The 72089-nt window shown below is 34.2% G+C and overlaps 1 protein-coding gene and 1 long non-coding RNA gene across 2 annotated transcripts; one reads left to right on the top strand and one right to left on the bottom strand.

Moving 5' to 3' along the window:
- Positions 1-26241: 26241 nt before the first annotated feature.
- Positions 26242-65611, bottom strand: LOC132303279 (probable disease resistance protein At4g27220). Its single transcript, XM_059800489.1, has 9 exons — positions 65370-65611; positions 65068-65234; positions 64851-64978; positions 35967-38692; positions 33166-33504; positions 29520-30002; positions 27741-28455; positions 27510-27608; positions 26242-26605 (listed from the first exon to the last, which is right to left on the bottom strand). The coding sequence occupies exons 4-8, from the start codon at positions 38673-38675 to the stop codon at positions 27544-27546; spliced, it is 4311 nt and encodes a 1436-aa protein (XP_059656472.1). The 5' UTR covers positions 38676-38692; positions 64851-64978; positions 65068-65234; positions 65370-65611; the 3' UTR covers positions 26242-26605; positions 27510-27543.
- Positions 26623-27193, top strand: LOC132303280 (uncharacterized). Its single transcript, XR_009481163.1, has 2 exons — positions 26623-27028; positions 27071-27193. It is a non-coding gene; the product is annotated as an uncharacterized LOC132303280 (long non-coding RNA).
- Positions 65612-72089: the final 6478 nt, after the last annotated feature.

Here is a 72089-nt window from a genome sequence, read left to right as displayed (position 1 = left end):
ATTCATTTATGGGGTACATGCTTTGTTGATTATTGAATTGGTTATATTCTCAATTGGGCTAGTAGTGCATTGAAAACTTTCATCTTGATAAAAGTGGATAACAAACCCTTTTCACTAAGTAGCCGGGATTCTAGCCTCATCAAGCACTGAATTTCTCGCGCCGAAAGGTGGAGGGCCCAAACTTTAGGTTAATAACTTAACCAAAAAAGAAAAAAAAAAGATAAAAGTAAAAAATAAAATGAAAAAAAAAAAGTTTCAAAAGCAATAAAAACGTGAGGACTTCTCCTAAAAAGTGAGAAGTGGGAAATGATTAGATGGAGGTTGTTTTGATTTGTAACCTAGTTGATTTGAGCTTGTAAGTCCTTAGGGGGTGTTTGAAAACCTAGTGCCCTAAAGCCGTCTGGTTTGGGAGTCATTGACCTAACGCTCGACCTCATGGATCGCTAGAAAGTTTAATAGATCAACACATTGCACTATACTTCCATCTTTGATCCTTGGGATAAAAAATAAAAAATAAATTAAAAAAAACGAGTGAAAAGAATAAGCGCACCTAGATGAATAAAGCTTTAGTAAAAGGTCCACTCTTTATCTTGATGATCGGTACTAGATTTGTGTGCTAGTTTGAGGGTAAGGATGTGATCATTTCTTTAGTTGGCTTAGATAGCAACATACTTGATGCCAGTCCACTCAAAAAGGATTCTAGAGTTGTTTTGATTTGCATAATCATTTTCTTGATGTGTAGAGGACCATATTTGCTTGCTTGATGTTGAAATTTTGGGAGATTGCTTGGAAAGAGTTGAAAAATTGCATACTTGAGGTAATTTTCTCCCCATGCTTGTTTGCAATATTGGTGCTTCTTTTGTGAGAATGAGCTTAATGTTTGTGGGTATCATTTCTGGAAACCCTCACGAGATTTCACTCGTCCACTAGGGGTAACCTAGGGGTTTAAAAGGCTTATTGCATACGCTAAATGCAATCGTGTTCCCTACGAAAGTGGCGTTATCCATTTATTACTTTCTAGTTCATAGTTGTTCAATTATTCATTTCATTCCTTTACTTCGTAGTTTATTGCTAGGGACTAGCAATATTTAACTTTGGAGAGGTGATGAGCGATGAAAAGTGCGCATTTAAACCCTTTAAGCTTGAGCATTCTAGAACCTTTATCCATCTTATTTTACCGCCTTAGACTAATTTTGTATTATTTTCATTTTCAGACACTTATCCCCAACATAAGTTAAATCAGCCAAATAAGAGCATAATTGAAGCAATCTTGAGATGAATCAAATAAAGGAGCAAAGTGGAAGCAAAATAAAGCAAAATGAAGCAAAGTGTGGAAAATCAACAAGTTCGATCGATCTCAAGAATACTTCGATTGATCTGGAGTTCATCGATCTCAACACTTTAAGATGGATCCAAGCTCTTTTGTCCTTATCCAAAGATTCCATAAAGTTCGATTGATCAAACTTTTCTTTGATCGATTGAAAGTATTCGATCTTATCATATCTTATCTACACCTACCACCCATCTACCACTTTTGTCTTCTTCCCAAAAATATCCCAAAATATCTGAAAGATTTATCTTTATTCAAAAAGGCGCCGCTAAAGATGATAGATCTCAGCCAAGTTCTATTGATCTCAGCCAAGTTCGATCGATCTCACCACAGTTCGATCGATCGAACTTCCTCAAGTGCGAATTAAAGTGATATCCAGCTCATTAAAAATTATCTCATAGTCCAATCATTGGAGGAGCCTTGGTGTACGAGCCCAGACCATTGGGTGTGACATTTGAGCCACCTATATAAGGATTTGAGCCACCTATATAAGGATTTGAGCTACTTTTTACAAAAAGAGGAGAGATACAATTTTTAGATCTTAGAGATAATTCTTAAAGAGGAAGAAAATAAGAGAGAAGGCTAGAGACACATTCTTGGAAGTTCTTCCATTCACATCAAGAAGAATAGCATTTCTTCCATGGAGATAGCCCTTGAGGGTTGGAGAAGCACATCCATGAGTGGCTAGATATCCTCTTAGGGCTAGAGTTAGCCCTAAACATGCCTTCTACATCTTGATTTATGTATTTTTTAGGGGATTTGTGTTGTAATACATGTTTTGACATCTTTTTATACATGAATCTTGTTTATTCAATGATTTGTGTGGTTTAATTCTTCCAATTGATTATTTCATTCTATCCATATGTCTATGTATGTTTGAATAGATGCTCATATGTTTATCCCTAGCTTTTGTGTTATTGATGCATGCCTATGTGTATTGATACTATAGATCTAGAGATTGTCAAGACATAGTGCTTAATAGAATGCTCTTATGGTTTATTTGATGGTTCATGCTCATTTCTTGATGGATTATGCCTCTCTCTTAGTTTAATTAGTTTAATTTCATGACATTAGTTTAGTTGTAGTGTAGTTGCCTTAGTTGCTAGATGGGAGGACAATCCATGCTTGTTGTTTGATGTTCCATACTTTTGAATGCAAGTAGCATATGTCTCTAACCTTGTGATGTGTTTGGATTGTGAGCTTAAAGGAAGGATTAATGACTTAGTTTGATATATTGTGCTTTTCACTAAGATGACTTGACAATATATGCTTAATTGGTCATCTATGTTTGTTGAAACAACCACACACACTCACCAATATTGCAACACATGTTTTCCCCTCATTAATTGTTCATTAAGTGTGTAGAAAGGTTATGATTAGTGGTGATCTCTAAATCATAAGATCTCTCTCTCTTGTTTTCTCTATCCTTTAATTACTTGTTTTATATTGAGCTTGATTAGTTTAACTTTTAGCTTAATCAACCAAACTGACTATCTTTTGATCACTCAACCTGCTAACCCAAATTTGGTTTCCACACCTCAATATGACACCAATCCCTTGGGACGATCCCTATTTGCCCTATCTATATTTTTAGTTAGAGTTAGTAGTAGCTTTTATAAATTTAAAACTTGGCCACATTGCACACTCACACTCTCATTACAAACATCTTTTTCAAGCTTTAGGTGCACCGCGACAGAGCACACCAAGTTTTTGGCGCCATATCCAAAGATTTTGGTGTCGTATCCAAAGATTGATATCTTGCTTGCACTTGTGGTCCACATCATCCTGATTTTGTGATTGTTTTGAGATTCACTCTAGGATTCTACACTTACACAGATGCACACTAACATTCATTTGCGGGGTACATGCTTTGTTGATTATTGAATTGGTTATATCCCAATTGGGCTAGTAGTGCATTGAAAACTTTCATCTTGATAAAAGTGGATGACAAACCCTTTTCATTAAGTAGCCGGGATTCTAGCCTCATCAAGCACTGAATTTCTCGCGCCAAAAGGTGGAGGGCCCAAACTCTAGGTTAATAACTTGATAAAATAAAATAAAATAAAATAAAAGTTTCAAAAGTAATAATTAGATGGAGGTTGTTTTGATTTGTAGCCTAGTTGATTTGAGTTTGTAAGTCCTTAGGGGTGTTTGAACACCTAGTGCCCTAAAATTGTCTAGTTTGGGAGTCATTGACCTAACGCTCGACCTCATGGATCGTTAGAAAGCTTAATAGATCAACACATTGCACTATGCTTCCATCATTGATCCTTAGGATTAAATAAATAAATAAATAAATAAAAATTGAGTGAAAAGAATAAGCGCACCTAGATAAATAAAACTTTAATAAAAGGTCCACTCTTTGTCTTGATGATCGGTACTAAATTTGTGTGCTAGTTTGAGGGTAAGGATGTGATCATTTCTTTAGTTGGCTTAGATATCAACATACTTGATGCCGGTCCACTCAAAAAGGATTCTAGAGTTGTTTTGATTTACATGATCATTTTCTTGATATGTGGAAGACCATATTTGCTTACTTGATGTTGAAATTTTGGGAGATTGCTTGGAAAGGGTTGAAAAATTACATACTTGAGGTAGTTTTTTTCCAATACTTGTTTGCAATATATGTGCCTCTTTAGTGAGAAAGAGCTTAATGTTTGTGGGTATCGTTTCTGAAAACCCTCACGACACTTCACTCGTCCACTAGGGGTAACCTAGGGGTTTAAAAGGCTTGTTGCATATGCTAAATGCAATCGTGTTCCTTACGAAAGTGGCGTTATCCATTTATTGATTTCTAGTTCATAGTTGTATAGTTGTTCATTTCATTCATTTACTTTCTAGTTCATTGCTAGGGACTAGCAATATTTAAGTTTGGGGGTGTGATGAGCGCCGAAAAATGCGCATTTAAACCCCTTAAGCTTGAGTATTCTAAAACCTTTATCTATCTTATTTTATCGCCTTAGATTAATTTTGTATTATTTCCATTTTCAGGCATTTATCCCCAAAATAAGTTAAATCAGCCAAATAAGAGCATAATTGAAGCAATCTTGAGATGAATCAAATAAATGAGCAAAGTGGAAGCAAAATGAAGCAAAATGTGGAAAATTAACAAGTTCGATCGATCTCAAGAACACTTCGATCGATCTAGAGTTCATCAATCTCAACACTTCAAGATGGATCTAAGCTCTGTTGTCCTTATCTAAAGATTCCACGAGGTTCGATCGATCCAACCTTCTTCAATCGATCGAAAGTATTCGATCTTATCCACACATACCACCCACCTACCATTTTTGTCTTCTTCCCAAAAATATCTTAGAGATTTGTCTTTATTCAAAAAGGTGCCGCCAAAGATGACCGATCTCTGCAGTGTTCAATGGATCTCGGCCAAGTTTGATCGATCTCACCACAGTTCAATTGATCGAACCTCCTCAAGTGTGAATTAAAGTGATTTCCAGCTCATCAAAAGTTGTCTCCTAGTCCAATCATTGGAGGAGCCTTGGTGTACGAGCCCAGACCATTGTGTATGACATTTGAGCTACCTGTATAAGGATTTGAGCTACTTTTTGCACATATGCAATTTTTAGATCTTAGAGATTAATTCTTAGAGAGGAAGAAAAGAAGAGAGGAGGCTAGAGACACATTCTTGAGAGTTCTTCCATCCACGTCAAGAAGAGGAGCAATTCTACCATGGAGATAGCCCTTGAGGGTTGGAGGAGCACATCCATGAGTGGCTAGACATCCTCTTGGGGCTAGAGTTAGCCCTAAGCATGCCTTTTACATCTTGATTTATGTATTTTTGAGGGGATTTGTGTTGTAATACATGTTTTGACATCTTTTTATACATGGATCTTGTTTATTCAATGATTTGTGTGGTTTAATTCTTCCAATTGATCATTTCATTCTATCCATATGTCTATGTATGTTAGAATAGATGCTCATGTGTTTATCTCTAGCTTTTGTATTATTGATGCATCTCTATGTGTATTGATAATATAGATCAAGAGATTGTCAAGGCATAGTGCTTAATAGAATGCTCTTGTGGTTTATTTGATGGTTCATACTCATTTCTTGATGGATTGTGCCTCTTCCTTAGTTTAATTAGTTTAATTTCATGCCATTAGCCTAGTTGTAGTGTAGTTGCCCTAGTTGTTAGATGGGAGGACAATCTATGCTTGTTGTTTGATGTTCCATACTTTTGAATGCAAGTAGCATATGTCTCTAACCTTGTAATGTGTTTGGATTATGAGCTTAAAGGAAGGATTAATGGCTTAGTTTGATATATTGTGTTTTTAACCATGTTGCTTAGACAATGTATACTTAATTGGTCATCCATGCTTGTTCAAACAACCACACACACTCACCAATATTGTAACACACGTTTTCCCCTCATTAATTGTTCATTAAGTGTGTAGAAAGGTTATGATTAGTGGTGATCTCTAAATCCCAATATCTCTCTCTCTTGTTTTCTCTATCCTTTAATTACTTGTTTTACATTGAGCTTGATTAGTTCAATTTTTAGCTTAATCAACCAAACCAATTACCTTTTGATCATTTGACCTACTAACCCTAATATTGTTTCCACACCTCAATACGACACCAATCCCTTGGGACGATCCCTATTTGCCCTTGCTATATTATTAGTAGTTAGAGGTAGTAGTGGCATTTATAAATGTAAAACTTGGCCACACTCATCTTAGTGCAAAAACACACTCTTCAAGCGTTGGTGCAACGATGACACACCACCATCCCTCCTCGTAGGAAACGTCCTCATCAATGTCCACAAGAACCCAACTCAAAATGTGAGAAGGATCCGACTCATACTTCCGTAGCATCGATACATGAAAGACATTGTGGACTCTGTCCATCTGCGGTGGCAAAATAAGTCTGTAGGCAACCTCTCCTACCCGGTCCAAGATCTTAAAAGGTCCAATGAATCGTGGCGACAGCTTGCCATTCTTTCTGAACCTCATTAACCCCTTCCGTGGAGAAACCCAAAGAAAAACGTGGTCTCCCACCTCAAAGGTTAGCGGCCGTCTCTGCCTATCCGCATAACTCTTCTGTCGGCTCTGAGCTGTGAGAGCTTAATCTTCTCAGCAGTCTCGAGTACTATGTCGGGTCCTTAGGCGACTGTCTCGCCCACCTCAGTCCAACAAACAGGAAACCTACAAGGTCTACCATACAACGCCTCAAATGGAGCCATCTAAATACTCGCCTGATAACTATTGTTGTAGGCAAACTCAATAAGTGGAAGGTGATCCTCCCAACTACCTCACAAATCAAGTACACATGCTCGAAGCATATCCTCCAAGATCTGGATAGTATACTCCGACTGGCCATCCGTCTATAGATGGAATGTTGTACTAAGATGCAACGATGAACCAAATGTTGCATGAAGTCCTTCCCAGAACTTTGAAGTAAACTTGGCATCCCGATCTGAAATAATAGCCACTGGAACTCTGTGCAACTTCACAATCTCTTTCACATACAAAACACCAAGTGCCTCTGCGTCATCTGTTGCCTTAATAAACAAAAAGTGAGCCGTCTTGGTTAATCTATCAATAATGACCCATACGGCTTCATTTCCCCTCCGTGATCTAGGAAGACCTGTTACAAAATCCATTGCAATCTGCTCCCATTTACACTGCGCCACAGGCAATGGTTGCAACAAATCGGCTGGTCTCTGATGTTCGACCTTCACCTGCTGACAGGTAAGACATCTAGCCATAAACTGTGCAACATCTTTCTTCGTTCCATTCCACCAATACTGACGTCTCATATTATGATACATTTTAGTACCACCTGAATGAACTGCAAAGCGGGAAGTGTGAAATTCCCGTAAGACGTCTTCACGACATCCTGTGGAAACAACCAACAAGCCTCTGTGCCGTAGACCTCTATTTGCATGTAAGGTCCAATCTTTCACTGTCTCACCATTAGAGATCAAGGTGTAAATGGCATCCAAATCGGGATCCTGCCTCTGCGACTCAATCACTAGTCTGACAAGAGTAGGATGAGCCACAAGACTAAACAAGAATGCCGACTCACAGTAAGCATCGTCATCAAAACACTACAATCCCATTTCTGCCAAATCTTCAAGCATCTTCCATTTCTGAATAGCCAAACTGGCTAAAGCCCCACGAGATTTCCGGTTTAAGGCATCTACTATGGCATTTGCCTTGCCCAGATGATACTACAAGTCAAAATTGTAATCTTCCAAGAACTCAACCCATCACCTCTATCTGTTGTTCAAGTCCTTTTGGGAGAAAAGGTACTTGAGACTCTTGTGATATGAGAACACCTCGAATCTCTCACCATACAAGTAATGTCTCCAACACTTCAAAGTAAACACGACTGTCGCTAACTCTAAATCATGAGTAGGGTAGTTAAGCTCGTGAGTCTTCAACTGTTGAGACCCATAAGCCACTACTCTACTATCCTGCATCCACACATAACCCAAACCATCACGTGAAGCGTCACAATAGATCACATAACCCAAGCCACGTTTGGGTATCACTAACACTGGAGCTGTAGTCAACCTTGTCTTCAATTCTTGAAAGGATGACTCATAAGCTTCATTCCATGTAAACTTGATCCCTTTCCGAGTCAAGCGAGTCATAGGCACTGTCAAGCAAGACAAATCCTTCACAAATCTTCAGTAGTAACCCGCTAAACCAAGAAAACTGCGGATCTCAAACACATTATTGGGTTGCTCTCAATTCAGATTTGCTTCTATCTTTGATGGATCAATCGATACTCCACCTTCCGAAAACAACATGCCCCAAAAACTTCACCTCTTGTAGCTAAAACTCACATTTCTCATATTTGGCATACAATCGATGCTCTTGCAAAACCTGTAATACAATACTCAAATGGATCTCGTGCTCCTCCCAAGTCCGTGAATACATAAGAATGTCATCCACGAAAACTACCACAAACTAGTCCAAGTAATCGTGAAAGACGCGATTCATCAAGTCCGTGAATGCCACTGGCACATTAGTCAAGCCAAAAGGCATAACAAGGAACTAGTAATTTCCATACCATGTACGAAACGCTGTCTTTGGGATATCTTCATCCCTAACCCGCAACTGATAGTAGCCTGACCCAAGTCAATATTTGAAAAACAACTAGCTCCCCTCAACTGGTCAAATAAATCATCTATCATTGGCAAAGGATACTTGTTCTTAATGGTGGCATGATTCAACTTCCGGTAATCAATGCAAAACCTCAAAGAACCATTTTTCTTCTTAGCAAACAAGACCAGTGCACCCCAGGGTGACACACTAGGTCGGATGAAACCTTTCATCCTCAAATTATCAAGCTGTCTCTTCAATTCTTCCAATTCCATCAGTGTCATACGATATACGATATAGTGCCATAGAAATCAGTGCGGTACCGGGCATCAAATCAATAGTAAACTCCACTTCTCGGTGTGGAGGCAACTCTGTCAAGTCCTTTAGAAAAACATCCAAAAAATCACGAACAAATGCCGGATAAACCTCTTATACAACATCATCTTCTTCGGCTAAAAGAATAGCCAAGAAGTAATCACTACGACTCCGTCCACGAATTCCATACAATGATAAAGGTTGGGAATCACTTCGATCTCCCATAAAAAAGAAGCAATCTCCCTCGGGAGTGCAAACTGTAACTTTTCATCTGAAACAATCAATTGTGGCATGAAATGAAGCTAACCAATCCATCCCGAGAATGGCATCAAAGCCAGTCATCTCATAGAGGATGAGGTCAAACACAAAAGTCTGTCTGGCTATCACGATTGAGCAATCCCTCACAATTCTACTCAAAGACACTGAAACCCCAACTAGCGTATCAACACATGATGCCCGATCCATGAAACTAACCTCTAACCCCGATGCAAGTGCAAATGATGATGAAATGAAGGAATAGTATGCACTAGAGTCAAACAAAACATAGGCCCAAGAACCAAACACTGGAAATATACCTCGAAGAACTGATGGACTAAAAGATGCATCGGCTTGTGTAAGTGCAAAGACATGTCCCTGTGGTGCATGTGCCTGAGAACTGCCAACCTGAACACCTGCCTACTGTACTGACACAGTAGGAGTATCCCTCCTAGTTGGTCTTAAACCCTGAGAAGACATGGCAGGCTGTGCTGGTGGTGGTGGTCTGAAACCTACCTAAACTGTAGCCGACTGTGACGGCCTCTGCTGTGACCCTCTGCCACTACCGGTGCTTACTCCCCGATTAGGACAATCCAGAATCAGATGGCCTTGCTGGCCACACCTATAACAAGCTCTTGATAGCACAGAAACTGTAGTCGAGTTCATAGGACATCTAGACTTGTAACGTCTAAGCTACTGACACTGATAACAAATAACTCCACTCTTATCAAACCCAGCTGGCATAGGAGTAGTAGGAGCGGATCGTGCAAACTGCTATCCCTGAAACTGAGATGAACTACCTATATTCCTCTTCCATGACTACCTTTCTAAAGATGGTCCTGCATTTATCTTTTTCTTCCACTATTCCCTTCCTGCATTTCTATCTTTAGCTTCCGCCTTTAGTATCAATACTCTTTCCACTGCCTCCGAATAAACTTTAAAATACTGTGCTGTTATCAACGGCCACATTTTGTAATCAAGACCGGAAACAAAGTTTCGAGTCTTATCAACCTCATTTCTCACTAACTTAGGAGTAAAGCGAAAAAGAGAAGTGAACAACTTGTTCTTGTATTCCGTCACTGACATATGACCTTGGATGAGGCCATTAAACTATTCCCATAGCTCCCACCTCTTGGTAACTGAAAAATATTTCTCATAAAATAGTTCCTTGAACATGTCCCAACTCATCTCCTCAACCTTGTGCTGATTAGTAACTGACTTCCACCAAAGCTTAGCATCTTTTGAAAACTTGTAAGTGGCTAGGATGATTTTTAAATGATCATCTGTCACATCCATAGAAGTCAAATGGGTTTCTATTTGATCCATGTAGTCGTCCGCTGCCATTGGATCTGCGCCACCCTCAAACATCACTAGCATCAACTTGGAAAATCCTGTAATAATCTTAAGACGTTTTTGTGCTGACGTCTCTTCTGCTTGAACTACTGGTTGTGGAAGAGTAGTAATTGTAGCCCTCAAGTCACTCTGCAACAGATGATTCAGTACCAGCTCAGCTGAGCCTTCACCCGCTTCAACGGGTGCTTCAACATTGTCCCTTCGTGTGGAGACACCTCTAGGGGGAACCAAATCCCTAAGAAGTGTGTCCTCCTTGACCTGCTCCGTTGGATTGGAGCTAGAACTCTCACCAATATCTCCTCTTGTCGGCCTAGGGCCAACTTCCCTTGGTTCTTTCGCGGTGGCATCGTGCTATAAGACAAGAAAACGGTTCAATAATAATAACACTAAGGTCCAACCGTGAACAATTCAACACAAAAAGATACTGCACAAACACTTAGCTTGCAAGACTATGCAATGAACGCATTAATATAAGCATATAAGCACATAAGCATGTAAACAAGTAAAAAGTTAAGTATGTTTTTTCACATAGCAAAACACTTTTGCAAATAATGAAATAACAATGCAAATGAATTCCCATACAACCCTAGGTAGGCCTCTACCAATGGTTTTCTAACCAATGCTCTGATATCAAATTTGTAATGACCCTAAAATGATACCATTATAAAATAAAAATAAAAATTCGGCATGACCTCTACTAAAAAGAGTCCTACAACAACCTGCTTAAATGCATAAAAAATATAATGGCCTCTCTTGGACCTTCAAAACTTATCTAACCTGTCCCAACACACTGCAAATAATACATTTCCAAAACAACAACATCAACAACCTCCTCAAAATAGCCCATCATCATTATCCCATTCATCTAGAACAAAGGAGTACATGTCTTATACATAGTCCCAAGCTCACATACTAGAATTTTACTCCCATAAAGCAGAATTACAATAACAAGAGTTCATAAGTCTCTATACCGAATATAACAAACTACGGTTTTACAAAAAAATGATGGGACTTAGATACAAAAACAACAAAATGATCTTCTAATCCATACTAGGCCTATGGTGGAAAGTCATCCGCCACTTCTTTTCCGTGACCTAAAAAATGTAAAATATAAAAGGTGAGCATATTGGTGGAAAGTCATCTGCCACTTCTTTTCCGTGACCTAAAAAATGTAAAATATAAAGGGTGAGCATATTGCTCAGTAGATGGTGCCTAAGACACACCTTTTGTGACCCCATGAATCCAAACAATGAATAGAAATATAAAAAACGAGATTAGGCTATGTCGGGAAAAAATACAACAATTACAAGGCCAAAATGGATAACGTGATTCTATGGAATGCTATGCCATACTATGTCACTCTCCATTTTCAAAATCTCTTCCATTTCTTCACTTTTCAAACCGTTAACATAACCCGTCCCTCGGTGACCCCTTGGCGACATAAGAGAAGGATTGGCTACTGTCCCTGACCCTCAGTAACCCTGCGGCATCATTTGGGGCCCAGATAGTTCAACCACGCTAGAGCGATTTTTCTAGTTCCTTCTAGGCTACATTAACGCCACGGACCCTCGGTACCCCTTTGGCGTTCGAGTTTTTCACAAAACTCTTTAATCAAAACTTTATCCCAAGAATTCCCCTTTTTTTCATTTCAAAACAATTTTTCCCTTTTTTCATGCCCAATGCTATGCATGAATGTCTCATATATCTCAATGTTGTACAAATAGATAAATTCATGCTCATCAAGTTATTATTCAATAATATACATGCTTTAGAACATAAAAATTTCTAAAATTATATTTCATATTTTCTAATCACCAAACTAGCACTAAAGACACAAAAGGCTTGAATTAATCAACAATTAACATGATTCGTAAGAAATGTTTTTTATTTTATTTTATTTTATATAATTCATGTTTTATTATCACATAAACATAACAATTTAATACCATGGGCATGAAAATTCAGCAATTAAGCATACTTTCATTATCATATATCACATAAAACATAGCCACACCTTTTTCACATAGCAAGTAAGTAAAATCTACATGGAATTTCACAATTTAAGCATGCTAAAACACAATTTTTTTTAGAAATTAACTCACAAAATGTGATACCCCTCGGATCCGAGACACGGGTTGATCAGGCCCAGGCCCAAACCCAAGGGAAATCAAACAATTAAAGTATTTTAAAGCGAACATAGATGACAAAATGAAATAATAAAGATAGAAAAAACTGAAAGAAATATTAATAATAAAACCCTCCATGTATAACTGAATAATAAAACTCCAATTCTCCAAAACTTCAAGGTTACAACTTGGGAATCCACCAGTGGACCCCTAACCAAAAGTTCAACTGAAACTGAAAACTAAAAATAGGTAATGCTAGAAACATCGAGAGAAGTCCTACGTAATCAGATGAATGTGAGACTGTCCTCGACAAGCACGATCAAGCTCTAAGGCTGGAACCGTCCTATACCTGAAAAGAATAATAAAGGAGTGGGTCAGACCCACGAGCAAGTTCTAATCTAACTGCAATCCATACAGTGACCCGATACGCAGATACACCGTAGACACCTCACAATATCTATCTAGTCCATACATAAAAATATATTCATACTAAGGGACATTCACTGGTCTATAATAAGGGTCTCAACCTGAATAGAAGGTAACATGCGAATACGCACCCAAAGGTGGGCATGAGTACCTAGACCTAACAGGGTACACCTCAACCTATTATAACCAGCTACGCATCCACCGCATATACGCACCCTAACCAACGCGTCTGAGACTCAAGCTCAACTCGTGGTACCATAAACATATATATAAAGTCTGTCCAAATCCAGGGTATGTAGTTCAACTATTTACTAAACTGACATACAATAAACCAACTAGTTAGTCACTCAACTTATTCAGTTGATATGACTTAATTATCCTCCGTTAATCCAGAAAGTCATCCAACTTGGTTACAGCTGATCTGACCTAGTCACAAATAGGATTTAATATCTTTCAATCCATTCCATTAATCCATTAGGTTAGGTTTATGCGTTTTGAGCTAAATCGTTCCTAGTATGTCACCGTCCCATACCGATACATACAATCCTCCATATCCATGTAAATTACAACATATATAACAGTTCAATAATTTACAGACCCAAAACCACCATCCAAATAATTGTAGAAAAATATTTAAAGTTTCAGCAATTTAAATCCAAGCATTTAATCATATAATTGCAGGAGACGATCTAATAAATCAACAACTAACATCCAGAGCCTGTATAGACCAAATTTAATATGTCAAGAACTCCATCATGCATGTGAATAGGTTAAATAATCCATTATTGTCCAATAAATTGCTAAAACAATTTCAGAAGATTGTTTAATTTAAATCCAAGCATTAACCATATAGTTGTAGGAAACGATCTAATAATTTAGCAACTAGCCTCCCGAGCATGCATAGATTAAAATTAATAATTAAATGACCTTATCATGCATTTGAATGCATTTTAAAACAAGTTTTATAAACACATTACATTCTATCAAATTGCTGAAAGTTAATTCAACAATTAATTTATCTTCCATTCGTTAACCACATAGGAAGTGCCTTAATTTTTACACTGTTTGTCCCGACTATTTAGAATTAAAATTTAATCAATTTAAGGTCTTAATAACACCCAAATTCAGCCTTCTAATCTCTCTATGGAACCCCAGAATTTTCAGAACCCTTCCCATGCTCCAACAGTAACCACCACTCGAAGGAAAAAAAAAAAAAAAAACAAATTTGACGGTTACTATTGAAAAGAGCCGGCTCCAAAACTTTGGGAACCGGCTCCATTCAGCCTAGAGCCGGCTCCAAGGTCATTGGAGCCGGCTCAACATGTGTGGGAGCCGGCTCCCACTTCTATGGAGCCAGCTCTCACCTCCTTTGAGAGCCTTCGTTCCCGTTTTGCTCCGTTCCAGTCCGTCTGCTCCCTTTCTGATCAATTCCTACCACTCTATTGGGTTCTAAAACTAATCTTAGGAGTCTTAATTGAGTCTAGAAGCATCCCCAATGTTGTTTACAATAACTGGGACCAATTACAGAGGTTAGATTTAGCCATTAAACTAGCATGTTTACAGTATAAAATTTAAACTACTCCATTCCATTCCAACTCCTCTGTTCCTCTTCACCCCTTCACCGAAAGATCTTATACCATCATAGTAACATCCCCATGATTAATTTACAGAGGTTAAACACAATTACAGAGACTAAAAATTTCTTAACAACATAACATGCTTAAAACAGAAAACTGATCAAGACTTGAAACAAGCTTGCACGCATTATACCAGAATCAATTTTAACACGTAAAGATCATCAACATATTATTTAATAAGCATGTAAGTTTAGATTTTATAATTAATTAAACCCTAGAGATTATCTAGGTGCACAAAACACAAGCCAGAGGGAAGGAGGAAGAGAAGAACTTGCCTGTAGTTTTGGACTCAAAACTTTGTCACTGTCTTCCTAACTTCCGGCAACCACTGACCACCTTCTATCCTCCCTTGGTTCTGGTCTAGTCCACCACAACCCTTCCTTGGTACTCACTGTTCTTCTCCTTGACAATTCTTACAGTGCCTCCGTTCACAACCCTCTGTGTTATGAACTAACTTCACGTTTATGTATTATGACATATGATTGAAAACCCTAGGCTAAAGTATAATGGTTGTATTTATAGGTTTAAGTCTAAAACCCTAATCCTTATAATATTAGAGACAGAGCCCTAACCTTAATCCTAGTCGGCCCATAACAAAACCTACGATTAACTTCTATGTCGGCTACACTAGGTGACGTCCAAAAGAACTGTGAGTAAAGTCATGTATTTAAAAACTCACGTAACTTAATTATAACATTACAAGAATTATAGTAAGTTAATTACCTAAGTTTAAAACAATGAATTACAAATAATACAATTAATAATTTAAATAAACCAAATAATGCACATAAAATCAATTTAATTCAAATTTTAAATAACCAATTAAACAAATAATATAAAATAAATAAAAATGTAATATAATACATATTAAAAATGCCGAGACTATCCTTTTAAAATTAGGGGTATTACACAAAAGCCCATGAATATGTGAATTAGAGACTCCTACCTCTTAGGATGCAAAATGGATCCAAAAATTCGAAATCCCTAGAGTTGGCCAAACAAAGAATTGTTTACATCTACGCGTAAATCTCACCGTACTCTCCGATTTGCCGCAAACGGCACCCAAAAATACCAATTGGTGAAGGAGAAATCAAGGATTGAAGTTTGTAGGAAAAAGAAAAGAAAAAAGAAAAGAATAGAGGAAAAGAGAAGCTCAATTTGGGAGAGAAAGAAATGGCGCCAAAGTCCTCTTGGCCACCAATAAATAAAGTGGTGGGTCCCACCACTTTTCCATTTAATATATATATATATATATATATATAAGAAATCATAACATTACAACAATAATGACATAATTTTATGGGTTAAGTGCAAAAAACCCCCTGAACTATAGGGAAACTTGCAACTAAACCCCTAAACTACAAAAAATGCAAAAAACCCCTTGAACTATGCAAAAAAGTTGCAGATCACCCCATCCGGCCAAGTTCCGGTGACAATTAGCCGTTAAATTTGGTTGAATTTTTTAAAAGACCATACTACCCTTATAAACATGAAAGGACAAGAGTGCCCTTAAATTTCCAACATTTGACTCCAATATCCAAACATGGCTTTAACCTTGTGATTATCCAAACATGTCTTTAACCGGCTGGTTTGGTCACCGGAGAATATATACAGGTTGTGAGCTCGTGGTTCTGTCAATACTCACCTTTACTGGGTCATGGTAGCTTGGAGCTCGCTGTTGGGTCAGTCGAAACTCACTGGAGCAGGATGAACGGAGGTCGCTACTGGGTCAGTTGAAACTCACCGGAGCGAGATGAACGGCGGTGCTTGCGGAGGTGCTGAAATTAACAGGTATGAGTGTAGAGAGAGGGAACGAGTGATCATCAGACGGCCTTAATTGCCCTTCGCCTCAGCCACAAACACCCGATGATGGTGAACAGGATGTCGGTGCTTGACGGGCAGCAACAACAGAATATCGTGATTAAGAATGGCGGTGGAGCAAGGGAAGATCAGTACCGAACTTGGTTTGCCATTTTTCAGTTCGGCGAGCGGTGAGGATTGGTGGTGAGCACGGATTCTCGATCCAAAGTTGTTGATGCAGAGGTCTCGGTAGGAGGAAAATTCTCCACGTTGATGGTGGTGGTGAGCTGGCCGCCGGGCAATTCCAGTCATCCTCTCCGTCTCCAACGACTTCATTCCGATCGCTCCAACTCCGATTATATCAAAGACGAGTCATTCTTTCCTCTAAACATTCTGGAATCGAGTGAGGAACGGTACCATGCTACCCTAGGACAACAATCAGATCCGTTTTCCAGTAAATATCGTGATATATATATATATATATATATATGTTTATATAAATAGATAGATAAAGAATAGGAGAGAGAAAGCAAGTTCTGTTATAAATTGGGGCATTTTTTGTCATTTATTTTCATCCAAAATCTAAACCATCTTGACTTCAGTTCAGTGTCACAATCTTGATTACTGATGTTGTTCCGACATGGTGTAAGGCCACAACGGAATCTCCCACCTTGTAGAGTCCTTTGGTCTTGGCATGTTACAGAGCAAACTCGAGCGCTTTCTTTATGGACTTGGCATAGGAAGCCCTGGCAGATCCTGCAGACAGAACTGGAACCAACCCTCTAAAAATAACGTCGCTGTATCTCCGGCAACTCAGAATTGGGCTTTATATATATATATATATATATATATATATATTTATTTATTTATTTATTTTGATAATATTTATTTTATTTTCTTAAGGGCTCTTTTGTAATTTCATCATACTATTCAGTAGGTTGTCGCTCTCCCATTGGTTGGTGAGATTCAATTTGCCATGTCAGCAATTTAAGTCAACATTATTTTAAACTGCGTCGTTTTTTAATAAGGGCAAATTTGTCTTTTTTCTTTTTCTGAGTGGGCAAATTGCAAAAAAATGAAAGTTCAGGGGGGTTTTTTTTTGCACTTAACCCTAATTTTATTTCCTAATTCATTTAAGAGCAACTCTTAATATAGAAACTATAAATAAATTAAAATTTTATAGTACTATTACTGAATATATATATATATAAATAAAAATTTATATTTATATGTAACTGTGTCTACGTCATATTCATATCTTATTTTTTAAAAATTTGAGGTGCCAATGTATCCGTGCTACATAGATAATAAGTAATTGGTATAGTTTTCTGTCCAATTTTCCTTCCTTCATATAAAAATAATTCATTGATACGCAAAAAAAAAAAAAAAAAAAAAAAAAAAAAAAAAAATCTCAAGAACTCGAAAAATAAAACTATTTTCAAAGAATTATAAATGTCAAATCTATGAAAATAGAGATTTTTTAGAAAACAATTGTCAAAAAATTGAGTATGCAAATTTTTGTACAATTTTCTTACTTTCAGTTATCAGAAAACAAAAAATTATTCTGTAAAGTGAACCACCGAACCAACTATTGCCAAGGAGTTTTTGGTAATCATGATTTGAGAGCTATATTAAGTGTAAAAAAAGTAATTGATGACATTATTTTTCTAAAACATATAAATTATGAAAAATATTAACTTATTTGAAGTAGTTTTTCTTTTTATTGGGATTAGAAAGGATAAACGAATAAATATAAACATAAATTAAAAACTATATATGGAAACTTAAAAAAAAAAATTGCATTGATAAAAGAAAAGAAAAGAGAAGATTAAATTAAATGTGATTTTTTTTTGTTTTAGGCTTTGAACACTTCACACACCACTAAGCCGACGCAAACCCTAACCCTACTGCCTTGGTGATAGAAAATCCATATACCCGTAACTGAAAAGTACGGGGAGCACTCAGAAAGCCCTAACGGTCGTCGTCTCTTTGTAGGTAGCATCAGGTCATCAACAATGGTAAAACCCCGTCTCTCTCTCGATTAATCTTAATGTTTCTCTCCTACTAATGTATGGAAGTTGAGAACGAAGAGGAAATGAAAAAAAATTCTCTCTCATAATATTATTTTGATCTAACCTACTTAACATGGCCATCAACCCTTTCGTGAAGCAAAATTCAAATCTGTAGTACCTTAATTGAGAAAGTAAATCATTCATGATACACACACACACACACACACCCACCCACCCACCCACACAGACATTTTGAGTTGATGTATTTAGTATAGATTTTCTGGTATTAATGGATGAATCCTTCATAGGAGTTCACTGGTGTGAAATTTAGCATACCTTATTACCAATATACGAGATGTTACTTTTGGTTCATGTAGATTTCAGTTTTTTGACACCTGAGATTGAATTCTGATAGAATTTTGTAATTCTATAGCTTGTTCTACTGGAAAAATGGAAGAAAGATTGATTGCCTATAAACAAAACCGAGCTATTGGTTTGCTATATGCCCAAAATCGATTGCTTGTAAATGCAAACTTTGTACACTTTTGAAGCTCTTCTTGGATATTTTCCCATTTTTATTCTAATGCTAATTGTATTCTATAGTCCATGTTATTTTGAACATATTCTGTTCTAACTAGTAGTGACTACAATAAGCATAAAAGTGATTGATATGTCCACGAGTGTTGAACATTTTTTGAGCTCATTTTTGGAGTTGGATGTGATCTACAACTCATGGTCAGACCCTGATGCCCTGCATATTTGTTTTCCTAGCTGACTTGAACTGATCTAAGTTGCTGATTCTTGCAAATATCTGCAATTGGACACATCGAGTGCCGTCTAGAAATCATGGGTTGGACCTGATATATTTAGTGTGCACAGAATCGTTAATAATTCGCAAATATTGTAGATTTTTTTTCTTTTTTTATAAGTAAGATATTGTAGATTTTTGGAACTTGTAACTGCTTTTTCATTGTTGACGTCAACTGGCAATTTGGTGTGCCTCTAGATCATCTCTTGTTAATTATTAATGGAAGTAGAGGCATTGTTCTTTCAGTAGTGTGTCTTGTCCAGCCATCGATTTCTGTATGGTTATGGATTTTCTTTTTCTTTATACAGGTAATTGTTTTTCAATTTTTTTAATTTCTACTTCTTTTGAATGGGTGGGGGTTGTGTCCATCACCCCTTATATATATATATATATATATTCCTTTTATTTATGTTTTATTTTGAAGAGGTAGTTTCTGAAGTCATAAAAGCCAAGGAAGTAATGGTCAAATTTGTGTTGGTCCCATACTTAAAGTACATCATATTGACATATTGATTTCAATTTGGTTAATAAAAAGATGCTTTTTCCTTTGTCTCTTTGATGTTGGACAAGGGAGCAGCCTTAAATAGTTAAGAACATAAAGAATTCATAGGCTGAAAGTTCAAAGAACTAGGGCTGAAATTTGGGATGTTTGATAGTAGAAATGTAGGAAATCAAGAAGAATAGAAAACGAGCTGCCTATTGGCATCACACCAACAGGGTCAGAAAAATAGATTATGGTTCAAGAGAGATAAATGATTTGAAAATAAGAAAAAGCCTATTGGCATCACACCCAGAAAACAAAAAAAACCTATTGGAATCACCCAAACAGGCCTAGTTATCACACCCAGAGAAGTCCTCACACCCTCGGAATTTGTGAATCACTCACAAATAAATCTCAAAGGATATTTTTATTCATTCATTCACTGCCTCACCAAGTTTACATCATACCCTTCTTATAGCAACTTATGACCCTGAGATTACCCCATGATTGAGGTAATAAAAAGTTGACTCTATAGCATAATAAAAGTAATCAATACATAATTGAGGTAATCAATATTTGACTCTATGATTACCCCATAATTAAGGTAATCAATACTTCCCTAATAGCATAATTAAAGTAACTAAAAGTTGACCAAATCTCCCAATTATTCAAAACTCCATGTGGACCCATATTATCTAGCGTATGCCAGCTCGAATATTAGAATCCTCCTTTTGGCGCCTTTTATACACCTTTAAAAATTTTTGCCATTGATTTCCATCACTCTTTATTCCCCCTTCTAAGGTTGGGCTAGGAGTCATCAGTTCCCAAAGATTCTTTGTGCTTGTGGAAAAGGAGGGGGGAAGCTCCATTTTCCAATATTAGAAGTGCTGGATTGATATAGATTGAAAATCAGTTGCACATAATTCTATCTTATTTGAAAAGATATGGAAGCTGGAATTTATGGCACTTCAACATTATTCTCCTTCGACTACTTATTGAATTTCTCAGGCATCTCTCTACAATCAGCTTTTACAGCCGCCAGCAGGGATTTATATTTAACAGTGATATTGTCTGTTCAATACGGTGGAAGTATATAAAGTTGTGTGTATCATCATCTTAGCACATGTCTTCCAGACCCTCATTGGGCTTTCCTTTATTATACAACCCTGTATACTAGATTTTCTCAATAAGGCACTAGTCATTAGTCATTACATATGTAGCAAACAGCTGCTTATGATGGCAGCATGGCAAAAATAAGTTGTTGTATGGAAGAGAAAAGGTTGGTCAAAAGGTATAGGATTTGTAGTGGTGGAAATTCTAAGATCTTTATATGGTATAGCTTCAATCCACCCCCCTCTCCAAACGTTCAGTTGTGGTTCAGATGGGTCATTGCTAAAATGAATCGAATTCTATCAGATATTTATATTTCTCCTTTGAAATACTCGTGTGTATATATATATATATATCCTATAACTTTCATTTCACAGTAGAAACTATTCTAGGAGAACTTTGAAGCAGTTCCGTTCAGATGTTGATTGCTCTAGTCTTGGTTTGACATGGTTTACTCGTTACTGGTTCTGGAAGAGTGGAAGAGTTACTCTCTCCATTAGCTAAACCATTTCTTCTATGTACACAATCAACTGAGGGCTCCTTGACATGTATTGCAACGTCTCCAATAAGCATGCTCCATGAGCTAACTTGTGTGTTTCATGGAATTCTTATGAATTGTGAGTGTGTTATGATTTTTTGTATTACATTTCCATTGATTTTATTGGTTCCCATTGTTTTTTCCCAGTTCTTAGTTAACTATGAGGTGTCTATAATATTGAAACTTCTAGGTGAGATCCCTATCATTTTTATTTCCTAGTTTTTAGATGCAAAAGCAAGAATGAAAATGCTCTCTTACCAGATTGCACATTTTTAGCATTCATTTTTCCTATTTCCATTTTGTTGTAATATGATCTGTATCTTGCAGGTGAACGTTCCAAAGACAAAGAAGACATATTGCTAGTCTAAGGAATGCCGGAAGCACACCTTGCATAAGGTTACGCAGTACAAGAAGGGAAAGGATAGTTTGGCTGTGCAGGGCAACGCCGGTATGATCGGAAACAGTCAGGTTGTGGTGGACAAACCAAACCTGTTTTCCACAAGAAGGTAAAACCTATTTCTATTATGTCTCTTTACTTTACAAGGTATATATCTTATTTGAGATTGGTGGTTATCTACAACTCATGGTCAGACCCTGATGCCCTGCATATTTGTTTTCCTAGCTGACTTGAACTGATCTAAGTTGTTGATTCTTGCAAATATCTGCAATTGGACACATCGAGTGCCTTCTAGAAATCATGGGTTGGACCTGATATATTCAGCGTGCACGGAATCATTAATAATTCGCAAATATTGTAGATTTTTTTTTATAAGTAAAATATTGTAGATTATTGATGAACGTGTAACTGTTTTTTCATTGTTGACGTCAACTGGCAATGTGGTGTGCCTCTAGGTCATCTCTTGTTAATTATTAATGGAAGTAGAGGCATTGTTCTTTCAGTAGTGTGTCTTGTCCAGCCATTGATTTATGGATTTACTTTTTCTTTATACAAGTAATTGTTTTTCAATTTTTTTAATTTCTACTTCTTTTGAATGGGTGGGGGTTGTGTCCATCACCCCTTATATATATATATATATATATATATATATATATATATTCCTTTTATTTATGTTTTATTTTGAAGAGGTAGTTTCTGAAGTCATAAAAGCCAAGGAAGTAGTGGTCAAATTTGTGTTGGTCCCATACTCAAAGTACATCATATTGACATATTGCTTTGTGGGTTGGATTTCAATTTGGTTAATAAAAAGATGCTTTTTCCTTTGTCTCTTTGATGTTGGACAAGGGAGCAGCCTTATATAGTTAAGAACTTAAAGAATTCGGAGGCTGAAAGTTCAAAGAACTAGGGCTAAAATTTGGGATGTTTGATAGTAGAAATGTTGGAAATCAAGGAGAATAGAATACAAGCTGCCTATTGGCGGCATCACTCCAACAGGGTCAGAAAAATAGATTATCGTTCAAGAGAGAAAGGATTTGAAAATAAGAAAAAGCCTATTGGCATACACCCAGAAAACCAAAAAAAAAACCTATTGGAATCACTCCAACAGGCCTAGGTATCACACCTAGAGAAGTCCTCACACCCTCGGAATTTGTGAATCACTCACAGATAAATCTTAAAGGATATTTTTATTCATTCATTCATTGCCTCACCAAGTTTACATCATACCCTACTTATAGCAACTTATGACCCTGAGATTACCCCATGATTGAGGTAATAAAAAGTTGACTCTATAGCATAATAAAAGTAATCACTCCATAATTGAGGTAATCAATATTTGACTCTATGATTACCCCATAATTAAGGTAATCAATACTTCCCTAATAGCATAATTAAAGTAACTAAAAGCTGACCAAATCTCCCAATTATTCAAAACTCCATGTGGACCCATATTATCTAGCGTATGCCAGCTCGAATCTTAGAATCCTCCTTTTGGCGCCTTTTATACACCTTTAAAAATTTCTGCCATTGATTTCCATCACTCTTTATTCCCCCTTCTAAGGTTGGGCTAGGAGTCATCAGTTCCCAAAGATTCTTTGTGTGTGTGGAAAAGGAGGGGGGATGCTCCATTTTCCAATATTAGAAGTGCTGGATTGATATAGATTGAAAATCAGTTGCACATAATTCTATCATATTTGAAAAGATATGGAAGCTGGAATTTGTGGCACTTCAATATTATTCTCCTTTGACTACTTATTGAATTTCTCAGGCATCTCTCTACAATCAGCTTTTACAGCCGCCAGCAGGGATTTATATTTAACAGTGATATTGTCTATTCAATACGGTGGAAGTATATAAAGTTGTGTGTATCATCATCTTAGCACGTCTTCCAGACCCTCATTGGGCTTTCCTTTATTATACAACCCTGTATACTAGATTTTCTCAATAAGGCACTAGTCATTAGTCATTACATATGTAGCAAACAGCTGCTAATGATGGCAGCATGGCAAAAATAAGTTGTTGTATGGAAGAGAAAAGGTTGGTCAAAAGGTATAGGATTTGTAGTGGTGGAAATTCTAAGAGCTTTATATGGTATAGCTTCAATCCACCCCCCTCTCCAAACGTTCAGTTGTGGTTCAGATGGGTCATTGCTAAAATGAATCGAATTCTATCAGATATTTATATTTCTCCTTTGACATACTCATATATATATATATATATATATATATCCTATAACTTTCATTTCACAGTAGAAACTATTCTAGGAGAACTTTGAATCAGTTCCGTTCAGATGTTGATTGCTCTAGTCTTGGTTTGACATCGTTTACTCGTTACTGGTTCTGGAAGAGTGGAAGAGTTACTCTCTCCATTAGCTAAACCATTTCTTACCTTGCGTATGGATTCGTATATTCTATGTACACAATCAACTGAGGGCTCCTTGACATATTTTGCAACGTCTCCAATAAGCGTGCTCCACGAGCTAACTTGTGTGTTTCATGGAATTTTTATGAATTGTGAGTGTGTTATGATTTTTTGTATTACGTTTCCTTTGATTTTATTGGTTCCCATTGTTTTTTTCAAGTTCTTAGTTAACTATGAGGTGTCTATAATATTGAAACTTCTAGGTGAGATCCTATCATTTTTATTTCCTAGTTTTTAGATGCAAATGCAGCAAAACTTGATCTCAAGTTAAAGCAAGAATGAAAATGCTCTCTTACCAGATTGCACATTTTTAGCATTCATTTTTCCTATTTCCATTTTGATGTAATATGATCTGTATCTTGCAGGTGAATGTTCCAAAGATAAAGAAGACATATTGCAAGTCTAAGGAATGCCGGAAGCACACCTTGCATAATGTTACGCAGTACAAGAAGGGAAAGGATAGTTTGGCTGTGCAGGGCAAGCGCCGGTATGATCGGAAACAGTCAGGTTGTGGTGGACAAACCAAACCTGTTTTCCACACGGAGGTAAAACCTATTTCTATTATGTCGGGAGATAAGAAGGGGAAGGAGACTTCTCTTTTCTAAGTGGCAGTTTTATGGAGTATCACCCTGGTCTTATTGCTGTGCTATGTTTCTTGACCTCAGGTTTAACTTTCAATTTGAATGCTTCTGTTTTATGCTTGTTTTTAGTTTTTGAAATGAATGGATATACCTTTGCATACTTGAAGGGCAATGTAGCTTGGATTAAGCTATCGAGATTATGAATATAAAAATGGATTTTAAATATCACTATTTAGCAGGCAGGTTCTGTAAAGATCCCGATAAATCTAATTGGTTTGTGTTGCATTGTCTATTCAGCTTTCTTATTTGTTGTCATAGGCTTTTGTGTATTGAACCTTGCTACCCTATCAGTGCCATGATAATACCTTCATTTGTATATTTGTGCTTATATATATACATATTTATATTGATTACTGTAGTATGTTTGTTTTTGCTTTAATTTATTTTTTTGGGTAAATTGTTTTTGATTTTATAGAACTACTCTTATAATTTGAGTAATAGGGAACATGAATAAATGATGAAGAAGTTTTACATAATTATGGGTGGTACCCTCTATGCACAAATGCATTGATAAGGGGGCAAGAGTTTCCTTCACCAAGATGATGCTTAACATGTGAATTCAAATCTGGTGAAAAAGAATATATGAAGAGCGGATGTGAGTTATTTGTCATGAAAAAAAAGGCATTTTTTCCTTGAACAAAATAATTTTTAACTTTTTATTTTAATTATATATATATATATATATATATATATATCTGGACATACGGAAATGATCTCTTGCTCAACGGTGAGCAAGAAATTTGTCCACATAGATGGATATGTATTTGCATCTAAGTGCTTCCTTTTAGGAAAATTGTTTCAAGTATTTCTATTATCCCTTTCTATGATGGTTTCTCTCTCCCTCCCTGCCTATTAAAATACTATCCATGCACATTTTCTAATATAGAGTACTTAAAGTTGTACATTTAAAATTATATGGGTGAATTATCCTGACCTCCTCACGTTTCCATCCTCAGACGAAAACCTTTAGAAAAACCAGTCTTCCCGGTTAAAATTACTGAAATAACCGTGCAAATGTTTGTAATGACTTGTACTCCCATCACTAAAGCGAGTTGCTGATAGTTGGAAATTCTTTAAAGTCCTTGCACATCCTTAGGTGACCTAACACATTAAAACTCAATGTTAGATGGATATTCCAAAACAAATTAATTGACCTCTTTCCATAGTCGTCAGTTGCATTTCTCTCCGGTTGAAAAATCTGAGGGCGACAGATAGCATACATATACATCCATCATTTTCAGTGAGTGAAGTCTTATTTTTGACTTGTTTGGTGTCTTCGAATTGACGCTTGGAGAGGGTGTTTCGTGTGATCCCACGCTCTTGATTTTTGGAGGGTGGCACCCTTCTGTGTTTGTTGTGCATTTGGCAAAAGCGGAACAAAAGAACCTTTGATGGGGGAAGCGGAACAGGTTTTGTTGGACACTTTCTAATATATTTTTACTTTAAAAAAAAAAAGAGAAAAAAGAAGAAGAAGAAGAAGAAGAAGCATGCATCCACACAAAACACTAGAAATGGTTCAGCTGATCATGTAACACAAACATATTTCAACCATAACTCCATACCAAAATAAATAAATAAAATACACTTCAACCATAGCTAAACAATCTTCAGCAAAACACACCAACGGTATTCACACTCGAGCAGAAAAAGAATATGGGAGAAAACAAACAATAAATCATATATGAAACTTCCAATTTTGGTGTCCCCAAATAAATTGCATGTCAGCATTTGGTGCCCCTTGAATTGAAGGCCATTATGTTTTCTTGGCAGTAGCAAGAGAGAACCCAAAGGATTGGATCCGCCACCTTTTTACTTCAGTCACTTGGATGGTAACTGCAGTAAAATTACTTCCACTTCCAAATACTAGCCTGTCCAAAAATGATCACTGAAAAAAAAAAAAAAATCAATCAGATTCACCAAATATGTTAATCTAACACATATATGTTTACTCACCAATCTAGTGTGGATGTGAATACGTATGATGCATGCATTCCCTGTATGTTATTTTTTTAAAATAGTAGTTGATTAATCCAGCAACTAATTAGACACTGACTTTTTAAATTCAAACTAAAAATATATTACAAACTCAAAATTTAGACACCAAATTTGCCAACCTAAATCCTACTGTCCTAATAAGGTGGTAAATAATATAGTAGAAACTAGAAAAAATGTGGTTATCCATGTGGTCATTTTTTTCATAATATATGAAGGTTTTTTTTTTTTTTTTTTTTTTTTTTTTTTTTTTTTTTTTTTTTTTTTTCATGACATATAAAGTTTGACACAAAGAAATGGTCAAAACGTGATTCAGGTATAAAGTTTGACACAAAGAAATGGTCAAAACGTGATTCAGGTAGTAAAAATGACGTTGAAGGAATCCACCTCTTTCTGTTCGTTTAATTCAGAATTTTAAACCTCAATTCCATCCACAACCATGTGAAAAACACTAGGGGAAAAAAACAAGAAAAAAAGGAAACCTCTTAAAATGTAGTTAAATCTAAGTGACCAAAATGTCGTCTTCTTCTTATTATTATTTTTTTTCGTTAAATAGGTGATCAAATTTCTAGCACAATCTAAGGATTTTTTTATTTTTGTTTTTTTTCCCTTTCTTTGGTAAAGATTTGACAGCACACATTATCTTGTACTTTGATTCATATTTGAAAAGGTTAAAAAAGTTAAGTTGAATGAAGATTTGACAGCACACATTATCAATTTGAAAATTTAAAAATAGCAGATTCCCCCTTCCCAAACCTGTGAGATGCAGAAAGATAAAAATTAAAAGATAGAATTACCTTAATTTACTCATTTAGCAAAATATCTTCTTCATCATGGTTTCCAGTCTCTCTCTTTGCCAAGACTTGTTCCTTCATCATCCTTATAAGTAGTAATCCCTGAATTAAACACAAGTGGATAAAACTTCATAATATTTATAAAATAAAAATAGTTTGTCACTACTATGTAGGAAAAAGAATATATATATATATATAATCTCCTATCAAAGTTTAATGACATTTCATATTTACCCTTTCTTTCTTGAACACGCTGTTGCACATAATTATTGAGGTCACTCACTTCTTCAAGTTCAACGTTATCATTACATAATTTTATTACCGGTGTGCTTATCTGTCCAGATGTAAATGTCTGCATTTTGTCACATCTTATCAGCCTAACATTCCGTAGGGATGGCAATTTAAAAGCATTTTTTGCCCAACAAAAACTTGTGAGGTTTGGTAGATGGTAAAGCTCCATAGACTGTAACTTGGGAAACACAATTTCATCCATGCCACCATCCTCTTCACCTTGATCTTCATTTTTAATTATTTCTTCAATCGCATCACACCAACGAACCTTCAGTTGTTCAATATTTGTGAGATTTCTTGCGATTGAGAGTGAGAATAAACATTTCAGGCTGTTGCAAGATCCAACTGTTAAAGATGTTAGGTTGTGGTAGGGGTCCAACTTTGTTATTTGAGGGGCTCCTCTTTTGATGTCTTCAAGTCCTTCACGGTTGAAGACAACTTGTAATGAATCACAAAATCCCACATTGAGTTCTTCAACAACTTCAAACCCCTGTAGCAGCAAGGTAGAAATATCTTCAAGCACGCTGCAGTTATTCAGCTGCAGCTTTCTAACTTTGCTAAATGAGGCTGCTGGGACATGGCCATACAAAATATCTTCAAAGATGATGCTTCCATCCATATCCGAGAGTGTCAAATGCTCCAAGACAGGAAAAGCAACCTACACAGATTATATAGTAGTGTTTGAAGCATGTAAAATTTGATGAAAAAAAAGCAACGTACAGACAAATCAATTAAAGAAAACTTATTTTGTTATTAAATTTTCAGTTAAAAGGAGTTTCAAGTGTGATGGATGGGTTGCTGGACATGCATCCCACATGAAGCTGCTATTTGAGACAATAATGGCAAGGTAAGGTAATTTTGGATCAAAAGTTTAATACCATTGGATATATCGCAGATCACTATAATTCTTCTTAAACTATAATATTAGAAATGGTCAAATTTCAAAAGTAGTAGTATGTTAGGGGTGCATAAAATTTAATTTATTCTTAACCTTTTTGAATATAAATCATATAATATCATAATATGATATTATATTTTAAAATCATATAATATCATAATATATATTACTTAACAAATTTTTTTTTTTCTTCTCAATATTGGACTTTCTTATTAAAATAAAATTCAGGTGAATTTAACAAAAAAACATTCAATAATATTCAAAGGATAAATATTGTCACACCTGCACTTAACATTCTCCTTTTAAAAATGTTCCTTTAATTTTTTAAAACGTGGGTTCATTCATAATTTTTTTAAATCGTGGGTTCATTCAAAAACTATGCGTCAATGCAGATATGCAATGACTTCTTTCTAATACGTAAGGCCTATATATATATATAATACTAGTAATGGTCAAATTTCAAAAGTAGTATGTTAGGGGTGCATAAAATTTAATTTATTCTTAACCTTTTCGAATATGAATCATATCATATCATAATATATAGTAATATATATATATATATATATATATATATATATATATATAATTCTTTTTTCCTTTATGGAAAGATTTAACCAAAAAAAAGTGTTTTACTTTGCCAACTTCTGAAGCTAGGAATAACAAACTAACGTTGCATGTATTCTTCATTCAACTTAACTTTTTTAACTATAAAAAAAAGTTTATTTTTTATTTTTTATTTTTTATTTTTGTCAATTTATAAATTTTAACTATTAAATAATAGGCATTTTTAAAACAAAACATGTTCAATTTAGGATATGGCGTACCTTTTTCGAGGATGATTGTGAGGGGGCAGTGACTCGGCAAGGAAACATTTCCAATTTGGGACAACGAAATATTGCCATACTTTTTAAGGATGGCAATTCATAAATGCGACTCCTCCGGTAAAAAATCCTCAGCTGTGGCAAAAACTTGAAGCTTATAGATTTCAATTGAGGGAACACAAGATTGTCCTCCAAGTCTTTTTCTATATCTGCATCTCTTGCAACCATTCCTTCCTCGGCATTTGACCCTTCTTCAACCTTAAGTACCTCTTCCAAGGAGTCACACCCGAATATGCTAAGTTCTTCTAGGTTGTGGAAACTTCCAAGCAATTTTGATGGAGCAACACTTAACAGTTCAACACAATAAGACACTTTCAACACCCTTAGTTTACAAATAGCATCTGTTGGAACCGTGTCGTCCCATATCTCCTTCACATTGTTTTCACGTCCTTTATACTCGAAGCTCTCCAAACAAGGGAACTTGACCTGCAAAACATCAATCTTCTAACCTTATTAATGAAAGAATAGAGAAAAAAGGGAAAGCAAAAGAAAACTCTCTATTAACATTCAAATCTTCATTTCTCTATGACCACTTCATCTATACGAATATAGTATTACCATTTCATGCAAATACAAGCATGTTTGTATTTAAATGGGTCTCACATACCACATACCAATATTTAATTAGTTGGTAAACAGTTTATTCAATTTTGTAGATTACTTAATGTTGTCTCCATATATAAAATTGTTTGAATCTCTCCAGGAAAAAAATAATAAATAAATAAAATAAAATAAAATAAGAAAGAATCAAATTTACCATTATGAAGTCATTCATTAATCAAAATAATTATTGTTTAACAAATAATCTTTAATTAGAATCTCACTTGTGAATCTGTGATGTATCCTATCAAGAATAAACAAATCCAATGGAAAGATTTGTACCTCCAAAAAACGCATCAAATAGTCAACTTGGGCAACGAGACCGGAAGAATGGATTTGGGACTGTGTTTTCGGAAAAGTCAAGAAGTTGATGTGTTGTGCAATTTGGTCTCTTTGGGGTTGCGGTTGAAATGTAAAGCGCACTTTTATCAATAGCAGCTACTTTTCATAATTAAATTAGTTTTAATTTATTTTGTAACAATTGTTTTTTTAAATATTTTTATTGCTAATTTTACAATAATAATCTTTAATAATAGAATATTACCATACTTGATAGTAGTAACTTAATTAAAGAATGAGTGTAATTATTTTTATAAAAAATAAAAAAACAGGACATAATTGACTTAGTTTGGTATCATTAAAAATGTTCTTAATGGTTTCTAAACACAACTAAACGCAGTTTTTTATAATAAAAGCGTGCTTCTAAAGGACTAAACGAGCTTGGAATTAAAAGTGCGTTTTTAAAGGGTGAGCTAAATGGGCTCGAAATTCAACCGCACCAATCTATATATATATATACATATGAAAATTATGTCGAACTTGACTTAATCACATGGTCTTCTTCCTTCAAAATGGAGCAACTGAAATTTCATACTCTTATCGTAGTGTATGTGCGCTCATTTGAAGGAATCCTAGTAATAACCAAAAGCAAGAAAACAAAATATACACCATGAATCTAGCAAAATGAACAGAAAGATGTAAATGCAAAGACAAGAAGTGCCATGGGCTTCGTTATTGGGCTTCTGTTACTAAGAAGACCTTTAAATTCTTTAATTCAACAATTAATTAATGTGTTTAATTTTTCATTCAAGTTTCTAATTCTAAGTTGAATTTGTATGCAACAAAAATCAATATTAAATGATTTAATTCAAAATAATCCTGCAAGTAACTAAGTAAGTGAAAATAACAGACACCAAGAAAATTTAATTCACATTGCCACTTTTGTCACGTGCTCTTTTTCTACTAATAAGCAACTAATTATTTTTTAAAATAGTAACTAAAATTTAATTCTTTAAATTAATCAAACTGATATATTTATTAATAATCAATGAATATAGTAGAAACTAGAAAATTTAGCAATATAGAGGGGCCCATTTAATTTTTGAATAATATTATTCTCTTTTTATTTTTAAGGAAAAAAATCATATAACCACCTCCCCCTATTATCATTTTTGTCTAAAAAAAACTCTCACTAAAATTAAACACCTCTCTCAACAAAAAAAAAAATGTTATCAAATTCTTACATACCCGGCCCAACCTTATGATTTAATATTAAATTAAAACTTATATTTATTATTGTGAAATTACAAAAATAACTCCACCCACCTCGCATCTTGTTCTATCAGCTATGTCTATATATAAATTGTCAAATTAGAGATTATCCGGCGACTTGGCTCGGCGTCGTCCCAACTTCTCCTTGGAAACCATGATTCGATTAATGTTCTTTTCCGGCGACATCTCCGGCCAAAATTCCGGCTGCCGCAGAAGGGGTCGGTTTTGAAGCAATTGACGGGCAGGAGGGTGGGGGCGCCACCATCACCACCGCCGCAGCCGCCAACTCAGAGCACATTGCAGTATCGCAAATTGCATCACAACAACAATTGAAACCCAAATTGCAGACATCATCACTTTTTATTCTTCTTTTGTTCGAAGTGAATCGCAATAGCAGGAATTCCGTCCCAACAACAACATCGTCAATCTTGCTTCTCTTCTCATTGCATCAACGAAGCAGGCAGTTCCTTTTTTTTACTCACAAATCGCCACTATCATCACTCACTGATGATAGCATCGACTTCACCAAAATTCACATCGCAACTTCAATTTCACAATCATATCCTCGTCTCTTCCTCGCATTGCATCGACTCTTCTCAGTTTCCATAACAGTACCCATTTGATTTGGCAATTTCTTCTACACTCTTCTTCTTCCAAAGTGACTAGCACAAATAATTTGGACTTTTGTTTTTTTTTTTGGCTTTGTGGCTCCGAAAATCCCAGATTCATACTAGGGCTAAACACAAAACCCAAAATTGATTCCCCAATCAACTACCTCCATCTCCGTCACCGACTACGTCGCCATGGACAACGACCTCCACTAGGACAGGACGCCGTGGGTCCGCGATGTTGGATTTTGGGTTTGTTCTGCCATGGCCAGGACCTATGGGAAAGGCGGGTGGACGTTGACGGTAATGATAATGTTAATTACCGCCTGCATATTTTGTCAAATTCTCTTCGTTACCGATGGACAACTAAGCCTATCTTGAAGCACTGTAACACCAGCACTAGGTGACTAGCATGGATGAATAAAACTGATTGTCTTCTTTTCAATTTTTGTTTTGTTCCACCATAATTGTATGGTTGAATTTTTCCTAAACAAGTTGAATGCTTTATTAACCTAAGTGAATGGATTTGATTCTAATTGTATGGGTGAATTTTTCGACCTCACCATCGCGGTTATGTTATTGGGCTTCTGTTACAGAAGACTAAGAAGCCATTCGAAATCTTTAATTTAATAATTGCTTGAATTTCCCCATTTTTTCCTTTCTTTTCTTTAGAATTAAAGCTTTACGGGCTGAATGGCTTGAATTCCTTGTTCCTAGCATGAATTCTTAATATTAAGAAATGAAGTTATGCATACTGCATATTTGCTAATTTGGAGTTAATATATATATATATATATATATATATAGATCACTATATAAAAAGTGCGTACCGTGTAATTGAAGAGTGCTTGGGGAATAATGTCATTATGGACTGTTGCTTTTTTAGACTCATAGAAACTTTTGAGTTTTGACAACCCTCCAAGTTGCATAATCTTTAAGTGAGGGAACACAATAATCTCATCACTTGTCTCTCCTCCTCCTCCTCCTCCTTTTTGACCTGCAATTATCACATTTACCAGTTTCTCACATTTAAGTATCTTTATGTTCCTTAGCTGGTGGAAGGATGATTCTTCTTCTGCTTTCGAATCTAGGAATAATAGGTTGTTCCATATTGCTGTAATGTTTTTCAATCCTCTTACCTCCAGTACTTCCAAAGCAGGGAATGAAACCTGCAAAATTCATTATTTCAAAGCATTATTACTAAATTTTGCAAACAAGCTTCTTTAATTCCCCTTCACTATTTTTGACTACAATCACTTGGTGAGCATCAAACAACTCTAATTTATCTTATTCTTCCATCATATGTGAGTTTTAATAATATCATCATTGTACTTGATACGGGTCAAGTTTAGGTTAAGTTTAGAGAAAATTTGGACTCGTCAATTTATAAACCACAAAAGGCTAGCTTATACTTGCTCTATTTTGGAAACTTTTCTATGTACTCTTGATGGACCAACACCTAACACACAGTCTGCTCTTGATTTAAAGGTTAAAAACCAAAATCTTTGGAGCCATATAAAAAATTATATATGTAAGAGTAATATTTGCCAAAATGATAATATTGGTCCTTCTTATTAAAAAAGTTGCACATATAATAATAATAATAATAATAATAATAATAATGGAACATGTTGAATTATCCATTCATTTAAAATTAGCATATAATTAAATAGTTAAAAAATTACAAAAAAAATAAATTAAGATTTCCCCAAAGCTAAATATAATGGGTAAAACAAATTGAGAAAATATTACCATCTAAAAGGAGCCGCATGCAAAAATAGCTAATTTTATTGAGTGGACATAAACTTGACAATAGTGTGCTTCATGGTCTAAGAGGAGCTTCACGCAAATAGCTAATATTATCAGCCTTAAAGACCATGTACTTGGGATCAAATTTTATTTATTTATTATTTAAATATTCCTACAAGTAAGTGAAAAGAATAATACTCCATATTTCATTTAGCATTAATTGCAAAACAGTTCTTGACGAATTTATATACGTGTATGTATATTCTTCTACAATTTATAAATGTGGTCTACATTTTCATAAGTTATTGAGACGATGTCTCTTGAACTAATTATAATTGTAGCTCTAGGAGGACTTATTAATCCAATGCTTCCCAACTATCAACATATATATATATATATGTGTGTGTGAAAATTATGTCTACAACTTGACTTAATCACATGGTTTTCTTCCTTCAAAATGGAGCAACCGAAATTTCATAAACTGTTTACGTAGTGTATGTGCGCTCATTTGAAGGAATCCTAGTAATAACCAAAAGCAAGAAAACAAAATATAAATTTCAGTTGAATTATATAATAATAATAATAATAATAATAATAATAAAGGAGCATGTTGAATTATCCATTAATTTAAAATTAGCATATGTAATTATTGTAATAATATAATTGCACGCTTAAAAGATAAGCTCTTTAATTTTAATTTTAATTTTTTCTATGCTAATCTTTAAAATTTTTAAATCACAGTATCTCACCAATAAAGTGGGTGAGATTTCACATTGCCACTTTTGCCATGTGCCCTTTTTCTACTAACTAGTAAAACAATAAGTGCATTGTAGGTGAGTAAAATTTAATTTAAAATTAACATTCAACAAAGTAAGTAAATAATTATTTTTTGAAATAGTAATTAAAATTTAATTCTTTAAAATAATCACACTGATATACTTATTAATGATCAATGAATATAACTTGTCACAATATATTTTCAAACTCCTAAAACAATATCAAAATCAAGACTATTTTTTTATTACAATTCACTAATATTTATTTTTGCAATGAATAATATTCAACAAATAAATGAAACTCTTTTTAAAAAATAAAATAATAAATAGGTTATTTGAGTTTTATAGAAACTCTTATAAGAAAATATAAAACTCATAATAAACATGTAATTTGAGTTTTATAGAAACTGTTCTAAACAACTTATAATACAAATTGGATAGAAATTTGTGTTAGATTTCAATAGAAATTCTTTAAAAATCTTTTTTATATTAATTATAAATATTTTTTATATAAATAAATAAATACTGAAATAGTGAAACTGTACTTTTAATATTAGTATGATAATTTGTGTTAGAGTTTTATATAAACTCTTTTATATTAATTAATAAGTATGTAATTTGAGTTTTTTATTTTATATTAATTAAAAATAAAAAAGCTCATAATAAATAGAGAATTTATGTTAGAGTTCTATAGAAATTCTTTTAAACTTTTTTTGTATTAATTAATTAATATTTTTTATATTAATAAATGAAATACTGAAATATTAAAACTCTTTTTACTTCTGATAATAAAATAGTATAGATATAGATATAGATATAAATATAGATATTGATATTGATATTGACATTGATATAGATTTAGATTTAGATAGATTGTTTAGACATTCACGTGATATTGTATTATATAAGCAATGATAGTGAGTCCAAACACACCAATGGTGCCCCAAGGCCCAAACTTTTGATGCTGGAGGGTGAAAAATTCAGAGAATGAGAAGTGAGACTCCGAAGGCATATACCAGTTTTTGAAATAGGCTAATTAATTATGTACAACAAGTATACTTCCAAGTGGTATATGAATAAAATATGTTTTGAGCAACAGAGCATACCTTTTCATTAAAGAAAGCTTGTGCAAGGTCGGAAGTATTGCAATCCGTGCTTGACGTTTTCTTCCTATTGGTGCAGCATATGCTTACGAGGTTTGGTAGTCCGTACAACTCCATTTTCTTTAATTGATGAAAAGTAACATTATTCATTACTTCCTCATCATCATCTAGAATTATTTCTTCCATGATTTCGCATTCCTGTATTTGTAATTCTTGGAGTTGTAGAAGAGCTCTTGCCATGGATACGTGGAAGAGAAATTTCATTCTACAACGTCTAATATCTAACACACTTAATCTGTTGAAAGCACCGTGACTTTGAAAATTCCATTTTGGACTGCCAAGTAGATGTTCCATGTCACTAGAGTCCTCGATTCTAAGATATTTCAAATCCAGAAACCCTTTTCCATCTCCACATTGAAGCACATTCTTTAAATCTTCCACATTCTGTAAAAAAAGTGCTTCCCCATTCTCAATCAAAATATTGAACTCCTTCCTCATACTAATATCATCAAGTTTCAACATCCGTGCTCCTAAGTCTTCTTCATCATACCCAAAACCCTTAGTCCACCCAACTGATATTTTGAATCTGTTCAAGGACTTAAAGCAGAGCTCATTGGGCAGTAGCATGCCATCTCCTATGTGAATTTGTAAAGTGGTTAAGCCTGTCAATGAATTAAGTTCATCAATCCTTGCATTCCCTTCAACCCCCCATTCCCCAAAATCATGTGGAATGTACAGTTCCTCAATTTTGGATAGACTTTTTATGACACCTGATGGAATGATCCGGAGGTTTTCACATTCTCTTAAATCCAACCACCGCAAGTTAGTCAACTGTCCTACTTCCACAGCCACCTCTTTCAGATTAGAATCATTAACGCTTAGTATCTCAAGTTTTCTTAGTTCCTTGAGAAAAGCTAGGTTCTGCAGTTGACAGTTATAGAGTCGCAACATCCGAAGGCTGATCAGATTTAAAGGTGATGATGGCAGCCGCACGGAACGCAAATCTAAAACTTCAAGCTTTTTCATCCCTTTAAAAAAATTATCTGGAGCTTGAGGTTTACTATCGGTGTTGCATTCCAATACCAAGGTCTGTAATTCTGCACATTGTAACTCATAGGGAAGCTCACAAATTTGGAACCTCAATGAGATTACCTTACAGGATTTATATTCATCCCTCTCTGGCCACTCTCGGACATCTGTTTTCAAGAGAAATTCCTCTTTTGATGCAATTAAGATGGCAACATCTCGAATAATGTCGTGCATTTTGACGAAGTCTTTGCTTTCACCTTCTAACAACAAATGATATTTCTTCAAGGTATCAACTAATACAAGTATTCTATCTCGCGCTGTTTTCATTGTATCCCGGTTGTGCTTGAGAAACCTTGTTCCCACTCCATACATCACCAAGTCATCAATCGGAATTTCATAATCTTCTGGAAACAACGAACAATGCAAAAAGCAAGACCTAGCATCTGTCTGCTTCAGATACTTGTAGCTCCACTCAATGCGGGAATACAATTTTTCGTTCATTCCCTCAATGTTATCTCCGCTGCAATTGCTCAATTGAACATGTGCATCATCCCACACATGCTTTTCCTTCTGATCCCTCATTGCTGCTCCAACTACAAGTATTGCCAAGGGCAAATGATCACATTCTCTACAAACTTGTTTTGCAACAGAATGAATTTCATGAGGAAATTCAATAAAATCTCCAACTGTTTTCTTAAACAGGTACCATGCTTCATGTTCCTGCAGAAGTCCAATTTGGAAGTTTTCTTGAACCCCCATCTGAACGCACACATCTCGTCTCCGAGAGGTCAGCAAAACTTTGCAGCCCTTGAAATGATCATTGCTAGATGGGATTCCTATGTCCTCCAACTTTATTTCATCATTCCAAATGTCATCGATTATTACAAGAATTTTTTTCCCATTTTTCAGTCGGTTGCACAGCTCCCCCTTTCTCCCAACTTCAGTCTCTGTTTTAAATGACATATTTAAACACTCAGCAAGCTCTTTTTGAATTTTTTTCAAATTTGGATTTTGGGAGAAGACTGCCTTGGCGACCTCATCAAAAAGCTTCTCTGCTTGAGCTTGTTTGGCAATCTCTTCAGCCATTCTCGTCTTTCCACAACCTCCCATCCCATGAATCCCGATTCTGTAATTTCTATTATCATCTTTCAACACCTCCATGATCTGCTTACGAACCAATTCTCTGGATTCGAAATGCTCAAAACCTGTGGTAGATGTGTACCAAATATCAACTGTATCAAACTTGTTGGCTTGCTCTATAAGCCCCCAAACATCAGACCAAATATCAACTGTATCAAACTTGTTGGCTTGCTCTATAAGCCCCAAAACATCAGACAACTTCTTTTTACCTTCCTTACCAAGCCGATACCTTGAACCAACATCAAAACATGACTTGATGTTTTCATTGTTTGCCAATAATCTGTTCAGGTCTTCCTCCTTTTTATTCACATCCGTTAGCCAATTCAAAACGTCTTTCTCAATGACTTCTCCATTGTTTTCGGCTGTTTCAACTTTTCCTTCAATCCTCTCCTTCACGCCTCTAAGATTCTGGACTTGAGCATGGAGATCCTCGATATTTTTCTTGTAGTGAACCACATAACCAATTCGGCGGCCCATGGATGCCAAAAAGCGGTCTCTAAGTACCTCTACCATCTTTCCCACCACAGTAGTAATGACTTCCATTTTCAACTCTTTTTTCCCTAAATATAAAGCAAATGACAGAAAATTAAATACGTACAAAGATCAACAACTGTTAATATTGAAGAAAAACTAAAAGAGATATATAGTTGGGGACGTGGCTCTAACAAGATTAACGGTTGGGTCAGACAGTGGCATATACAACTTATCTACTGCTGTTGAAGCTGAAAGGACGACAACAAGGGCATTGTCATATACAACTTATCTATGTGGGTGAAAGTTGAAAGCCCGAGAAGGAGGGAGAAAAGAAGCACTTGTAAACATGAAATTGAAAAGTTATGAAGTTCAACATTAGCGGGTTTATGAACTGGAAGGGTTATTCTATCCCCCTGCTTTAGTACTGGTTCATGGTTTTGGAGCAAACAGGTCTACATCCTTAATATATTGCTTCTCGTCAACTAATTGTTAGAAGTAGATAATATTGGAAGGCAAAATATTTTCTGTTGACTTGAACTATTTTCTCCTTTGGTCAGTTGTACAAACAGAACTATTGTAATTTACACCATCATCAATTACCTTTCTTTAATTTCAATACATAATCAATAATCTTGTTAGAGCCACGTCCAACAATACACCATCTGACTTTGAACTTCTTTGACCAGATTTTGTTACTGGTTATATATTTTTTTTAGTTTATTATTATTAATTTTTTTTTTTACTCAAGTCTTAAAGTTTTGTAAGTGTTTTGACATCGGTCTATTAGAAATTAATTAGGGATCAGCCTCTAGGAGTGAGTTAACTGATGATTTCATTAAAAAAAGTCCAATCTAATTTTGTTTTTTCCATGAATGAGTCCTATCTAATTTTGTTTTGTGTTTTTTTTTTTTTTTTTTTTTTTTTAAGACGTCAATTTTTTTTATGCTTCCAATTTTAATTTTATTTTTATTAATGCAACCAAAATGAAATGTATCTTATTTTGTTTTAGATATAAAAATAAAAATAAAAAATTCTTTTTATTTGTTATTAAATAAACTTTAATTTTAAAACTTTTCTAAAAAAAATCATAAAACAAACTTATACATATACAAACAATCCGAGATCAAACTAAAAAGATTTTGAACAAAAGGTAAGAAAGATCAAAAGTCTTCTTTCTTGGAACATGAAAGATTGAAATTATTTAGGATTGCAATCAATCATGTATGTATAGACATACATGATTTAGGATTGCAATCAATGATGTATTTATAGGAAACATGAAAACATATATAGACATATATATATATATATATATATAAGAACAAATCTGTTTATTTAAGATTTCAATCAATCATGTATTTATAATTTTATGATAATAACAACCATGGAGCTTAGGGTTTTTAGAAAATGATTCACGCTACCAACAACTGTTTGATAAGATCATTCAACGACTAAGATTTGGAAGGTGCAATATATATATATTGCACCTTTGAGAATTTAAAAGCCCAAGCCCCAAAAGATTTGGAAGGTGTAATTTAGAAAATTGACCCAATTTGAGAATTTAAAAGCCCAAGCCCCAAAAGTTTTGGGCTGGTTTGGGTTGGGCCGGTTGGCCCGCCCAAGTTACACCCCTACCCAAAAACAATAATTATATAAATCTAATAAAATAATAAGATATAATAAACTTACCCAATTGCTTTAACTCTCTCCGCGTACACGAACTTAATAAAACTAGTAAAACACCAAAATAAAAGATACGTAAACTAAAAAGTTTACAGGAAACAAAATAACTTTTTTTTATATATAAATAATTAGTAATTTGTTTCGAGTAATTAAAATTTTTAATATTTATATAAGTCAATTGTATTATCTTTTTACACGAGTATTTAGAATCCAGTTAGAAAGATTAATAAAATTTACTCTTTTTATCCTACTTTTTTTAATAATAATAACTCCAAATTATATAAGGCAACTCTTTTAAAAAAATAATAAAACTCTTCATAGAAATAATAATAATAATAATAAACTCCAAATTACATAAGGCAACTATTTTAAAAGTATAATTAAAACTATTTTGTAAAATATAAATATCTAACTAAAGACTCTTATTTTTTAATAATAACAATACTAACTCCAAATTACATAAGGCAACTCTTTTATAAAAATAATAAAAACACTTTATTGAAATAAATAATGATACTAAAAAACTTCTTAAAAAATAAATAAATAGAGGATAAAAACTCAAAATTGCATAGAAATTCAAAATTGGATACAAATTCTAGTACTTTTAATAATAATATAGATATAAATATAGATAATATTATATATCTTCCAATCACAAAACAAATGTAATATAAATAATATTATAATTATTCCAGCACTTAAAAAAAGGTAGTAAAATAATGATACAAATATTGTGCTAACCAACGAAGTAACAGTGTTGATCAGTCCAATCAATAAAAATTTAATTATTTTCTTCAATTTTATGTTATCATTTATGTTTCATAAATCTAATAAAAATAGTAAAGGTAGTTTTTAAAAATCATATTCCTATAAAGTCAACATTTGAATTTAATAGGTAAGTTAAAAAATGTTCATAAAACAGCATAGTATAAATTACTACATTCAATGCCTAAACAATAATCTAAATAAAAATAATTTTTATATTAATTTAAAATAAATCAATATTTCTCTTTAAAATTTTCAATCCTAATGGTATGCTTGTACAAAAACATAATAGATAATTTTAAGTTTTTTCGAATTGAAAGACATTATAAATTCTTACTCAAATATTTTTAAAAAAAAGAAATATTGGCAATGATTGTACAACAATATTACGCTGATGAATGAAGCAATGTTTTTGATAAGTCCAATTAATCAAATTTTGATTATTTTTTAAATTTTACTTCATGATACTATATTACTAACATCATAGTATGTGTGTGTGTGTGTGTATATATATATATATATATATATTTTTTCCCGGGTAATAACAAGCCAAATGACACTTACATAAAGAAGCATCACAAACAACCAACCAAGACACAGCATATCTACAAACATAGACAAGACAAAAACTAGTAACCCCCTAATCGAAACCAACACCAAAAGCTCAAGGCAACAGCTTTGACAGCAACCCAATGCTTCGACTGGTTTCGGATAATACTATACTCAACTGATACATAATAACCTAAATATAAAGGATTTATTATTATTATTATTAATTGAAAGTAAACTTTGAGATCATTATTTCTTTTTAAAGTTTTCAATCCTAATAGTACGCTTGTAAAAACAGAAAAAATAGACGGTTAGTAAATTTTTTAAAAATAAAAGAAATTATAAATCCTTACAAAAAAATTCTAAAAAAAATTAAATATTGAGAATGGCAAATAAGATAATATGCTACTAATGAATGAAGTAATGGTGTTGACCGGTTCAATTAATAAAATTTTGATTATTTATATTAATTTTACATCATCATTTATGTTTCATAAATCTAATAAAAAATAGTAAAAGTGATTTTGAAAGAGGGGAAAGTACAAAAAACCCTTTTTATTTGTAATCTTTTCCGGTAAATTCCTCTTGTCTATTTTTTTTTATCAAAGAATCCCCTCGACTTGTATCATTTTTTCTAATAAACCCCCCTTATCTAATTTTTTACCAAATAACCGCCCTCAACTATCTGAAGGAGTAAAAGTAGAGGTGCACACGATTCGGTTTAAACCGGTTTAAGAGTTTTATAGAACCAAACCAATTCTAACGGATTCATAAAACTTGAAACCGAACTGAACCATTTGACCAAAAGAACCAAACCGAACCAAATCGTGAAAAATCAATTTAGTTCGGTTTGGTTCCATGATTTTTTTTTTATTTTTTTATTTTTAACACAAGTATTCATATTTCAAAATCCACATGCACAACTATAAACCAAGTTACCAACACATTCAAAACTATTAATATATTCAGACTTTTAATTCATTCTTCCCTAACACTTCTCGAACTGAAGTGAACAAATTCAAAATTCCTAATGACCTAATACATTTAGAATTATTAATTCAACAACAAACAATCAACTACAATTCAAAATTCAGTCACTATACAAAAAAATAATAATAATAAAATAAATAAATAAATAATCGTCATCTAATAAATTGATAAGAGATAAAATTAAAAGTGGACGATAAGATTGATAGTTGCTACAAACTTCTAGGTAATTTGAATTGTAGAAATATATTATATTATATATGTCGTATAATTTAACATATATATATAACATAAGGGTTAAGTTCGGTTCGGTCTAGTACGGTCCTAAAAGACCTCAAACCGTGACTGAACCGTATCTTTACGGTTTTACAAATTTAGAATCGTGACCAAACCAAACCTTTAGTAAACCAAACCAAACTGTCTGGTCTGGTTTGGTCCGGTTTGGATTTTCAGTTTGATCAGATTTTTGTACACCCCTAGGTAAAAAGAGTTAATATTTGGACCAAAATGTCCTTTTATTTAAATCTTAATTCTCTCGAACTTTAAAAATTCATATATCACAAACCGTACATTTAAAAATTGTAAATGATATATGCATAGAAAGCTTATAAAATAAGGATTCTATAAATATTTATACAATAAACCTCCATAACCAGAGAGAAGTAGGCAATCTAAAAATTTACTCCAAGAATCTTATTTTATTTTTAAAATACTCGAGATATTTGAAAGAAAATTTTCAGAATTATTCATTTACATATGGAACCGAATATAGAAAAAAAATATAGTTCCAATAGAGATCAATTTCATGAGATATCATATTTTGCGTCAAAGTATTTTCATTTTTTTATACACTTACCATTTTAAAAAATATAAAAATAAATATTCGGTCTCTATTGGGGTTAATTTTTTTATATATTATGCTCCCTATGAAAATTAATAATTCTGAAAATTTTCTTGTAAATAAACTGAGTATTTTACAAAAAATAAAATAAAATAAGATTGTTGTAGTGATGTTTAGATTGTCTATTTTTCTTTTATTGTGAAGTTTTGTCAAACAAATCTTATATTTCTAAAATCTTTGTTTTATAAGCTTTTTATGCATATATTATTTGCAATATTTAGATGAATGGTTCGTGAGATATGGAATTTTGAAGTTCAACAAAATTAAGATTTAAATAAAAATGCATTTTGGTCCAAATATAAACCTTTTTACCTCGTTAGATAGTTGAGGGGGTTCTTTGGTAAAAAATTAGATAAATGGATTTATTGAAAAAAGGTCTACAAGTCGAAGGGGGTTCTTTGGTAAAAAAATTAGACAAAGGAATTTATTAAAAAGGGTTACAAGTCGAAAGGGATTCTTTGGTAAAAATTAGACGGTGAAATTTACCGAAAAAGATTACAAGTGGATGAGGGTTCCTGCACTTTGTCCTTTGAAAAATCATATCCCTATAAACTGAACATTGAATTTCATCCCTAAGTTACATTTATGTTCATAAAATACCATATTATAAATTAGTACACGCAATACATATGTAATAACATAAATAAAAATGAGTGACTTCTTTATTATTATTAATTGAAAATAAAACTTTGAGATCATTATTTCTCTTTAAAATTTTCGAGCGTAATGGTTATCTTTGCACCCAAAAAAAAAAAACACAATCAGTAAAATTTTCTCAATTAAAACATATTATAAATCCTTACTCAAATTTTCTGAAAAATGAAATATTGGCGATGAATGAAAGATAATATTGTGCTTAGGAATGAAGAGATTGTGTTTAGGAATGAAGAGATTGTGTTAATAGGTTCAATTAATAAAATTTTGATTTTTTTTTTTTTAAATTTTACAACACCATTTATTTTTCATAAATCTAATAAAAAATAGAAAACATGATTTTTAAAAATATCTTATCTATCTAAACTGAAATTTTAATTCAATCACTATATTAGAAAATGTTTATAAAATACCATAGTATAAACTACTACACTCAACAAATACATAACAACATAAGCAAAAATATTTTTTTATTGTTATTTGAAACTAAAATTTGAGATCATTAATTCTCTTTAAAATTCTAAATCCTAATAGTATGCTATTACAAGAAGAACATAGATAATTATTAAAACTTTCTGAATTAAAAGACAATACAAATCCTTATTCAAAATTTCTGAAAAATAAAATATTGGCGATGACTGTAAGACAATATTGTCTTGGGGGAATGAAGTAATTGTGCTTATCAGTAAAATTATGAAATTTTGATTATTTTTTCAATTTTATGTCATCATTCATATTTCATAAATCTAATAAAAGCTAATAATGATCATTTAAAAAAAATAATATCCCTATAAACTAATTATTCAATTTCAACCCTAAGTTAGAAAATTTTCATAAAACACCATAGCGTATTAATATACTCAACGCCTCAAAAAAAATAAAAAAAATAAAAAAAATAAAAAATAACTATTATTAATTAAAAGTAAACATTGAAATCATTGTTTTTTTTTAAAAAAACATTCAATCCTAAAAGTACACTGCACAAAAATAAAATTAACAATTAATATTTTTTTCTTAACTAAAAGACATTATAAATCGTTACTCAAAATATATATATTTTTTTTGAAAAATGACATATTGGCAGTGAATAAAATATAATATACTGCTGATGAATGAAGTAGTGGTGTTGATCGGTCAAATTAAATAAAATTTTGATTATTTTTTTCAATTTTATGTCATCATTTATGTTTCAAAAATCTAATAAAATATGGTAAAGATATTTTTTTTAAAATCTTTTCCTTATAACCTGAGCATTTAGTTTCATCACTGAGTTAAAAAAAAGAAAAAAAGAAAAAGAAAAAGAACCAATATCATAAAACAGCATGGTATAGTACTATACTCAACGTATATTTTCATGATTCTTTTTTCTTTATTTTATTTTATTTTCCAAAAATTTCAAATTATTTATTAAAAAATTGATTTTCCCACTAAAAAAATTGATTTCCTAGCTAAAACTATAAAAAAAAATTAAAAAAATGAATACTCGGTGTTAATCAATCCAATTAATCAGTCTATGATTTTTTTTTTTTTTTTCTTTTTCATTTGACTTGAATTGAATTTTTTAACACAAAAGTTATAAAATGTGAATAAAATAAAAATACCCTAGTATAAGTACTTACGTTGAACAAATACATACACTACTCCTTAAATATGATTTGTTCTTTTATTACTATTTATCGAAACTAAAGTGAAAAATCATATTTTGGTTCTTAAATAAGTGTTCAAATTGAATTATTTTAAATTAGAAAAATACATAATTTATAATTCCTTGTAAGATTAAAAATAATAATAATTTTTATAAATAAGATTCCTTAAAAATGAACAATATGCTATGAATGTCGGTGCCAAGGAATCAATGGTGCTGATGTGTCCAAATAATCAATTTATTATTCTTTTTTCTTTATTCTATTTTTATTTTTCCAAAAATTTCAAAATTTTGATTAAAAAATTAATTTTCCCACTAAAAAAATTGATTCGCTAAAACTATAATTTTTTTAAAAAAAAAAAAAAAAAATGAATACTCGGTGATAAATTTTGTACATAAAATTGTTGGCTAAAGAACCAATGGTTTTAATCAATTTATGATTATTATTTTTTTTCTTCATATTCTGTCATGATTAATGTTTCATAAATATAATAAAAAAATAGTGATGGTGGTATTTATAATTATATCACTATAAATTGGACCTTGAATTTGATCCCTAATTATAAAATGTTCATAAAATAAAAAAAACATAGTATAACGCCTCTTCTTCATGTTGAACTATGGAATGGATGACAAAGTCACAAAACTGCATGTCCACTTTATATAAGGATTAAATAAATATGATGCTATCATTATAACCCTAATAAATGATACAACTACCATAATAAGGGGCGAAGCCATGATTTGAAAATAAAAGGGTTAAAGAAAAAATTCAAATAGAGAATTTATTGGGGAAAAAAAAAATTGAAGCAGAGAAGATAAAAACACCAAAAACAATATCACATCATGCTAAACAATCCCTTAATCTTCTTCATTCCTCTAATTCTGATTTATATGTAGCTTGTTTTCTGGACTAGACCATTTATCATTTATGTTTTTTTATGGATTGGGCAGCTGGGGCTGGGCTATAACTAATAAAAAACAATAATACTAAATTTTTTTTTTTTTTTTGGGCCTGCACATAGCCCAGGTTAGCCCATGGGGAGCTCCGCCCCTGACCATCTTGTTTGGGTTTTCATTTGTTTAATTGGAGAGTGGGAAAATAAATAACACATGAAAGAGGGAAATATAATTAAACAAAATATTAAAATAGTCTATTTTCTTTTTCTACAAACATTCGATCAAAACTGATATATAATTAAAGAGAAATAGTGATTTTCAAAGTTTAGTTTCAATTAAAAATAATAAATATCAAATAAATATTTATTTAGGGTATTTTGGATGCGTTGAATATTGAAGTTATAAGTATTAGTGTATTTTCATTTTATGCACGTTTTCAAATTCAACATCCAATTTTTAGAGATATGGTTTTAAAAAATACCTTGTTTATGTATAATTACAATTATGAAACATAATTCATGACTTAAAATGATAAATTGATTAACTGATCAGCTGTTATATATATATAATTATGTGGGGTCCACAATGGATTATGTCTTCCATGAGGACACCTTTTGCGTGTGGAATAAGGCCACCCTTGTGGCTTACATGAGAAACCTCATTGTTAGCCTATAAAAAGGCCATGTATGTATCTACTGCTGTGTGTGAAAAATAAAATATCAACTTTCTCTCTGTCTCTCTCTCCCTCACGTCTTTGAAAGTTTTCTTCCTTTTATAATTTCTCTCACTTAATATTACTTTTTCTATATATATATATATATATATATATATACATATATTCATTACACGTTATCAGCACAAGCTTAATCCATCTGAGATTTGAAGAAGAAGCTTTCTCTCCCTCTTTTTATCTCAACTATACATCTATTCTGTGATATTAGTTTTGATAGATTGTTGGGTCGGTTCTACTACCTTTATTATTTAATGATCTACTACTTATAGTCAGTTTTACCACCTTTATTATTTAATAATTTATAACCAATTTTTACCACATTTATTGTTTAATAATTTATTCACTAGGGCTGGTTTTACCACCTTTGCTATTTAAATAATTCATATTATGTTATTGTTTCACTTAATGTCATTTTATTCATTTATATACTATGTTAAATTATATTTTAACTTGTTGTCACATCTAGTTATTCTGAAAATGTCAAATTTGACAAAGCTGAAATTCGTGACCTTAAACATATCTGGTAAAAATTATTTATCTTGGATTTTGGATACTGAGATCCATTTAGATGCCATGGGCCTTGGGAATACAATTAAAGAAGACAATGATGCATCATTACAAGATAAAGCAAAAGCCATGATTTTCCTGTGGCGCCATATTAGTGAGGAGCTAAAAACTGAATACCTCACTAAAAGAGACTGAATACCTCACTGAAAGAGATCCACTTTGTTTGTGGAACAATTTGAAAGAAAGATATGATCATCAAAAAACAGTTATCCTCCTAAAGGCCAGGGCTGATTGGCAGTAACTGAGATTGCAAGATTTTAAAACTATGGCTGAGTATAACTCTGCCCTATTCAAAATCAGCTCTACATTGAAATTATGTGATGATACTATTACTGATGAACTTTTGCTGGAAAAAACATTCACCAGAGCTAATATCGAATGTGCACATGCTAAAAAACATTCACCAGAACTTTTGATGAACTTTTTCACGCTTTGAATGTGCTCTTACAACAACAATATCGAGAGCGTAGATTTTAAAAATATTCAGAGCTAATATCATGTTTACTGGTGGCAGAGCAAAATAACGAGCTTCTGTTAAGAAACCACCAGTCTCGTCCAACTGGATCGACACCGATCCCTGAAACATATGTTGCCTCATCCCGTGGTCATGGACGCGGACGTGGACGTAGTCGTGGTGATAGAAATAAATATGGTAGTGGTAAAAATAACTACCACAATAATGAATATGGTCGTGGTAGAAATCATTCTTATTACCGTGAAAGATATCAATCCTCACATTTTCGCAATCAGAGATCCACACTATATCCCCAAAGGAGAGATCATAATGAAATGAAACAGGTAAAAGGGAAAGATGTGGCTCAACCTTCTAAGGCACATGCTAATACTTGTTACCGATGTGGAATGACGGGGCATTGGCAAAGCATTTATCGTACACCTAAGCATCTGGCTGAACTTTACCAAGACTCAATGAAAGAAAAGAAGATACAAAAGGAAATGAATTTCCTTGATCATGATGAACCAGTTGACATCACAAATCTGGAAATGAATTTCATTGATCATAATGAGCCAGTTAACATCACAAATATGGATGTGTAAGATTTTTTTGAGGATCGTGATGGATAGATAGACTTCCTGATTGGTGAAGGAAATGTCCACACCAATTAATCCTATTTTCTTTTTATGTTCTGTCTACCATGTTTCTGTTTTCCTTGTATTAAAGTTTTTATCTTCTAGTTTGTATTAAAGTTTCTTTTGTTATAAATGTTTCTTTTCTGATAAAGAAATTTGCATGAATAGGAATGGATCTGACTAATTCCAAAATAAATTGTGAAGATATATGTCTTACAAATAGTGGAACAACACATACAATCCTTCGAGATCAAAAATATTTTTCCCACTTAACTCTGACAGACGCCCGTGTCAGTACAATACCAGGTCCCACCGACTTGATTGAAGGCTCCGGACGAGCCAATATCATTTTACTACATGGAACAAGATTACAAATCAATGATGCCTTATATTCTACAAGATCTCGGAGAAATCTATTGAATTTTAAAGACTTGCGTCGTAATGGGTATCATATTGTGTAATACCCCTAATTTTAAAAGGATAGTCTCGGCATTTTTAATATTTATTGTAGTGCATTTTCATTTATTTTATTGTTTTTATCGCATTTTGATTTATTTTATTGTTTTTCATTTGTTTAATTGGTTATTTGAAATTTGAATTAAATTAGTTTTATGTGCATTATTTGGTTTATTTAAATTCTTAATTGTTGTATCTATTTTCGTGAATTATTAATTGTATTATTTGTAACTCACTGTTTTAAACTTAGGTAATTAACTTACTATAATTGTTAAAGTTAAGTTACGTGGTTTTTTTTTAAATACATTAATTGGCTCACAGTTTCTTTTGGGCATCAACATAGAATTTAATCATAGGTTTTGTTTATGGGCCGACTAGGATTAAGATTAGGGCTCTACCTCTAAAATAAAATTACAAGGATTAGGGTTTTAGAGCTAAACCTATAAATACAACCATTATGCTTTAGCCTAGGGTTTACAACCATAAATCAGATTACTTAAACGTGAAGTAAGTTTCTTAGCACAGAGGGTTGTGAACAGAGGCACTGTAAGAATTATCAAGGAGAAGAACAGTGAGTACCAAGGGAGGATTTTGGTGGATTAGACCAGAACCAGAGAAGGCTAGAAGGTAGTCTGTGGTTGCCGGAAGTTAGGACGACGGCGACAAGTTTTGAGTCTAAAACTACAGGCAATTTCTTCTCTTTCTCCTTCCCTTTGACTTGTGTTTTGTACACCTAGACAGTCTCTAGGAGATTAATTGGCCTTAAACTGAACCATGCATGTTTTATATATGTTTTACTTGGTCGTTTTATTTGTGAGATTTTGTTTACAAAACAATTATAGCATGTATGTTTTCCTTGTCTCTGTTTTGGCATGAAACGTTCCACCGTTTTACTTTTGGTTTTGAACCTTATTGCGATGAACCAAAATCTGAATGGATATTAGATGTAATTTAAGTCCTTTAAAGTCAGATTTAGAGGAAGAACAAATGGGTTGGAAGGGAACTGTTGTGGTAAATCTGTTTCAGTTTGGTTTTAAAGTATATGCAGTTCAGTAGCCATTTTAATTCAAATGTAGTCTTGGTAATTGATTCTAGTTACTATAATTAAATTAATAGGAAGCTACTGGGTGTTAATTAAACTTCTAAAATTAGTTTTAGAGACAAATAGTGGGTTAGGTCTGGATCGGAGATGGAGAAGAAGAGCTGAAACAGAGCAGAGACTGAACGGGAGGCTCTCAAGAGGGAGAGAGCCGGCTCTGGAAAGCAAAAGCCGGCTCCAAGGGAATGTGGAGCCGGCTCTAAGTGAGAAAGAGCCTGCTCTTTCATTTTAGAGCAGGCTCCAACCTTTTGTAAGTTCTGAAATTTGTTTTCACGGCACTGTTTGATACTTTTGACACTATTTGAGTATTTGGATGGTTCTGATGAATTGTAGGGACTTCACAGAGGGCTTAAAGGGTTAGTTTTAAATAATATTAAACCTCTTGTTGTATAGTTTAAGTCTATGTATTAAAGGAGGAAGCAGTGTAAAAATACACAACCGTGCATGCTATTAACAAAAGAAAGGAACTGAATGGCTTGATTAAATTTTAGAAGTTTAACGGAACTTCACAGAGGGATTTAATAATTAATTTAGGGTGTAATTAAAACCTTGAATTGATTTAATTTGATTTATGGTAAAAACAGTATAATATTGATAAATTTTCTACGCTGTTAACGGATGGAGGAAGGATTAGTTGCTTGATTAAATTTTATCAATTTAAGGAGATCCAGTATCCTAATAAAACTTATTTTTATTAGGGTCATTGTTTTATTAAATTTGAACTATGCATGTGTTGGATATTAATTGTTAGAATAGTTAATTCTTCGATGCAATTACATGGATTACTACTGGGTTTTAATTGCTAGATTGTTAAGATTCCTTCTGCAATTATTTGGATGGTGGTTTTTGGTCTGTAAATTATTGAACTGTTATATATGTTGTAATTTACATGGATATAGAGGATTTTATGTACCGGTATGGGACGGTGACATACTAGGGACGGTTTAACTCAAAACGCATAAACCTAACCTAATGGATTAATGGAATGGATTGAAAGATATCGAATCCTAATTGTGGCTAAGTCAGATCAGCTGTAACCAAGTTGGATGACTTCCTGGATTAACGGATGGGAGTTAAGTCATACCAACTGAATAAGTTGAGTGACTAACTAGTTGGTTTATTGTATGTCAGTTTAATAAATAGCTAAATTACATACTCTGGATTTGGATGGACTTTATATATATGTTTATGGTACCACGAGTTGAGCTTGAGTCTTAGACTCGTTGGTTAGGGTGCGTATATGTAGTGGATGCGTAGCTGGTTATAATAGGTTGAGGTGTACCCTGTTAGGTCTAGGCATTCATGCCCACCTTTGGGTGCGTATTCGCATGTTGCCTTCTATTCAGGTTGAGACCCCTATTATAGACTAGTGAATGTCCCTTAGTGTGGATATATTTATACGTATGGACTAGATAGATATTGTGAGGTGTCTACGGTGTATCTGCGTATCGGGTCACTGTATGGATTGCAATTAGATTAGAACTTGCTCGTGGGTCTGACCCACTCCTTTATTATTCTTTTCAGGTACAGGACGGTTCCAGCCTTAGAGCTTGATCGTGCTTGTCGAGAACAGTCTCACTTTCATCGGATTACGTAGGACTTCTCTCGATGCTTCTAGTACTATCTATTTTCAGTTTTTAGTTTCAGTTGAACTTTTGATTAGGGGTCCATCAGTGGATTCCCAAGTTGTAACCTTGAAGTTTTGGAGGATTGGAGTTTCAATTTTCAGTTACTCATGGAGGATTTTATTATTATTATTTCTTCCAGTTTTTTCTATCTTTATTATTTTTTTTGTCATTTGTGTTCGTTTTAAAATACTTAATTGTTTGATATTCCCTCGGGTTTGGGCCTGGGCCTGATCAACCCGTGTTTCGGATCTGAGGGGTATCACAGTTGGTTTCAGAGCACTTTGGGTTCAAGTGTCTCTAGGACGTTTCGTATTAAGACTTCCGCGTAGCGTTTTTTTTTTTTATATAGAGCTCATGTTTAGGATTCGTTGAATTCTTTTACGGTTCGTTTAAATTCGTACTGATGTCTGTCGTTCTATGTTAACAGCATGGTTAACACTGGAAGAGGACAGAACATGAACAGTCGACAGAGGAGAGCGGCACGTAGACAGCAGGAACGTCTACAACGTCGGCAAATGGAAGAAGAGCAGCAAATACTATGGTTTCAGGAGGAGCAGGAGGAAGTGCAACAGACTCAGGGTCGGGTCAGAGATCCAGAGATTCCTCCACACCTCAATGACCTTGTTGCTCGGGCTATAGAGGCTGGGGTAACAGCTGCACTCCGGCACCAACCACAGGTTTAGCAGGCACTTATACCAACACCAGTGGTTTAGACGGATTCTTGGGGAAAGGCTAGGAGCTCTTTCACAAAGGGGAGTCCACCTGTGTTCGCAGGCTCAACCGATGCGAGAGCAGCTCACCAGTGGAAACAGGACATTGAGCGTCATCTTCGTTTGGTTCAGTGCACGGAGGTTCAGAAGCAGATGCTTGCTACTTTCAAGCTAGTTGGGGATGCACTACAGTGGTGTGAGTCAATTACCACCCCAGAGGAGAGGATGACATTGACTTATGATGAGTTCAGTGTTCGCTTTGACGAGAAATATTTTCCCTATGCAGTCAGGGCAGCTATGAAGACCGAGTTTCTAAATCTGCAGCAGGGAAACATGACAGTGGCGGAGTATGAGCAGCAGTTCACACGCTTGTCTCTCTTTGCACCGGAGGAGGTGGATACAGAGGAGAATAAGCGCAACAGTTTCGTCAAGGGACTGATGTGGTCTATCAAGAGAGCTATTACAGGTAGTCCAGCCTATACTACCTATGCTCAGGTGGTAGACGCCGCTCTACAACAGTATCAGTTGACTGTGGACATCAGACAGGCTCGTGGTGAGAAGCGGGGTGATAAAGACTCTACTAATCAGTCAGCTGAAAAGGGGAATGGCAATGGTCACCGGCAGAATGACAAAGGCAAGTTCCAGGGACAACAGCCTTGCAAGAAGCACAAGGGTGGTTCAGATGCTCACCGGAATGGGGGACCACAGGTAGGACAGGGTCAGCCACAAGCTAACCGACAGAGGAGGCCATTTGGTACTTTCCAGGGTAGTTGTTACACTTGTGGAGAGTATGGTCATACCACCAGGCAGTGCCCTAAAGCAGGACAGGGACAGGGACAGTATGTGCAGCAGGGACAGAGGGCGCCAGTGTCTCTACCAGCTCCACAGGTTCCACGGATTCAGGGACAAACATATTTGGCTTTACCGGCACCGCCGTAGACTCAGGGACAGGCACCACAGCAGTTGCATTATGGCAAGGTGTATAACCCCATGCCACAGGATGTTCAGGCACCTCAGACTATTGAAGGTAAGTTTCCTATTCATGGTTTGCATGGACGTGTTTTATTTGATACGGGTGCTACACACTCATTTGTAACTAGGACTTTTGTTGCTTTATCTGGGATGAGGACGAGGGTATGCACTAGACCTCAGGGTATTTCTACACCATTGGGTGATACAGCTATTATACATGAGAGTGATGGGCCTGTGACACTAGATATTGGCAGACTCAGATTTCTAGCCAATCTATTGGTCTTGGACATGCACACTTATGATGTGATACTTGGGATAGATTGGTTGTCTCACTACCATGCCCAAGTTGATTGTTTTGATAGATCTATTATTTTTACCATACCTGATCAGGATATGTATGTAGTAGCTATGCCACGTTCTAAAGGGGGCGGTAGCACTTATTTGTTCCATGTGGGGAGGAAAATGAGGAGGGGATTACTGTGCCATTGGATAACATACCGATTGTACAGGATTTCCCGGATGTATTTCAGGAGATTCCAGGGTTGCCACCTAGTCGAGAGATTGATTTTGTGATAGACTTAGCTCCAGGCACTGCGCCTATTGCTAGGGCACCCTATAGGATGGCACCGGTGGAGATGAGAGAGCTGAGGGATCAGATTCAGCAGTTACTCAGCCAGGGTTTTATTCGTAGGAGTACATCACCTTGGGGAGCACTGGTTCTGTTTGTGAAGAAGAAGGATGGTTTGCTTCGTCTGTGTATAGATTACAGGGAGTTGAACAAGGTTACGATTCGTAACAAGTATCCTTTGCCCAGGATTGATGACTTGTTTGATCAGTTAAGGGGAGCCACATACTTCTCCAAGATTGATCTGCGTTCTGGGTATCATCAGCTGAGGGTTAGGGAGCAGGATGTTCCTAAGACAGCATTTCTCACGAGATATGGTTCTTATGAGTTTCATGTTATGCCGTTTGGGACGACTAATGCACCTGCAGTATTCATGGACTTAATGAATAGAGTCTTCCGAGCTTATTTGGATCAATTTGTTATTGTCTTTATTGATGACATCTTGATCTATTCTCGGTCGGAGGACGATCATGCTAGACATCTTCGAATAGTCTTGCAGACGCTTCGTGAGCACCAGTTATACGCTAAGTTCGAGAAGTGTGAATTTTGGCAGCGGGAGGTGAAGTTTCTAGGTCACGTGGTGTCAGAAAAGGGGATAGCAGTGGATCCGGCCAAGGTTTCAGCGGTGGTTGAGTGGGGACAGCCTATATCACCTACTGAGATTCGGAGTTTTCTCGGTCTGGCAGGATATTACAGGAGATTCATCCAGGGGTTCTCCAAGATAGCAGGACCACTCACTCATCTGACCAAGAAGGGTGTACAGTTCGTGTGGGATGAACACTGTCAGCGAGCTTTTGATGAGCTGAAAAGGAAGCTAACTTCTGCACCGGTTCTGGCTACTCCGCAAAGCGGGATAGAGTATCTTGTTTACACGGATGCTTCGTTGCAGGGTCTTGGATGTGTATTGATGTAGGAGGAGCGACCGATTTCTTATGGATCTTGGAAACTTAAGCCTCATGAGCTTAATTATCCAACACATGATTTGGAGTTGGCAGTAGTGGTTTTTGCCTTGCGTATTTGAAGGCATTATCTGTTGGGTGAGTCCTTCAGATTATTCAGTGATCACAAGAGTCTGCAGTACTTGTTCACTCAGCGGGAGCTGAATATGAGACAGCGCAGATGGTTTGAGTTTGTAAAAGACTATCATTTTTCTATACAGTACCACCCAGGGAAAGCGAATGTAGTGGCGGATGCACTCAGTCGCCGACCTGTTGGTAGTCTTTCTGCTCTATTCACTACTGAGTGGAATGCTTTGAAGAATGTAAATGAGTTGTCAAACGCTTTTATGGCTTGCATGGTGGTTACACCTTCCATCATTCGCAAGGTTTTACAAGCACAACTCACGGATCAGCAGTGTGTCGACAAGGTCGCAGAGATAACTTCCGGAGAGGTTCCATTCTACTATGTTGGGGCTGATAGAGGTTTAAGGTACAAGGGACGGTTAGTGGTACCTTCTGCTGATAATTTGAGGAAGGATGTGATGACTGAGACTCACCACTCTGAGTTCTCTGTTCATCCAGGAGGCGATAAGATGTATCAAGATATGAAGCGGCAGTTTTGGTGGACATGTATGAAAAGGGACATTGCTCTTTTTTTTTCTCAGTGTAGTACTTGTCAGATGGTTAAGATTGATCATCAGAGGCCACCAGGAGCTCTACAGTCACTACCAATTCCGGAGTGAAAATGGGAAAGCATATCTATGGATTTTGTGGAAGGGTTGCCAAATTCTTTCAAGGGGCATAATTCCATATGGGTCATTGTGGATAGGTTGACCAAGTCAGCTCATTTCTTGCCTATTTGCATTGACTACACTTCGGAGCAGTTGGCGAGGCTTTACATTTCAGAGATTGTGAAGCTACATGGCATTCCATTGTCTATTATATCGGACAGGGATTCGAGCTTTGTATCTGGATTTTGGAAGAGTTTTCAGCAGGCTTTAGGTACGGAGTTACACCTTAGTACTGCTTATCATCCTCAGACTGACGGACAGACTGAGAGGGTGAATCAGATTATGGAAGATATGCTTCGGTCGTGTGTTCTGGATTTCAAGGGCCACTGGGAGGAATATTTGCCACTTGTAGAGTTTGCTTATAAAAATAGTTTCCAGAAGACTATTGGGATGGCACCTTTTGAGGCGTTATACGGTCGACCGTGTCGATCACCTGTTTGTTGGATGGAGGTTGGAGAGAATCGATTCTTAGGTCCTGAGTTCATCAAGGATACCTCTGAAAAGATTGCTCTTATTCGAGATCGCATGCGTACTGCCCAAAGTAGGCAGAAGAGCTATGTTGATCGTCGCACTCGTGCTTTGTAGTTTCGGGTTGGGGATCAGGTTCTTCTCAAAGTATCTCCTATGAAGGGTGTTATGCGCTTTGGGAAGAAAGGGAAGTTGTCTCCGCGGTTTGTCGGTCCATTCATGATTACGGATCGAGTGGGAGCTGTGGCTTATCGGTTGGCACTTCCGGATAACTTGGATCGCGTTCACAACGTGTTTCATGTGTCCATGTTGCGGAAATTTCTGCGCGATAAGGATCGGTATCAGCATATCGATGTTGGGGAGATTGAGTTGCAGCCAGATGCGACTTATTTGGAGCCACCATGTCGTATTGTTGACCGTCGGGACCAAATCCTTCGCAATAAGGTTATCCCTTTGGTTCGTGTGCAGTGGAGTCATCACAATGAGGCTGAGTCCACTTGGGAACGGGAGGATGTCATTCGCTCGCAGTTTCCTGAAATATTGGAAGAAGGTAAGAGCGAATTCCGAGGACGGAATTCCTTTTGTTAGGGGGGAAGAATGTAATACCCCTAATTTTAAAAGGATAGTCTCGGCATTTTTAATATTTATTGTAGTGCATTTTCATTTATTTTATTGTCTTTATCGCATTTTGATTTATTTTATTGTTTTTCATTTGTTTAATTGGTTATTTGAAATTTGAATTAAATTAGTTTTATGTGTATTATTTGGTTTATTTAAATTCTTAATTGTTGTGTCTATTTTCGTGAATTATTAATTGTATTATTTGTAACTCACTGTTTTAAACTTAAGTAATTAACTTACTATAATTGTTAAAGTTAAGTTACGTGGTTTTTTTTTTTTAAATACATTAATTGGCTCACAGTTTCTTTTGGGCATCAACATAGAATTTAATCATAGGTTTTGTTTATGGGCCGACTAGGATTAAGATTAGGGCTCTGCCTCTAAAATAAAATTACAAGGATTAGGGTTTTAAAGCTAAACCTATAAATACAACCATTATGCTTTAGCCTAGGGTTTACAACCATAAATCAGATTACATAAACGTGAAGTAAGTTTCTTAGCACAGAGGGTTGTGAACGGAGGCACTATAAGAATTGTCAAGGAGAAGAATAGTGAATACCAAGGGAGGATTTTGGTGGATTAGACCAGAACTAGAGAAGGCTAGAAGGTAGTCTGTAGTTGCCGGAAGTTAGGACGACGGCGACAAGTTTTGAGTCTAAAACTACAGGCAAGTTCTTCTCTTTCTCCTTCCCTTTGGCTTGTGTTCTGTGCACCTAGACAGTCTCTAGGAGATTAATTGGCCTTAAACTGAACCATGCATGTTTTATATATGTTTTACTTGGTCGTTTTATCTGTGAGATTTTGTTTACAAAACAATTATAGCATGTATGTTTTCCTTGTCTCTGTTTTGGCATGAAACGTTCCACCGTTTTACTTTTGGTTTTAAACCTTACTGCGATGAACCAAAATCTGAATGGATATTAGATGTAATTTAAGTCCTTTAAATTCAGATTTAGAGGAAGAACAAATGGGTTGGAAGGGAACTGTTGTGGTAAATCCGTTTCAGTTTGGTTTTAAAGTATATGCAGTTCAGTAGCCATTTTAATTCAAATGTAGTCCTGGTAATTGATTCTAGTTACTGTAATTAAATTAATAGGAAGCTACTGGGTGTTAATTAAACTTCTAAAATTAGTTTTATAGACCAATAGTGGGTTAGGACTGGATCGGAGATGGAGAAGAAGAGCTGAAACAGAGCAGAAACTGAACGGGAGGCTCTCAAGAGGGAAAGAACCGGCTATGGAAAGCAAGAGCCGGCTCTCCTTCGACAAGAGCCGGCTCCAAAGGAATATGGAGCCGGCTCTAAATGAGAAAGAGCCTGCTCTTTCATTTTAGAGCAGGCTCCAACCTTTTGTAAGTTTTGAAATTTGTTTTCACGGCACTGTTTGATACTTTTGACACTATTTGAGTATTTGGATGGTTCTGATGAATTGTAGGGACTTCACAGAGAGCTTAAAGGGTTAGTTTTAAATAATATTAAACCTCTTGTTGTATAGTTTAAGTCTCTGTATTAAAGGAAGAAGCAGTGTAAAAATACACAACCGTGCATGCTATCAACAAAAGAAAGAAACTGAATGGCTTGATTAAATTTCAGAAGTTTAACGGAACTTCACAGAGGGATTTAATAATTAATTTAGGGTGTAATTAAAACCTTGAATTGATTTAATTTGATTTATGGGAAAAATAATATAATATTGATAAATTTTCTACGCTGTTAACGGATGGAGGAAGGATTAGTTGCTTGATTAAATTTTATCAATTTAAGGAGATCCAGTATCCTAATAAAACTTATTTTTATTAGGGTTATTGTTTTATTAAATTTGAACTATGCATGTGTTAGATGTTAATTGTTAGAATAGTTAATTCTTCGATGCAATTACATGAATTACTACTGGGTTTTAATTGCTAAATTGTTAAGATTCCTTCTGCAATTATTTGGATGGTGGTTTTTGGTCTGTAAATTATTGAACTGTTATATATGTTGTAATTTACATGGATATGGAGGATTGTATGTACCGGTATGGGACGGTGACATACTAGGGACGGTTTAGCTCAAAACGCATAAACCTAACCTAATGGATTAATGGAATGGATTGAAAGATATCGAATCCTAATTGTGGCTAAGTCAGATCAACTGTAACTAAGTTGGATGACTTCCTGGATTAACGGATGGGAGTTAAGTCATACCAACTGAATAAGTTGAGTGACTAACTAGTTGGTTTATTGTATGTCAGTTTAATAAATAGCTGAATTACATACCCTGGATTTGGACGGACTTTATATATATGTTTATGGTACCACGAGTTGAGCTTGAGTCTCAAACTCGTTGATTAGGGTGCGTATATGCAGTGGATGCGTAGCTGGTTATAATAGGTTGAGGTGTACCCTGTTAGGTCTAGGCATTCATGCCCACCTTTGGGTGCGTATTCGCATGTTGCCTTCTATTCAGGTTGAGACCCCTATTATAGACTAGTGAATGTCCCTTAGTGTGGATATATTTATACGTATGGACTAGATAGATATTGTGAGGTGTCTACGGTGTATCTACGTATCGGGTCACTGTATGGATTGCAGTTAGATTAGAACTTGCTCGTGGATCTGACCCACTCCTTTATTATTCTTTTCAGGTACAGGACAGTTCCAGCCTTAGAGCTTGATCGTGCTTGTCGAGGACAGTCTCACTTTCATTGGATTACGTAGGACTTCCCTCGATGCTTCTAGTACTATCTATTTTCAGTTTTCAGTTTCAGTTGAACTTTTGGTTAGGGGTCCATCAGTGGATTCCCAAGTTGTAACCTTAAAGTTTTGGAGGATTGGAGTTTCAATTTTCAGTTACTCATGGAGGATTTTATTATTATTATTTCTTCCAGTTTTTTCTATCTTTATTATTTTTTTTGTCATCTGTGTTCGTTTTAAAATACTTAATTGTTTGATATTCCCTCGGGTTTGGGCCTGGGCCTGATCAACCCGTATTTCGGATCCGAGGGGTATCACATATTGAGACTACAAATGAAAGAAATGTAGAATATCTCTACATTACTTCCATTACCTCAGGCAAGAAGCTAATATTAAAAAAACTCCATGTTTTCTCTTCTGGGTTATACTATACAACAATTAGAACAATTGAGTCAAATGTTGTGACATAAAAAATCCTGTGACTCAAAACTTTTTATGCTTTGGTATGATTGACTTGGTCACCCGGGAAGTACAATGATGTGTCGAATTATTGAAAATTCACATAGACACCCACTAAAAGATCAAAAGCTCATCTTACCAAATAATCATCTATGCACCGCCTGCTCACAAGGTAAGTTGATTATCAGACCATCCCCTTCAAAAGTCATTGTTGAGTCTCCCCTATTTTTGCAACGAATTCACGGGGCTATATGTGGGCCAATTCATCCACCTTGTGGACCATTTCGCTATTTTATGGTCTTAATTGATGTCTCAACATGATGGTCACATGTTTGTTTACTTTCTACTCGTAATGTTGCATTTGCTAGACTTTTTGCTCAAATCAACAAATTACGAGCATACTTTCCTAATTACCCAATTAAGACAATCCGTCTTGATAATGCCGCTGAATTTTCTTTTCAAGCTTTTGATAATTTTTGCATGTCAATTGGAATTAATGTTGAACATCTCGTTACACACACTCATATTCAAAATGGTATGGCTGAATCTTTTATTAAAAGATTTCAGTTAATTGGTCGTCCTTTACTTATGCTAACAAAATTACATGTTTCTGCCTGGGGTCATGCCATATTACATGCTGCATCATTAGTTTATATACGACCAATTGCTTATCATAAGTACTCACCATTGCAACTTGTTTTTGGTTAACAACCAAATATATCTCACATACGAGTTTTTGGTTGTGCTGTATATGTGCCAATTGCACCACCCCAACGCACTAAAATGGGTCTTCAACGTAGATTTGGAATTTATATTGGTTTTGATTCTCCATCTATTATTAGATATCTTGAACCCCTGACAGGTAATGTCTTTAAAGCACGATTTGCTGACTGTTATTTTAATGAGACTGTTTTCCCACCATTAGGGGGAGAAAAGGCACAGCAGCAACGTGATATTACTTGGAATGCCCTGAAATTGTCTCATTTTGATTTTCGCACAAATCAATGTGAACGAGAAGTTCAGAGGATCATTCACTTGCAAAATTTTGCAAATCAACTACATGAAGCATTTACTGATACAAAGAAAGTAACAAAATCACATATACCAGCTGCAAATATTCCAGCATGAATTGTTGTCCCTGAGGGATCTTCTGTTAGTAATGCTGGAAATACATTTAAAACACGCCTGAAGCGTGGTAGATCAGTCGGTGCAAAAGTTACTACTCCTCGTAAGAGGAAATCACAAAAAAAAACTGGCACTCCTGAAGAGGCCATAAAAGGAGCAACAAATATTATTGATCAATCCGAGATAATAGCCTTTAATAAGGCAGAGGCTCTTGATGAGTCTCAAGTACCTAAAAATGATGAAATAATAAATATTGATGAGGCAAAGGCAACAGATGATGATGTGGCCCTTGATGAGGCACATGCCCTCTTGATGAGACAAATGTACCTGAAAATGATGAGATCTCACTAAATTATGAAATGAGATGGAATAGAATTGAAATTGTTGTCGACAACATATTCTCATATGTCGTTGCTCTTGATATTGATAATGAGGATCCGAAATCTTAAAACGTCGAAGAATGTCGACGAAGAAATGATTGGCCAAAATGGAAAGAAGCGATACAAGTTGAGCTAAATTCATTAGCTAAACGTGAAGTATTTGGACTAGTAGTTCAAATACTTGAGGGTGTTAATCCTGTTAGGTACAAATAGGTGCTTGTACGAAAGCGTAATGAGAAAAATGAAATTGTGAGATATAAAGCCCGACTGGTAGCTCAAGGTTTCTCACAGAGACCTGGTATTGATTATGAGGAAGCATACTCCCCTGTGATAGATGCATCCACATTTAGATTCATAATACATTTGGCAGTCACAGAAAGATTGCATATGCATCTAATGGACGTGGTTACAGCATATTTATATGGATCACTAGATAGTGATATTTATATGAAAATCCCAAAAAGATTTAAAATGCCTGAAACCAAACCACGTAATATGTATTTGATCAAATTACAGCGATCCTTATATGGATTGAAGCAATCTGAACGAATGTGGTACAATCGCCTTAGCGATTACTTACTCAAAGAAGGGTATGTAAACAATCATATATGTCTATGCATTTTTATTAACAAATCAGAATTTGGTTTTTTGTTATTGTTGTAGTATATGTTGATGATCTAAATCTTGTGAGAACATTGGACGAGATCGAAAAGACGGCAACTTATTTAAAGAAAGAATTCGAAATGAAAGATCTCAGAAAGACAAAATTCTGCCTTAGGCTGCAAATTAAACATTTTTCGAGCGGTATTCTCATCCATCAATCAATATATACCAAAAAGATTCTGAAACGCTTTCATATGGATAAAGCCTATCCCATGAGCTCTCTAATGGTTGTCCGATCACTTGACATCAAGAAAATTCTTTTTGTCCTCAAGAGGATAATAAAGAACTCTTTGGTCCTAAAGTGTCCTATCTTAGTGCGATTGGTGCTCTTTTATATCTTGCAAATTGCACAAGACCTGACATAATTTTTCCAGTCAATTTATTAGCAAGATATAGTTCTGCACCAACCCGCAGACATTGGAATGGAATCAAACACATATTGCGATATGTTTGTGGCACAACTGATATGAGATTGTTTTATTCAAAAGTATCAAGTTCTCAATTAGTTGGATATGCAGATGCTGGCGATCTCTCTGACCCACATAAAGCTTATTCACAAACAGGATATGTGTTTACCTGTGGCGGCACTGCTATATCATGGCGATCTATGAAACAGACAATGATTACAACTTCTTCAAATCATTCTGAGATACTCGCAATTCATGAGGCAACCAGGGAATGCATTTGGTTGAGATCAATGATCCAACATATTCAAACAACATGTGGTCTCTTATCAATAAAAGATAGCCCAAAAGTATTATATGAAGATAATGCAGCATGCATTGCACAGATGAAAGAAGGGTATATTAAAAGTGACAGGACCAAACACATTTCACCAAAATTCTTTAATGCACATGAACTCCAGAAAAGGGGTAATATTAATATTCAGAAGATACGTTCATGTGAAAATCTAGCAGATCTATTCACTAAAACGCTTCTAACTACAATATTCAAGAAGCTGGTACACAACATTGGAATGCGTCAACTAAAGGATCTTCAAGGTTGATCTAATGAGGGGGAGCAATTGATCGAAATGGTATTGACATACTGTACTCTTTTTCCTTTGTTCAAGTTTTGTCCCACTGTGTTTTCCTGGCAAGGTTTTAATGAGACAGTTTTAATCTATATAATGCCATTTTTAGATACACAAGAATACTGTACTTTTTTTCCTTTGCTAAGATTTTGTCCCACTGGGTTTCCTTAGTAAGGTTTTAACGAGACATATTCTTAGTGTAATATTGTGAACCCCAAAAGGGAGTGTTATCTATATATATATATTTGTATAGAGTCCACAATGGATTATGTCATCCATGAGGACACCTTTTGCGTGTAGAATAAGGCCACCCTTGTGGCTTACATGAGAAGTCTCATTGTTAGCCTATAAAAAGGCCATGTATGTATCTACTGCTGTGTGAAAAATAAAATATCAACTCTCTCTGTCTCTCTCCCCCTCTCTTCTTTGAAAGTTTTCTTCCTTTTATAATTTCTCACTTAATATTACTGTTTCTATATATATACATATACATATATTCATTACATCAGCATCAAAATTTCATTTATCAACACTTCCAATTCTGACATTCATCACTAGGTATTCATTTTTCAGAATCAGTTATGTATTTCTAATATCTTGTAAATATCAAAACATAAAATAAAGTGTCTATATTCGTTTTTTATATAACCAATCAATTAGTACTAATGTACTTTATCATTCTTCATAGTCCATTATTAAAAACTTATCAAATACTGCGTCGTTTGTTACTTTTTTGTTACCACAGAAACACCCCCCCGTCTGATACTGCACCCTCGGGGAGGATGTTGTTTTTGATACTGCTATGGAATGTATTTGGTCTCGACTTTTTGATCCAAATGAAATTCATCCTTTCTTGCTTTAATTTGATATATATATATATACAAACACACACACACACACACACACACACATACGAAGGATTTGATTGACAATCATTTGTGTTTTATGTTTATATTTTTCTCCAAAATAAGATTGCGACTGGATCAAACTCCTCCCGTTATCTTTGAGAAAGAAGTTTCCAATCAATATTATAAAAGAAATAGCATCAACAGAAGTAGAGACAAAAGCTATATACAACTAATAGTAGTAATTAGTAAGAAACTAAAAGGGAAGGATAGTTAGTGACGTACCTCTAAGAAGCGAAGCTTATAAATTTGTAGAAACAGAGATACAACCAAGTCTGGTTTTAAACACACAACGTAGCAGATGAAGATGGAATATGGTATGGAAAATGATGATGAAATCAGGCTGTGCTTGTCTATTATAAAACAAATACCAGAAGTACAGATCAAAGCTATATCCAACTAATAGTAGTGAAAAAACTAAAAGGTATAGTTAGTGACGTACCTCTAAGAAGAGAAGCTTATAAATTTGTAGAAACAGAGATGCATGCAACCGGAGATGGATCACAAACACACACAAAACTCAACGCAGCAGATCGAATATGAAATCTAGCTACTACTGTGTCCCAATTACACCACAAAACTCAACGCAGCAGATGAAGATCGAATATGCTATGGAAAATGAAGATGAAATCAGGCTGTGCTTGTCTATTATAAAACAAATAGCATAAGTACAAATAAAAGCTATACACAACTAATAGTAGTAATTAAGAAACTAAACGGGAAGGATGGTTATAAGTGACGTACCTCTAAGAAGCGAAGCTTATAAATTTGTAGAAACAGAGATGCAACCAAGTCTGGTTTTAAACCGGAGATGGATCACAAACACACAGAAAACTCAACGCAGCAGATGAATATCGAATATGCTGTGAAGGAAGATTGCATCTAGGGACTACTTTTTTTAAAGTGCTTTCTATCATTAATTGCCCCTCTCCTTTCTCTCTCTCTTTTTAACTTTTTCTAAAGTGCTTTCAATTATTGGCCTCTCTCTCTCCTTTATCTCTTTCAATTAAAACTTTCAATTTGTCACTACACTGGATGACAATCATGCCACCCACCAAAGACGAGCAATCGTGTCGTCTTTCAATTTTTTCCAGTAGTTCCCAATCCACGCTCCGTGCACGTTCACACCATCCGGTCTTGAGTGGATTTAAATTATACACCGTGAGCACGTTTGAGTGTTTTTTACTTTGGTCACTTTTGAAATTTAGCGCCTGTTAACCACATCCTTTATCTTTAATTAAAATTTTAAAAATAACGAAGTTACCATTTTTCTTATATTCAAAAACTTGAATAATTTTATATTTTAACATTTCATGACAAAAATACTATGAAATGCTACTAAAATGCAAAGAATTAATTTTCAGAAAAGATTTTTATTTTTTAGGTAATATATATATATATATATATATATATATATATATAATTTATTTGGTAAAGGTCTAGGTTGAAGTTGAGGTCGAATTGATACATAAATTATTTTTGTTAAATTTTAATATATATTTTTTTATAAATATTTTATAACAATCAAATTTTAAAAAATAAAAATATATTTTTTAAAAAATATTTTATGACAATCAAATTTTAAAAAATAAAAATATATTTCAACCTTTTCTGACTCAAACTTTCATGCCCCCACCAATAGCACGCACGTTTATGATAATTTGTTGGAAATCAAGCAGTTTATGATATGGTAAGCAGTTTATGAAATAAATTAAGTTAGAAAATAAGTCTTCTATCACCTGTAGAGGACTTAGCTATATTCCCACCAATGAAAATTTGGGTATAATATATATGTAAAGATAAAAATATGGTAAAAAATAACTCTATCACCTCACTTGCAGAGAGTCGAGCAATTAATATCCTCCTCCACCAATGAACACTCAGCCAAAATAATTGCTCATGTACTATGAGTTCACATGGTGACCTGTGAATTTTTTGGGCTTACTGGCCATTAATCACATTGGATATGGACATATTAGCAAAATCATACATATATATATATATATATATATATGATTGGGACCTCAGTCACATGTGGCTGGACTTGGATTGATTTATTATATGTTTTCAAAAATGCAGAAAACCATTTTTTTTTTTTTTTTGACAAGAAAACGTTCCCCCACCCCACCCCCCCTCCCCCCAGGGGGATACATAAGACAAGAAAATGTTTGAAAGTAGTGTAGTTTGTATTGTCCGAGATATATATATATATATATATATATATATATATATATATATATATGTGTGTGTGTGTGAAATAATGCAAGTTCAATATTGTCCAATATCAGGGTGGTGATATTGTTATTTCAGGTGGTCATCGTATCACTGCTCTAGCGGTGATTCAAAGTTGGATGTGTTGGGAAACGTGCAAGTTTTAAAAACTTTTCGAGGGATTTTGATTCATAGATCTTGATTCATCACATAGAGACAAGTTTTACGCAAAAAATAAAAATATGATGTATCATTCGATTAACAGATTGAATACTTACATCAAAGGTCTGAGTAAACCTTTAAAACTTTCCTTTAAAGTAAATGTTCTCACTTATTGTAGATCCCTTAACAAGATGCCTTCTTCTTGGATCTCTATCTTCTTGTTAATTGTTTTGCCTTTAGGAATCACTCATAAGCTTTCATGAATGACCTTGGAAAACTAGGCTTGTGGGTGCCTCCATTAGATGAGAACATAAACCCTAATTTTCTAGAGAGAGAAAATAAATTCCTTTTTCCTTCTCATTAAAAATCACCCTCTAAAATATACATAGACCATGTATATTTATAGGCAACATAAAAATAAAGAAAAGGAAACAACAAATCCTTCTCCATCTCTAATTCATATGTCTCAAATCTAATATGATTCCAATATCAAGTTGGGCTATGAGTGAGAATCCATTGGGCCTATTATTTTATTGGCTACAATGAATTAATAATTGGCCCGGTCCATGGACCCAATTTAATTAATTCATAAATTAATTTCTACTCCACTAAAAGAAATTAATTGAACTCCAATTAAATAATAAATAACCTCTAAGTCAATATTGCACTTTGACCCCTCTATGCATAATTAGTTATCGGATAAATAAAGCCATCAATCCGACTACTTAATTAATATATCTATTTTGGTACCTCTGATTATTTCTGACTCGATCACAATAAAACATTTGTTTGACAAAAATAATAATTTAAATAAATAAATATATAATAAATCATTTTGTCTAAAAACACACGAAGGCCTTCGAATTTACTTTGTGATCAATCATAATCAATACAAAATAAATACAAGTAGCAATGATGCAAATATTGAAAATATAACCTTCTAACTATTAATTACATAACTACCCAAAATGTCGGTCTAAGGATCCCGAAGAATCCGCCGAACAAATCAAAGTAATTATTAATTAATAAAAGAGTCTATACTCTTCTCATGCTTAAGAGTCAAATGCCATGACGGTGATAGGGAGTAATTGCATACGATGGCTCTCGCAATATATCTCAACCTAACGCGGATCCAGTTCAAGTCTTAATTAATTATGAGTCCATCCATAATTACCGACTATGAACAATTTATAATTACTATTTATATATCATGCATTGATTGCCATCACATACATATATATAAATATTTCTTGTAATTACATGGACACTATCAATTTCATAGTGAATCGAAACATAATATATTGAATTCACCAATTATATAAATTATAAATATTTTAGATATGTTAGGAACATATGTCACTATAATCCAGATAGGAATTTATTATGTTAGGGCATATAAATCCCAACAGGATGTTGGCATTCACAGAACAAAAATAAAAATAAAAAAGTCATATTACACATAAAAAATAAATAATTAATATTCAACAGACTACACTAGCTTGCAGTTGCAAAAATGAAGTAGAAGGATAGCAGAGATCTGTCCATGAGCTGTCAGGCAATAATCATTGCAAACATTGTTTTATTGGGATGGCTATGCCGTCCCATTAGAAAATATATTATACCAATTCTGTTCTTATTTGTGATGAGTTCGGAGGTGAACCAGATTATGCCCCTTTTATCATGTAGTGAAATATATATATATATATATAGCTTAATGTGCTCAAATTAAAATGATAAATAGCATGGCCAACAAAATAGTGAATATTAATATATTAACTGACACTTCAAAGTAACAAGGACCCAACTTAGTAATAGTTCTTTAATTATGTTGTTATGAGTCAATTATTGGGGTTTAATTGAATGATTTTTGAGTTGAGACTCAACACGCTGAAATGTATCTATAATCAACTTTAATTTATATTTAAATTTGAGAAAAATACATCAAAAATTAAGTTAAGTTGGAATTGGATTAAGTTGAACATTAGACATGAGTATTTTATCACTTATAGTGATTAACAAACCGAATAATTTTTAATTCATTATTTATACTAAATACAAAGTAAGCGAAGAATCTCACTTTCTTATTTATTGTATAAATGATCAATTAAAAACAGTAGGTCTAGCAATTTACTGTAAGTAATCAATGCAAGAATCATTTTCTTCTAAAAAAAAAAAAATGTCTATTAGAATGACTAAACTGTTGAAACTTGTATACCATAATAAATAAATCTACTTATATAGATTTGCAACTAATTTCTTTTTAGGATTAAAATAATAAAACTCTCATTGTATAATCTCAACACAATCAAATAACTTTCAACACTAACAAAAGTGATATTGTGAAATGACAAAATTAAATTTACTATTTAATATTAAATTAAATAACTAATTATTATTACTCATAATGATCCGCTCCTATTGCTATGTATATTTTGGATGGTACTAGTTTTATACTGCAGCATTTGTTCCTATTGCCATGCTTTATTCAGCCAAATAAAATAAATAAATATTGTTGATCAAAGATTTGTGTATGAATTTTTGTTCTTCAAAAATAAAATAATTCACCTACACACTCTGTCTTGCCTTTTACACTGTGTCTTGTCTTAGACTCGAACCCCTGATGCAAAAGATTTCATTGAACCAAAATGATATCCACTCGTATTCTATGTATATAAACATAAAAATAAGGGAGAAAATAAGATATCACTCTCAAGCTAGTTGCAGAATAAATGCCGGGGGATCCATTGTCATGTGGGTTAGAATTGGATTTTTTTAAGAATGCTTCGTTCATTTATTCTTCTCTTCCTTTTGATTCAATTTTTTTTCTTCGTACTGAACAAAGCATAAAAGGGTAAAAATTAAAGGTACAAGTAATTTGTCACATTAATCTACCATTGATCCTTGTCTTTTAGCATGATTGTTCAAATTAAAATTATCTATCATACACAAAAATCACCTTTACTCTTAAACTAAATTAATATCTCTTCGTTTCTTGATCATATGAATTATTGAGAAATCAAGGTGGTGTATGGAGATTCCTTGTATCAAAAGTTGTTCATTAAAAATCCCTTTAAGAAAGCGAGTTTGATGAAAAGAATTCAAAATAAGTAAATTGTTTGGTGAAGAATTTTATTAAAGTAATTTGAGAATTTTTAATTTTAATTTACAATTTTATCCGGCACTTAATAAGAAGGGGTCAATCAAAGTCGTGTTTTTTTGTTTTTTGTGAAGACATTCTGACTTGTGCAATGGAATATATTGTGAAAAATTTAAGTTTTTATCTAGAGAAGATTTAATTAAGTGTATCTCTATCTAATTAATTCTACTAAAATTACAGATTAATTAAAAAATCACATGCAAAATAAAAGCAAGTAAAGTTTCGAGTGACAGCGGATTTTAGCGAAAAAACCAATTGGAAAACGTCGAGATTTTGTACACTATCCAAAGTGTAAAAAATCTATTATGTATGAAGCAAAGGACATTGAACTTTAACTTAGACTCAAAATCTTTCACTCTATCAAGACTTAATCTGCTAATTGTCTATGACTTTGTAACTTTTCGTTCAACAGCTCTCGACTTCAGACTTATTCCTCGAAACCTATAGAATGATCGCTGGTAATTTAACAACACTCCACAAATGCCTTGATCCCTTCAAATGTGATATGAAAATTCTTCTTACTTGAATCTGAATTTGATGTGAAAGAAATAGATCTATTTTCTCTGATCGTTGCAATATTCAATAAACTTGAATACGACCAAGATTTGAACAATACCCTAAGTAGCACGTATGCTCTTAAAAATCTTTCAAAAAGACTTTTAATAGAAAAAAAAAAAAAAAAATTTAATGCAAAAAATCACAATAACCTAGAAGAAAATATGCTATTGGAAAATGATGATGAAATTACACTCTGCTTCTCTATTATTGCCCGTCCTTTTATCACTTTCAACTTTTCTGACAAACTTTCATGCCCCCACCAAAGACTACCAATAGTGTCTCCTTTCTAGTGGTTCCCAACGCACGCACGTTTATGATATAGTAATTTGTTGGAAATCAAGCAGTTTATGATATTGTAATTTGTTGGAAATCTATATGAAATAAAGTAAGTTAGAAAATAACTCTTCTATCACCTACAGTGATGTAACTAGAAATTTTTTTAAGGGATGCATTGTTGAAGAATAAAAACATTTAATCATTAATATGGTTGGTGGTAGAGAGTGAAAAAGAGATAATTATTTTTTTAATTTAAAAAAATTAGTAGGGTATTTTTATCAATAGAAATGAGGTATTTTTAAAATTTTTACAAATTGAGAGAGAATATTTTCAAAATTTTAACAAAAAAATATAAGCAATAAAGCAAATAGAAAAAAATTACCATGAAAATCGAATATGCTATGAAGATCGAATATGCTGTGGAAAATCATGAAATCTAGCTGTGACGGAAGATTGCATCTGTCATTAATTGTCATCTTCTTCCTCTCTCTTTCAACTTTTCTAAAGTGCTTTCTATCATCGCCCCTCTCACCTTTTATCTCTTTTAACTTTTCTAACTAAAACTTCCATTTTGTCAATCATGCCACCCACCAAACACTACCAATAGTGTCCTCTTTCAACTTTTTTTAAAGTGCTTTCTATCATTGCCCTTCTCATCTTTAGGGATACACAAAAGAAACGGAACCATAAGACTAGAATCGGAACAGTGAGAATCTTACAATTTTTACAGTTCTGATTTCGGTTCTGAATTTAGGAACCTTGGATTACGATTTCGGTTCCAAATTTAAAAACCGTAAATATACGGTTCCGGTTTTAGCCCGTCGAAACTGGTAAGAACCGGTTCCTATTCTGAATTTAGGAACCGTGGATATACGATTTCGATTCCAACATGTGGGAATCGGTAAGAATCGAAACCGTATATGTATATATATATATATATGTATGCTATATATATAATTTATGCTAAACAAGAAGTAAAGATGAAGTGATAAACTCGGCTGGGCTGAGTCGCTGGACTTTAGACACGTGAAAAAAAATCTATTATTTTTAATTTTTTTACCCTAAATCTCACTCTCTCAGTCCTCGCCTCCTCTCAAAAA

This window comes from Cornus florida, unplaced genomic scaffold (genome assembly GCF_030987335.1).
Source record: "Cornus florida cultivar Cherokee Brave unplaced genomic scaffold, ASM3098733v1 CherokeeBrave_3.0.0_Hap2_Chr04, whole genome shotgun sequence".
NCBI classification, from domain to species: Eukaryota; Viridiplantae; Streptophyta; class Magnoliopsida; order Cornales; family Cornaceae; genus Cornus; species Cornus florida.
This window is presented reverse-complemented; position numbering and strand designations above follow the sequence as displayed.

What these genes read in the sequence shown, in the direction of transcription:
- LOC132303279 (XM_059800489.1), bottom strand. Translation starts at nt 38,675, where the DNA reads ATGGAAGTCATTACTACTGTGGTGGGAAAGATGGTAGAGGTACTTAGA. An exon ending in CACAATCATCCTCGAAAAAG is followed by an intron (nt 28,456 to 29,519) that starts GTACGCCATATC and finishes TAATCTGTGTAG; the next exon opens with GTTGCTTTTCCTGTCTTGGA. An exon ending in GCGTGTTCAAGAAAGAAAGG is followed by an intron (nt 27,609 to 27,740) that starts GTAAATATGAAA and finishes TGTTTAATTCAG; the next exon opens with GGATTACTACTTATAAGGAT.